Here is a 72,089-nt window from a genome sequence, read left to right as displayed (position 1 = left end):
AGTGTGTTTCCTGTTTTCATCTCACAAGTGCTGAGGTGGGGCTAGTTCAGTACAGCAGGGAACCTGATGTCACTGAGACAGACAGTGATGATGAGGATAGGTGTGTTGAGGCACAGGCACATTTGTCATGGTCTGTTGTTGGGCCACCAGTTGACAGTACACAAGTCTCCACCCCATCAATGCACACAGTCATAATGCCTGTACATCCATCATCACCATTGCCCTTAGCTGAGGGACAGTGTACGGTTGGCACTGGCCAGGACAGTGTGGTATCTATGGCACATGTATCAGGACACAGCAGCCATAGCCAGATGTCTGGAACAGTACCACACAGGCAGATGCCCAGGGGTTCTCGTCAGAGCACTGCTGGCCATCATGCCCATGGCAGAAGTGCCACACCTCAACACGCATGTTCCAGGCTGTCATGGAGGCACAGACATGAATGGAGCGGTACACCAGACAGAGGCTAAGGGAACAGAGGGTTCATCACGCCTCTGTAAATGACAGTATCCGTGACCTAGCAGGTGCCATACTTAACTACACTGTGGTCACTGAGAGACGTTGGGGTGAGACATTGGATGTCCTCCACAATGTCATGTCCATGTGTCAGGACAGTGTGGGATGGTTGAAACGTCGGTGTGGATGTATGCCAGCAACATCAGCAGCTGGAGGTCACCGTGGATGTCCAGCAAGTCACAGCAGCTCCTGTAGTGCCAGCGCCAGCCACAGCAATGTTGGGGGGGCTGTCCATAGACCATTCTAGCAGACCACATGCACATGGCCCTGGCCATTCCCAGCAGGGACCTGGATCCAGTGGACATTTGTCAACCTCTTCGGATAGTACCCAATCTGGATTAGTGCCTGATACTGTCTGTAGCACCCCTGCCAGGCACAGGTTCCGTATCCATGGCCAGAGACAGTGATCTGTAAAGCCTGTCAGGTACAGTCTGTAGCTGTCTCACAAATCCCCATATATGGCAGCCACATGGTGTAACTGTGTGCATACAGACACACACACACACACACACACACACACACACACACACACACACACACACATAAACCAGAAACATTGGGCAAACACATACCCGCACACATTACATCAACATTGGTCCATAACAGTACTCATGGCCCTCACACACACACTCACACACACATGTTGATTGTATGGCTCAGTCTAGGCCTCTGGCAAACCAGCAACACACCCTGTGCATATGATGAAACCTGTGCCCCCTCCCGTCATCTGTAACATTGATGCAGGAACAGGCTAACATGGTGCTGATGCACTGGGTGACTTTAATAAAGTATAGCAATGGTTGGATGTGTAGCATGATGTCAGCAGTAAAGTGTAATGATATCCCTGAAGGTGTAGCTGAGCAGGCATGATGCATTAAAGCTGTAATTAGCAATGTTGTATTGTTTTCACCACTGTTTATTCCAATTGTGTTTTGTTTGCCCATGTGCCAGTTGGCTGTTGTGTGTAGTTCTGTCATCATGCATTATACAGTAGACAGTAAGTGTGGGGTGTGTGCAACACAGGTTTGCAGGTGTTCATTTGTGAACATGGTGGAGGTGCACTGTCTGCATATACATGCATATTGGACACATGGCCAGGGTGACATGCCCTGCATTGGCAAGTGTTAACACTCCATAGTTTCTGTTGGTAGCCAGTATGCATTGTACTACACATATTGTGGAACTTGAGTACGCATGTGTGTGTATGACAAGGGTTGACACTGTGCTGTGAGTGATGCTGTTGTTGCTATCTGCCATTGGTTTGCATTACTAAGGTTAACACTGTCATAGCTGCATAATCCTTTAGTAATGCACTCTGTTCACCTACAGGGTTGCATGGACCATGCTATAACAAACACAAGACATTCTCACTTATACAGTAAACGTGCATTAGTCTCATGGACCCCTGCATAAACTGAATATATAATAGAAGGTGTGAAGTTGCACCAAAAAAGAGTTACATACCAAGAAGGGATAACCTCTCTGGTCAGTATCATTGGGAAAATACAATCCCTCAATAAACATACAAGGCAAACTTCAAAATACAAAATTGCAAGGATTCCAAAGACAGTACTAAAGCTGTATTTAGTGTTGCGTATAATCTACAGGGTAAATCTCAGATCGGGTCACAGTTAATGTAAATGGTCTCAAACTACACTTATCTGACTGACATTACCAGTTTCTTGTTAGACAGTTCGAATGCGGATTTCACCACCCTGTCATTACACAAGGGCCACATTTCCAGACCTGAAGAATGTAAAACTTGATGTTTCACAGACCTCTAGTTAAAACATCTCTTTACCAAAGTCCAAACCACAGTGGCAATGGTACTGGACAGTGTCCCTGGCTGTGTCATACACAAGCTGATATATGAAGTCACCACTCACCTAAACATTGTCCAAATGCAGCCTCTATACAGGTTACATACTTGTGGAATGACGCATGGTAATGGTGTTCACAGTCCACAAGGACTGAGCTACAATGTCTTCTTCTTCTCCTTTCGGATACTACCATTAGGGGTCACCACAGTAGATCATCTGTTTCCATTTCTTCCTGCCTTCTGCCATCTTGTGCTGTCACATCATCCACCTGCATGTCCTCTCTCACCACAGCCATAAACCTCACCTTAGGCATTCCTCTTTTCCTGTTACCTGGCAGCTTCATCCTTAGCATCTATTTCACACTACACTCTGCATCCCTCCTCAGCGCATGTACAAACCAACTTAATCCTGCCTATCTGGCTTGGTCTACTAACCTTCAAACCTGGGCTGACCCTCTAATATACTTATTCCTAGACCTGTCCACCCTCATCACACCCAGTGCAAATGTTAACATAAATTGATTAAGGGTAGAACTACAACAGATCCTGGAAACTCTCACCCTATAAGCCAGACAAATGTTATCGGAAAGGCTATTCAGCACAGCATTATGGAACTCATTAACAGAGACATTATGAACCTGCAAATACTGCACCATACCCACTTAGGTTGGCTCATACACCTAGTAGACTTCAAGCCAGTTAACAAGGCTATAGGTGAGGGAGGGGAGGTCCACACAGCCAAGCTATAGCTCACCAGCAATTCATACCCATCCCACATTCTGGTATTATACATAACCTCAACAGATTGACCATAAACAATTGCTAGATGGTGGAATGACAACTAACGCACAGATGTAGGACACACAGTAACTTTTGCAGCCTCCATGTACAATTCTATGCCAGTAACAAGTGGTATTCACCTGCACCCAGTCCTGGGACCACTCCTGTTTGGCATATAGCTTTCATGGGTACAAGCAAACACAGTAGAGATATGTCTGCCCATATTTGATGAAAATGCATACAGTGGGCTATACTTTATTCTCCAGATGACACACACATCCTCCAAAAGGGTATCATAGAGACAGATACCTGGTGTCAAACACATGCTGTAAAGCTATAAGCCAAAGAAAGCATAGTAATCCACTTTTAGAAAACAAAGTATCCCCAGAGTACAACATAGGTAGTAGCCCCCAAAATGTGGAACAGGTACTAATGTATACATAGAGCCATGTGTTTAGTCATCTCTCCTTTGATAATCTCATTACCAAAGGGTTTTGGAAATCCCTCTGTGGAGCAGATAAGCAATAAAGGGTTTGCATGCAGATCCACAGAGGTTGTTGCACACCTATAATGATTAGTCATCTTTGCCAGACTTTGCTTGCTTTGGAACAGGATTTAAATATACCTCAAGGATAAACCCTCACTCACACTCTTCAACAGAAACCATGATGAGTGGATGTGAAACAGAAGATGTAGCCCAGGGATCACTGCAGTGGCTAAGCTTGTCACTAGCATACAGAAGTGAATTAAGGTCTGGAAAGTGCCAACACGCTCTGGCAAAGATAACAGATGCATTCGTGAAGAAAGCAGAGTACCCACCTATGAAATAATTTAGGTCACATGTATGTATATGGCTTTGCCCCACAGCCAACTTACATGTGTAATGCACATATAGTTGTCGTTGTGATATGTCATAAATTAAAAAAATCAAAATCCACTCCACATTGACCAACGGTGTCACACACTCTCATACAACTACACAATCAGAAAGTGCGAGATTCAAACTCTTTCCTAAGTACATTATGATACTACAGCAGTATGCATTTACACAACATGATATACACATTACTGGGATTGCACCTTTCCACAGGTATGTTTGTAGGATGGTGACATCATCAGACTTGACAAAGATGAGTATACCACTTTTAAGGGGTGTGAGTATTCTCCAGAAAGGTTGCTCTTCTCTAGGGAGACACACTCATAGGTTGCAAGTGCAGGATTCAAACCCCTACCTAAATAAATTGTGATATTACAGCAGTATGCTTTTACATAACGCACTATACACATTACTGGGATTTTTCCTTTCCACAGGTATATTTGTAGGATAGTGACATCATCAGACTTGACAAAGTTGAGTATACCACTTTTAAGGGGTGTGATTATTCTCCAAAAAGGTTGCGTCTCCCCAGGGAGACACATACATACAGTTGGCAAGTGCAGGTTTCAAACCCCTACCTAATTACATTATGATACTACAGCAGTACATATTTACACAATACACTACACACATTACTAGGATTTCACTTTTCCACAGGTATATTTGTAGGATGGTGACATCATCAGACTTGACAAAGATGAGTATACCACTTTTTAGGGGTGTGAGTATTCTTCAAAAAGGTTGCTCTTCCTCAGGGAGACACACACACACACTCACCAAGTGCAGAATTCAAACCTCTAACAAATTACATTATGATACTACAGCAGTATGCATTTACATGACATGCTACACATCACTGGGATATTTCCTTTCCATAGGTATATTTGTAGGATGGTGACATGATCAGACTTGACAAAGATGAGTATACCACTTTTAAGGGGTGTGAGTAGTCTCCGAAAAGGTTGCTCTCTCCCTAGTAGACACACACACACACACACACACACACACACACACACACACACACACACACACACACACACACACACACACACACACACACACACACACACACACACACACACACGTGGCAAGTGCGGGGTTCTTAATCCAAACTAAGTATGTCTTTACACTTCAGCAAGCAATATGGAATTACAGGGTGCAATACAGACATTACTTGCTGACAGTTTGCCCAAATGTTTTTTTCACATTTGCTAACCTTGGCTGGCTTATCATACTAGGTGTATTGTGAGTGTATTGTATGCATAGACCATGACCATATCATATATGGGTTGATGCACCACATGCTGGCACACACAGGGTCAAACCGGTGGCTAAGCTCTGTCAACCCAATACTGGACAATACAGTCAGGAGAAGTAGGGTCATACAACCACAACACCAACTGTCTCACATAGACCTACAATATAAGCACCAGCAAAACACACACATAAATACACATCACCATACTTGGAGAATACAAATATCAATCTGAAAAAGAGAGAGCATCCTCCTAAGCAGACAAGCAAGCAACATGCACCTCCAAGCACACGCCAGAAAACACATAATACACCAAAGCAGTGTGCCTCACAACAGGCCCTAAGGCAAAACAACATACCCAACACACTAGTAATAGGTGACTCCATAGTCAGGCACACAGATGTTCCACTCACTCGGCTGGACAAGGGGAAGGTTACTGTCAGTTGTCTGTCAGGTGCTATGATCCGCCACATAACACAAGCACTTACATCACTCCAGAACAGGTACATATATGACATGTTCTTTGTACATGTCAGTGTGAATGATCTGAGACATACCTCCCAGGGCAACATGACAAGAGATATATAGTAGCTCTATGATCATGCAGCCCAGGCTGGTATGAACCTGACCTTGAGTAACATCTTACCTTCACCTACATGATACTGCAATATAACAGAAAGACAATAAACTTCAACAATTGGCTGAGCTTCTGGTGTCATTCAAAGGGGATCCAGTCTCTGTCTGCCTGTGATGACATGATAGACAAGCCTCATTGCTTCACTACAGATGGTTTGCACCTGTCACCCCTATGCTTCTGAATACTAGCCAAGGCTCTTGCTGTCCCCATATTACCTTTTTTTAGGCAAGGCTCAAAGGTTCACAGGTTCATAGGTAGGTACTAGGCTATCGGCCCTGGGACCTATACAAGCCCAGCCAAAAAGGTACCCTGGCTTTTGCCACCCAGGAAATTTATTTTCCTGTGCCACTATCGAGCAGAAAAACAAAAGTGATCCCCAGGGTGAATTTCCTATTTCCCATCCAATCATCAAAGCTTTTCTTGAAGAGTGCTAGTGAGGAGCTTTGTTTGATATAGATAGGTAGTTTATTCCGGAGTATGGGAAGTCTCTGGGACAAGAATCTATCCCTCCGGCATGTTCTGTTTATTGTGGTGACAAGGTTTAGGTCCCTAGAGCGGTCCCTAGAGGTTCATAGGTTCATAAGTAGGTACTAGGCTATCTGCCCATGGGCATTTATAAGCTTAGCCAGAATGTGTTGGCTTTCACCTCCCTTTTAAATTAGTTTCCTGGGTCTCTGTCTACCAGGGCCAATGAAGTGATCACATGGGTAAATTTACGATTTCCCATCCACTCATCAAGATTCTTCTTGAAGAGAGTCAGCGAGGGGCTCTGCCTAACATAAACTGGGATTGTATTCCAGAGTGAGGGAAGTCTCTGGGACAGGAATCTATCCCTCAAGCACATCCTGTTTATTGCTGTGCAGAGGTTTAATTCACTGGAGCATGTGGCTCTAAGAGATTTGGTTTTCTTGAGGTGGAGCATGTCCATTAATTTTGGATTGGGCATGGCCTTATACGTCAGGCGTAGATCACCTCTGAGCAGGCAGTAAGCAAACAAGTAGAGCTGGAGTTTCTTTAGTTGAGCTGGATAGGGCATCTCTTTGAGGCCCATGATCCTTTTGGTGAGGTACTTCTGTGGGCTTTCCAACTGTTGCATGTGCTGATTAAGGTACATACCCAGGTGGGCATTGTACTCTATTATGGGCTTAATGAGTGATGAGTAGAGGGGCACAATGACCTCTCTTGATCTAGAGGTGAACCCTGTCATGATTAGGTGGGCTACATAGAAGGAATTTCTAACCACTTTGGCAATGTGATTATCAAAGGAGAGGTTACTATCTACCTGGGTCACAAGGTCCCTAAATACATTTTCCGTACCTAGTGGATTATCACCTACGTGGTAATTCGTGGGCACTTTGTTTTTTCCAAAGGGGATAACTATGCATTTTTTGGCATTCAGCTTGAGGCCATAGTTTTGACACCAGGTATTTGTCTCTGTAAGACCCTTCTGGAGGATGTCTGTGTCAGCCAGAGAGTCGATTATGGCCCCCAATTTGCAGTCATTGGCAAACTTGGTCAGCCGTAGTCCTTCTGTGCTTGCCTGTACCTCAGAAAAGTATATACTGAACAGGACCGAGCCCTGTGGGATGCCAATTCTGACTGGTTTAGAGTCAGACATGGCACCCTCAACTTGGACCATGTGTGTTCTATCAGTGAGCCAGTTGGCCACCCATCTTGTGACATATGGGTTAATGTTCAAGCTGGTAAGCTTGTCTATGATGCCAAAGTGGGGAATGGTGTCCAAGGTCTTAGCGAGGTCCAGGTAGGCTGTGTGGACCACCTTCCCTTCATCTATGGCCTTGGTAACTGTTTCAAAGAAGTCAACTAGGTTTAGAAGGCAGGATATGCCTTTAACAAAGCCAAATTGGGTGGGGTCCAGTGTCAGGAGGTTCTCAAGTCTCTGTTTATGAGTTCCATGATAATTCACTCCATAGCTTTGCAGACCAGGCTGGTCAAGCTTATAGAGTGATAGTTCCCAGGTTCGGTTGTGGCACCACCTTTGTGGAGCGGGATGACTGTTGCTGTATGCCATTCTTTGGGTACATAGCCTGTGGTAAGGCTGAGTCTGAACAGTGAATTTAGGTGAGGGTTTAGTTCCTTTTGAGCTCATGTAAGACACAGCCTGGGACACCATCCGGTCCCATTGATGCTGTGTTCTTAGCTTTGGAGAGCGCTATTTTTACCTGCATGTCCATGACGTCTCGGGCTCTGCATTCTTCTGGGATGGACATGGGCCTTTTTGGGGGTGGGGGGTGAAGTTTGCACTGAACTTGTCCACCAGGATGTTGGCAATGTCAGTTGGTTCAGTGTATTTTTGGCATTTTGCAGTAGCTCAGAGCATATATGACAGTTGCCACCTAAATTTTTGATATAGCTAAAGAAGGCTTTGTGGTTATCTTTAGATTCCTTGGCAATTTTTCTTTTGAAACTGGCCTTGGATTATTTAATTAGCGATCATAGTTTCTTGCTAATATTGATCAGTGATGCCTTTCCTTTTTGGAATTTTGCTCTATCATGTAGTAGTTTCCTCCTTCTGTTGTATAGCTTATTTATGGCCAGGGACGACCAGACTGGTTTCCTCTTTTTGGAGGAGTGAGTCTTGGTTTGACTTGGGATGGCTCGATCCATGCATTCCTGTAGATACTCATAGAATGCACTTGTAAAGGATTCTGCGGATTGGATAGCATTATCCTTTAGCAAAGGGGCTTTGAAACTTTCCACTTCGGTCTTGAGAAGTGTGAAGTTTGCTTTTGAAAAGTTTTTCACAGTGGTTTCCTTGACTGGAGGTGGGGTCGGGATGTGGATGTCCAGTGTGATTACTTTATGATCTGATCTTACCAGCGAGGGGTTTACCTCTGGTGTGGAACACTGATCCCCCATGTTGGTGATGATCAGGTCCAGTATGTTGTCACCTCTAGTGGGTATGGTGACCAGCTGTTCTAGGGCATTTTAGTTTATAAACTCTAGCAAGCGTTGGGCAAAGGAGTTTGTACTTGAGTAATTCTCCCAGTCAGTGTTTGGGTAGTTGAAATCTCCTAATATCATGGTGTTTGATAGGACCTTTATATTTTCCAGTGTTCTCAGCAACGTTGACAGAGGGTGCTGAGACAAGGTAGGTGATCTGTAGCAGGCTATGATCTGATAAGCAGCTTTTCCCACTGTTAGTTGCACTTGGATGGTCTTTGAGGCCTCGTGCTGTGCCACTAACTTGGAGGTGTGGGTATCCTTTATGAAAATGGATACACCCCCTCCTTTTGTATTTTGGTCCAGGTGTTGGGGTCGAAGCTCAGAGGGATTGGGATTTCTTTAAGTGGAGCATGTCCAACAGCTCTGTGTTTGACATAGCTTTGTATGTTAGGCAGAGATCACCTCTGAGTAGGCGATATGCGACAGAGTAAAGCTGGAGTGTTTTGAGACGGTCTGTGTAGGGCATGTATTTGAGGCTGGTAATCCTCTTTGTGAGGTATTTCTGTGGCCTTTCCAGTTGTTGTAGATGTCTTGTGAGGTACATTCCAAAAGGGGCGTTGTACTCTATAATGGATCTAATGAGTGATGAGTAGAGGGGAACAATGACCTCTTTTTTTCTGCATGAGAAACCTTTTGTGATGAGGTGTGCCATGTAGAAGGATTTCCTGACTACTGTGGTGACATGATTATCAAAGGAGAGACTACTGTCCACCTGTGTCCCAAGGTCTCTTATCACACTTTTAAGTATACTACCGCCTATGTTGTAGTTCATGGGTACAGAGTTTTTACCAAAGGGGATGACAATGTACATTTTGGCATTGAGCTTGAGGCCATGGCTTTGACACCAGGCATCTGTCTTAGTGAGGCCCTTTTGTATGATGCCCACATTGTTAGTAGTTTAGATTATGTCTCCTAGTTTACAGTCTTCTGGAAACTTCATTAGCTAAAGACCTTTTGTGTTAGCCTGTACTTCAGGGAAGTAGATACCAAACAGGACAGGACACAGGACTGAACCCTGTGATACTCCTCTTGTCACTGGTCTGAAGTCGGATTTGGAGTCTGTTACTTTCACAGTATGGGTTGTCGGTGAGCCAGTTGGCAACCCATCTTGTGACATAGGGATTTATACCTAGTTTAGTGAGTTTATCTATAATTTCAGAGTGGGGAATGGTGTCAAAAACCTTGGCAAGGTCTAGATAAGCTGTGTGAACCACCTTACCCTTGTCTACAGCTTTGGTGACTGCTTCAACAAAGTCTTTCAGGTTTAGGAGACATGATCTGCCTTTTACAAACCCAAACTGTTTGTGGTCCAGAGTTTGGAGATTACCAATGTCTTTGTTTATAAGTTCCATGATGATACATTCCATGGCCTTGCAGACCAGGCTCATCAGGCTAATGGGGTGCTAGTTCCCGGGGTCCATGGTGTTGTATAGTGGGATAACTGTTGCTGTGCGCCATTCAGCTGTGTCCCATTCAGCAGGCACAAAGCCTGAAGTGAGGCTATGATTGAACATGGTACTTAGGTGTGGTGCCAGTTCGTTCTGTAGTTTATGTAGAATGCAGACTGGGATGTTGTCTGGTCCCATGGATGCTGTGTTCCTGGCTTTGGAGAGTGTGGTTTTTACCTGTGCAGCCATGATGACAGCAACTTTGCATTCTTCTGGTATAGAAATGGGCTCTTTCATTGGTGAGAGGGGGGTAAAGTTAGCACTGATCCTATCTGCCAGGATGTTGGCAATATCAGTTGGGTCTGCATATTTAGTGCCATTGCGCTGTAACTCAGAGCGATTTTGTTTTTGTAACTAGCTTTGGAGGATTTTATCACAGCTTCTTACTGAAGCTGACCAGGGAGCTCCTCCACTCATCGGATTTTACCCTCTTTTGCAGCAGTTTCTTCCTTCTGTTGTACTGTTTGTTTATGGCAGGGGACCACCAGATTGGCTTCTTTTTCTTGGAGGATAGTGTCTTGGTTCTGTTTGGGATTGCACGGTCCATGCACTCATGTAAGTGCTTATAAAGTGCAATTGTGTAGGATTCAGCAGTCGTAACTGTATTCTCCATTTGCATGGGTGTCCTGAAGTTCACCACTTCTGTCTTAAGAAGCATGAAGTTGGCTATGGAGAAATTTTTAACATGGTTTACTTAATGGGGGGTGGGGGTAAAATGTGGATATGTAGAGTAATTAGCTTATGGTCAGATTGGACCAATGAGGCATTGACTTCAGGTGTGGAACACTGGTCTCTCAGGACAAACCGAACCCCGTAACCAACACAAATAACCACAAAGTTAGCTAAATGCTACTCATTGCCAGAAGTCTCAGCCTCAAAATGCACACACTCGAGGCACTTCTCAGTATGGAGAATATTGATATCTGTGCAGTAACAGAAACCTAGTTCAAGGCTCTAGAGAGCACACCAGCACTACCAGGATACTACTCATTCCATACCTTCAAACATCAAAACCTGGATCATAGCACATAGGATGGGGATGTATCCATATTCATCAAGGATACCTACACCTCTCTCTACATCCTCTCTACAGGATATGTACCCATAGAATGTTGCACAGCAACGTTCTTCCCACTCCACAGGGGTGGGGCCACTAAAGACCCTTGGCATTCATGATCTATGAGCCTGACGAGTCTGATCTGCAAGGCAATGGAGCCAACCATAATGGAAGTCAACAATAAAGACATTGGGAACCTTCACACAGTTGAGCACACCCAGTTTGTATTTTTCAAATGCAGATCACGCCTCCTGAACTGGATGGATTTCTTTGAGATAGTTACCCAGGCTACAGATGATTGAAATGAGCTCCACACAGCCTACCTATACCTCGCTAAGGCTTTTGACACCATTCCCCAGTCAGGTATCATAGATGAACTCACCAACCTGGGCATGAATCCATACATCACAAGATGGATTGCAAACTGGCTCACAGATAGATCCCACAAATTAAGAGTTGCTGGCTATATGTCAGACTCTTCACCGGTAACAACTGGTGTCCCCCAGGGTTCAGTCCTGGTGTCCCTCCTGTTTGGTATAGACTTCTCAAAAGTACATGCCAACACAGGAGGGTTGTGGTTGACTAAGTTTGCTGGGAACTGTAAAGTGATGGCCATAATAGATTCCTGGAATGCCACAAATATTCTCCAGAAGGGACTCTATGAGACAGATGTGTGGTGTCAGAATCATGGCCTCAAGCTCAATGTGAAAGAATGCATAGTAATCCCCTTTGGTGAAAACAAAGTACCCACAAACTACCACATATCTATTACCCCCAAAAAACTGACAAGGTAATAAGAGATCGGGGGAAACAAGTAGATAGTCATCTTTCCTTTGACAACCATGTTGCCAAAGTGATTAGGAAATCCTATGTGGCCCACATAATCAACAAAGGGATTGCATCAGGATCAAAAGATGTAGTGTTGGCCCTCTACTCATAAGGCATCAGACCCTTCATTGAGTACAATGCACCATTTTGGATGTACTCGACTAATCATATACAGCAGCTGTACAGACCACAGAGGTACCTCACCAAGAGGATTACTGGCTTCAAACAGTTGTGTTATGCAACACAACTGGTAAAACTAAATCTGTTCTCCGTTGTGTACCGCCTACTCAGAGGCACACTCTGCCTAACATACAGAGCCATGTCCAGCACATAACTGTTGAACATGCTCCATCTACAGATAACAGAAATGAGTCACCCTACACACTCCAGGGATATGAACCTCATCTTAACAATGAATACAACATGCTGGTGGGATAGAGTACCATCCCAGGCACTTTCCTTACTTGGAACAGAGTTGCAATGTACATCAGACAGAGCCCCTCACTGACACTCTTCAATAGGAACCTTGATGAGTGGCTGGGAAACAGACAATTTATGTCAGGCATCACATCAGCAGCCCCACTTGAAAGGGGCTTAGGGTACTAACTATTAGAACTAGGGCTTAGGAGACTACCCAATGGGGTAGTGAAAGCTGCACAACTTGCCTAGGCTAATATATGCCTTCGTGAAGATAGTCTACTACATACCTATGAACCTATGTGACAGGTACATGTCTACAGATAGTAGATGTGTACTTCATTGTACAGTCATGTTGTACAGCAGGCACATGGACCACATGCACTGTAATGCTTACAGATACTGGTTGTTGTTTTGTACAATGGGTGAGATGTGCAACTCATGTCTTTTGTGCCATTGGGATGTGTGCTGGGTGGGACAGTCCTGGATGGCTCCCTGTCATGGTCACCGTCTTACACACATCTCGGCCCATCCATCTTTGGCTTATTATACTGTGCTCCTCCTACATATATATCAGTACATAGGTAGGTAATAGGCTATCTCCCTGAAGGCATCTATTAGTATGGCCAGAGTGAGCAGCTATCACCACACATGGGGTTAGTTCCCTAGGCATCTGTGTAGTAGAGCTGATGAAGTGATCCATGGTGTGACAGTTCAGTTTCACATACACTCATCAAGGCTCCTCTGGAAAAGTGTCAATGAGAGACTCAGCTTAATGTAGGTTGGGAGCCTGTTCCAAAGCAAAGGAAGTCTGTGAGTTAGTAATGTAGCCGTCAAACATGTTCTATTTATTGTTGTGATGATGATATCCCTAGAGCATGTGGCACAGTGAGCTTGGGTTTACTTCAGATAGAGCATGTACATCAGTTCTGCATTGGACATGGACCTGTCTGTTGGGCAGAGATCGCCTGAGTAGACAGTATGCAACAGGTTACAGACTGAGTTAATTTCAGTCTTGTTGTATGGGGCAACTGTTTTAGGCCAGTAATCCTCTTGTTGAGGTACTTCAGTGGTCTTTCCAGCTGCTGAAGGTGCTTAGTCAGATTCATCGCAAGTGTTCCGTGATACTCTCTGATGGGTCTGATGACTGATGAGTAGAGTTAACCTCCTTTGACCTACATGCAAAGACCTTGGCAATTTTGGGGGAACACATAGCATGATTTTCTAACCACTTTGTGAATGTGTTTCTGGAAGTAGAGATGACTATCCACATGTGTCCATAGATCCCTTATTATTACCTCCGTATTTAGGGTATTGGCACTTATTTGACACCACATCTGTCTGACTGAGACACTTTTTAAGGATGTCTCTGTTGTCCCAAACATCGATTATGACAACCTTTTTGCAGTCATCCACAAACTTTGCTAACCATAGCCCTCATGTGTTTGACTGTATTTCTGAAAAGTATACACCAGACAGGAGGGGTCCCAGGACTGACCCATGGGGGACAGCAGTTGTTACCAGCTTACAGTCCAACAGGGATACCACAATTCTTACCTTGTGGGATCTATCTGTGCCCCAGTTGGCAATCCATCAGATGGCATATGTGTTTATGCACAGCTTGTTGATTTTGTGGATACGACATGTGTGTGGGATGTTGTAAAAGGGCTTTTCAAGGTCTATATAGGCCATGTGTAGCTCATTTCATTGATGTATGTCCTATGTGACTGCCTTAAAAACTGTCTAGCAGGTTTAGGAACCATGGTCTGCTCCTGACCAAACCAAAATGGGTAGGGTTGGGTGTTTGTAGGCTCACAATAGCTCTGTTAGTTCCATAATGATGGACTCCATGGTCTTGCAGATCAGGCTTATTAGGCTTTTAAGACAATAGTTCCAATGGTTTGTTGTGCACCAACACTTGTGGAGTGTGCCAAATGTTGCTGTAACACATTCAACAGTTTCATATCCTGTACAGAGGGTGAGTCTCAACAGTCTGTTCAGGTGCAGGGTCTGTTTGTTTTGGAGTTCACATATGACACAGCCAGGGAAACCATGTCATCCCATAGACGCCATGTTTTTAGGTTTGGATAGAGCTGTTTAACCATTGTATATGTGATTTCTGGGTTTTCACAATCTCCAGGTGTGGTAATGGGCCCTTTTGTCAGTGAGAGGGGGGTACATATGTATGAACCTGTCTGACAAGATGTTGGCAATGTCAGTCATGTACATGTATTCATTTACACTTTGCACTGACTTAGAACATATATGAGATTACATTGATATTTATGACATAGCGAAAGAAAGCTTCATGGTTCTCTATTGACTCTTTGGCAATATTTCGGCCAGAACATGGCTTGGATAATGCTAGGAGTGCTCATTGTTTCTTGATGATACTGATCGGAGATTTATTGATCTTCTCTGGATTTTCACTTTCTTTAAACAACTTATAGATTAGGTTCATAGATTAGTACTAGGCTAATTGCCCCAGTGAGCCATTTTAAGCCTAGCCAATTATCCCCTGTGAGATTCAAACCCTGTACCTTGTGTTTGTAAGGCAAAAACCTTAACCATTAGGCCACCCTGCCAACCATACTTGCAGTACATAGTTTGATTATGACAAGGGTCCAATATATTATATGGGTCTGTTTTCATATCACTGTGTGTGCAAGGCAGGTTTGGTGAATAGTGATAAGTGTCTGGAGTAAGAACTGCAACTGCTGGATATGTGTGGCCCACTGCTGTACTCAGACATGGCCTAAGTGTGCGAGCATCCCAGTATGACCTTTCAGTATGTTGTTGACTGTTATTTGCTAAATTTGTTTAAGTGTGTGAGCATGCCCACTATGGGCATATATACTATATGTGTGTGAAAAATCAAGTTGGTTTTTACTGCAGGGCTCACCTTTGCGCTGTACATCAACAGGAAGCATGCTGTGCCTGCAGGGCTTCCATGAGTCAATTTGCATAGCCTTATCAATATTTCTACATATGGGGGGGGCAGCTATTATTTGTACAATTTTACCCGGGGGGCACACCTGATGGTTACTGTGGGTGTACATAGGATGAGGGGTACACCTGACACTTATACACATTTGCTAGGCCTGCACTGCTATGTCAGGTACTCCATTTCAGTCTTTACTGTTGCCTATCATACTGGCTTGAGGCATACCACTGTACTACAGATCTTAGCTTCCAATTATATGCATATTAGTTTGTGACTTCATAGCCTACCTAACCCACATCACACTGCCTGGCCTGCTGTTATCTGTCTGCATAGGCCTGTTGGGAGGTTACTCATATGCCTCTTCAGAGGGCGTGATACAGCATTTGTTTGTGTTTACATTTGTCTACAATTGTTCTGCTGGCTGTGACTGTTAGTTATGTAACCCCCCCAACTGGTATGTGTGAGTGACTTAAGTTGTGTCTGTGCCAGTGAAATGCTGTAATGGCTTAGTGGTTCAGTACTGTGACTATAGTGCACAGTATCCTGAGTTCAAGCCCTGTCACTGCTTTTTATTTTCCTTCTGGGCAGACCTGACTGGTTAAGGGACAGTAAAGCAGGTGTGAGTGTGTTTACCTGACTTTGCTCAACTTTGCCCTACTTTGACCAACATTGCCCAACGTTGCTCAACGTTGCCGACGTTGCGCTGGTTAGCCCGGTGATCAGCTACATGCAATTGTATTTAAATATGCTCAATACCGGTAAAATGTGCTTAGCAGTGCTTTATATTGCTTAAAATAGATCACTCATGCCTCAGGTGGTGCTGCAGGGCTGCCTATGTTGGATGCACATAGTACACTCCCTTTACATATTTGAAAACAGGTAGTGTCAAGTTAGGCATCCCTTTTACTGTATGTGCGAGTCAGAGAGAGGTGTCATTTCCAGGGTTCCTACTGAGTCAGTGTATGTGCTATGCATTGCCTCTTTGCCAAGGCCAGGGCATACTGGGCACACCTCCTTCTTACTACTGGGGCAGGCTAAGGTTGTTCCTCCTCTGAGTCATGCAGTGCCTGTGCAGGCCTTGGCAATGGTGGGGGGCTGTTTGGCCCTGCCCCATGCTGTTCCTGCTGCAGCTGTTTCTGCAGGATCATATTGTGTAGCATGGCACATACCATAACAATTTGGGTACATGTAGTTGGTGAGTACTGCAATGCTCCACAAGATGTGTCCAGGCACTGGAAATGTGACTTGAGCAACCCAAACACACGCTCAATTATGTTTCTTGTTTGAGCGTGTGCCTCATTATGGATTTCTTGTGTAGGTGTGTGTGCATTTCTGATGGGTGTCATCAGCCACGGCTCCAGTGCGTATCCAGCATCCCCCACTAGGTGACCATCAGGGATGTCCCCATTGGCAAATCTCTGCTACAGCTGTGTCAGATGCCAGATGTGGGAATCGTGATAGCTTCCAGGGCAGCCAGCACACACATTCATTATTATGCCCTGGGCATCACACACGACCTGGCAGTTGATGGAGGGGAAGCCCTTGCGGTTGATGTAGACCTTACCCCGCTCTCCGGGTTTTACTTTGATGCATATGTGCGTGCAGTCTATTGCACCCACTACCACAGGGTATTCTGCTATTTGGTGGAAAAGACGCATATTGCTGACCAGTGCCTCATGGGAATTTGGGAAATATACGTGGTCACCGACATGTGCTGACATGGCATCCAGGAACTGGTGGAGTATCCTGGATGCTGATGCCTGTAAAATCCCCATCATATCACCAGTTGGTCTTTGGAAGGTACCTGTAGCTAGTATTCTTATGCCAACACATACCGTGGTATCCAGTGGGATGGGTTCCCCTCTGTTGGTTCTGTGTGTGAGGCGTGGCCGGTGCAGCTCAACAATTTGCTGTAGGAGGTCTCTGTCCACCCTATAGTGCTCCACTATCTCCAGCTCATGTAGCTCCTGGTAGGTTACCCTGGGTCTGTGCACTTCTTTCCGTCTCCTCACTGGGGGTTGCTCAGCAGCATTCACAGCATCACCACCCTCAGCACTTTGCACATGTTGGTTTATGATAACAAGAGCAGCCCCTAACATTTTGTCTGACTTAAGCTTTTTAAGCTTTCCCTCTTTGTATACTGCAGTGTTGCAGAGTTCTTGGGAAAAAACAGGGGGGGATGATGTTTGCAGAGTTTAAAGGGCTGGGCTGGGCTGGGCTAGTCTACTGCCTGTGTAATTGGCTGATTCTAATATATTTCACCTGGCAGCTCTGCTAGTTCTCCTTGGTTAACTTCCTACTACTTCTTTTCCTTCCTTTTGCCTTTCTGTTTCCACCCGGGGCAGCGCCATGCAAACAAACGCAAACACATGCACATGCGCACACACACACACACGCACACGAGCACACATGAGCACACATGCTGTGTGCATGTTTGCAAGAAATTTCTGATCTTTTAACAGTGTGTACCTTTGGTTTCAGGTTTTCAAATAGGACAACTGTAGGCACGCCTCTTGCAATCCTGAGCAACTCAGGGCAAACACAAGCCACTGTGCTCCAATTAGCTTACAGCCTTTCTGACAAACCCCCTCATGATGTCACCTATATTCTACTCTACTACTCACCTACTCCTACTCTTACACTCTTGGGACATGGCTCACATGCTGGGGAAAATTGAGAGTCACTATCCTTATCCTCATTTGAATAGGATTGCCTACTAATGCATGGTTACATCTCTCACACTGAGCTTCCCCCCCTTAGCAACCACTACTCAGTGGCCGTGTTGTCTTCAGCCTGCCATTTACCAGCATGGCAGAATAAGCTTTTTAGTGAAAATGCCTATTTTTGGCTTTTTTTTTTAATTATTTTCTTTGTTTTATGTGGTGCTGCACTATGCTTAAACATTGGAGATCGGGGAAAAAAGTTATATTTTTATATTTTTAAACATTTATAAATGCCAATGGCCTTATATTTGGCCATTGGCATGCTTCCTCAACTGTATGCATCCTTTATTTGGAGCTGTCATAGCTCCGTTTAGCTATTTGCAGAACGGTACTCCGTTACCAACGGAGTACATTTCTGCAGATAACACTAATCTTCCACGGACATGTTAGTGTTTCCTGGATTGCAAATTTACCTAATTTGCATAGCTTTCAGCAGCAAATGAGGTAATTTGCATACCATGATGCTGTCCGTGCAAGAGTAGCTTTAGCAGCTCTCATGCACACCCCTGCCAGTTGTTCCCGGATCGCACGGCAGACATATTGCCTCTTTGACATCTTACACTACTCTATAACTCTGTGCAAGCTTTCATAAATCCGGCCCATTATCTGTCTCCTCCTATGGAGCGTTAATGCTGTCTTTGTTTATTGAATTTGCATTTCTCTGCTGCTAGCCTGACTTATCTAGCTGTAACCTGTGAGGACCATTTTCCCCCTAGCTATATCTAAATTAGTTATGGCTGTGTGGGTGCTTAGTTACATAATTTGTACTGCTCCTAATGTTGTCTTTCTCATAAGCTTTATGCTGACTGTGTACCTGACAATAACTGTGTTATTTTAAATTTGACTGCATAAGCTGCTTCTTCTGTCTCTACCTCTGCTTTTGGACTTGCTGCAGTTATATATTTTCTACTCTTGTTTTTACCTCTGCTTTTGGACTTGCTGTGGTACTACATTTTCGATTCTTGTTTTTTCTCCTTCCAGCCCTCTATTCAGATGAACTAAACTGAGTCACCAAAGCAAGACTAACTGTAAAGACTGAAAGATGGCAACTTCCTTCTCTAACCCTCTCAGGACCACTACATTCATTGGAGATTAAGCACGCTAGCCTGATGCTTGGTTGCCATATTTTTGCTATCCTGTTATTAATTAAATTTAAACTAATCTGTTAGGGTGTGCACTGTCCAGGATGGTGATTAAGTTCCCTTCCTCTGTGTTGGATAGTTTTTTCTTTTTTATATTTATATTTACTCCCTCCATACCTCTATATCTTTACAATGCTTAATCATGTCCCTTTCCAGCGAAACGTTATGTATCCTCTCATTACAAAATGTTTTTCACTCTCCTCTTGTCATTTTAAGCTGTGACGTTGAGACCTCACTCCTTTTTAGCCCTCACTATGCTTGGGCTTCACTTCAATATCATATTCTACCCCCATTTCCCACCAACCCCTACTACCTCTACATATATACTTTATTACTTTTATCTCCTCCACTAGGACTCCTCTCCTTCCTGTCCAATACACCCAATCTACAACTGTCTGCTTTCCCTACTTTTCTTAGCTCCCCTCACTCTCTGTACCACCCTTGTTCTGTAAAGTACACACACTGTCTATCTATCCCTTACCCTTCCCTTCACCACTGCTTCTTCTCTGACTCACCCTCTCCTCCCTATCTGTTTTCTGTAGCTACCCATCTCTTAGTAACCCTAGCTTCTCGTCTTCTTTTTCCTCCATCATCCCCATTCTTCCTCCATCTCCAATATGATACGTGTCTATATCTGTACTCTTTTCCTCCTCTTACTTTATCACCTTACCTCCTATACTTCAAACATTTTACCTATCAGTCGATCACCCTCACTCACTCACCCTCTCATTAACTCAAGTAATCTATATCACATCATAATTACACCTCACTTGATTAATCCAGCTTACTTTCTCCTGCACAAATTTAAACACTGTAGTAGCAACCAATATTTCCTATATGTAAATGTTTGGATGAGGGAGTGAGGTAGTGGCTGTGTTGATACAGCATGCCGAGCTTTTGGTGTGTTTTCTTAGTACTAGTATGTATATGAAAGCCAGACTTTAAATGTTCATCAGTGATAACACCTAGAAGTTTTGTATGGGAGACTATTTCAATGAGAATCTTATTCTGAATGACTATGGAGAAGGATTTTTTATTGATAGAGGTGTTTTTAGATGGGCTAAAGATCATGATTTTAGTTTTGGATGCATTGAGAGCAAGGTGATTATTCAGTATCCAAGACTCAGTACAAGAGAAGGCATCTTGTGTTAGTTGCATGAGTTTGGGGAGAGATTGAGCATAGCAAATTATGGTGGCATTGTCTGCGTATTGGACAGTTTTGGTATTAGGAATGCACTGATGAAAATTATTAATGAAGATGTTAAAAAGTATGGGACCCAGTATTGAGCTTTGTGGAACTCCTGCTGGAGTGTGAAGGAAAGAAGAGGTACTATTGTTCCACTTGACAGCTTGTTATCTATTAGAAAGGTAACTGGAAAACCAGTTAATAGGGGATGGGGAGATATTGAGAAGAGAGAGTTTGGACAAGAGAAGGTTGTGGTAAACAGTATCGAAGGCCTTTGATAAGTCTAGGAGAAGGGTAGATACAATGTTGCGAGAGTCTCGTTCACAGTGGATGATGTCATGGAAGGATAGAAGGGCAGTGGTAGAACTATGTCCAGTTCTAAATCCATGTTAAGTCCTATCCTAGTCTTATATCGAATCCTAGCTTGTTTCAGAACCCTGCAACACTCCCTGACTCTGTCAGTGACCACCTCCCAACCTATGTACAAAAAATCTCCCTACATCATATCAGGAAACACAAACTTAAAGAATGCCGTAACCTCACCAACTTTAATCAAGATGAATTCAACAAAAGACTGCCCTCCATAAATTGTTCCTTTCTCCTTAGTATAACACTTGATGATGCTGTTCTGAAATTTAATGTTATATTCCTGGATATACTTGATTCCCTAGCTACTCTCAGCAAAAAAAGAGTTAAATCTCACCAGGCATCTTGGCTTTCCCATTCCACTCACATAAGTATGCATAATAGAGATGTAGGATGGGAAAACTGTCTGAAATCTAAATCCCCTAAACGCTTACATACATACAAGCATCTTCGCAACTTACTAAAAAATCAACAAGGATAAGAAAACTATTATGTAAAAGTCCAAACAAACCAACAAAGTAACCCAAATGTTTTCTGGAGGTCTATCAATAAGCCATTAAACATTGGCTTTCCCAGCATCTCAAACCCTTAGCCTAATGATTATCCCATTGAAATAGCCATAAAATTCAACTCCTACTTTATTGACTCTATCAACAAACTAACTCAAAACAGTCACCCCATGCCACTCCTCATCTCACCGCTACTCTCCCTTCACCTCCCCTGCCAATTTATCCATTTTTTTTCTCTCAAAACCTACTTCCCACATAATAGCTGTATGTAATAAGCTGAAGCCCTGCTCTCTCTCTCTCTCTCTGCATATAAGAGACCTGCTAAATTCTTGAAATTGGCAGCTAAATCTACAGCCTATCCTACCTCTACCCCCATAAATAGGTCTGTCCAATAATCCATAGTTACCTTCATCTGGAAACACTTCAGTATTATTCTACCATACAAAGGTGGACAATCTACAGAACTCACAAACTATAGGCCAATAGCAATTTTGTCCCCCCCTTCCCAAAATACTTGAAAAATGCATCTTCATGCAACTACTTGAATGTCTTCTAAATGAAAACCTACTTACCCCTACCCAACACAGCTTTCATCCTAGTCACAGTATAACTACTGCACTAGTATCCTTTATCCATACCGTCATCAAAGCTAGAGATAACAACCTAGTATCATTCCTCTTTCTGACCTCTCTAAAGCCTTTAATACAGTCTCTCACCCTCTGCTTTTCTCCAGAATTTCCACTCTTGGTTTGACTAATCCTACCTTCAATTGTTTTTTGAGCTACTTTTCCAATCAACTGCAATCTGTCAACTGGCTCTCCTCCTTCACTAATTTAATCCCTGTTAATACTGGAGTACCCCAGGGTTCTATCCTTGGTCCTATCCTATTCAACATTTTTACTAACAGCCTTCACTCTTCTTGCTCTCAGTCTACTCTAATTCAATCTGCAGATGACTCCACTATCATCTGTTCTTCCAACAATATCTCATATCTTCAGTCCATCACCCAAATATCCTTCAACTCCAGTGAAAGCTGGCTAAATGCTAATCAACTAGTACTTAACCCCCCAAAAAACTAAACTACTAAACTACTTCTATTTCTCCCTAAATCTCTTTCTCACCTCAAAACATCCTTTACCATCTCCTCCCCCAATAGCACCCTTATAAATGTAGTGACAGACACTAAACTCCTGGGCTTCATTGTTGATGACCAACTTAAAATCGATCTAGATGTACAAAATTGTATCAAAAAACTAGGCATGTGTTACAGAGCATAACATTTCTAACCTAACCCTTGCTAATGCCTATCTACTTCCAACTCTTCTCTATGCTTTACCCATTCTAACAAACTTGCAATCCACACTGAAAACCAAACTCTGTTATTACAAAATTACCAGATTTGTTACAAACAAGCCTTGCAACTCACATTATCGCCTCTCACTAAAATCCTTAAACTGACTTGAGCTCCCTCGCCATCTCTATCTCTCTGAACTACTTCTTATCCACTATAATCAATAAGCCTAATTCCTGCCTTGTTATCTTATCCCTCATCAATTACTATACCCTGTCACTCTGAAGCTCTAACCAACTCTTGCTGGATACCTACAAGCCTAAAATTCAGTAGGCCATAGTTTATACAGCTGTGCACTTTCACTGGCCTGAATAAAATTCCTTATACCATCAGATCTATCATTAATTGTCTCACTTTTTAAAAAAGCTTTACAAGAAAGGCTACTAAATTCCTGGCTCTGCTCCTGTCTTAATCCTCCATAAAAAGCTCATTATTAACTAGTATAAATACTTCAATCATTAACCGCTTTTATATAACATAGTCCTGAAGTTTTGCTTAGATTTTTGTATTAAGCGCCACTGTTATTTTATGTTTTCACTGTATATATTGGCAATGTCACTTGATCTTCTTTTATGTCTGGAGCTTTCCTCCTGGGCTTCTGCTGGAAATGGGTTTATGCCCAGTCAGACGTATTCTCGGTTAACCAATGTCAAATAAATAAATAAAATGATAAATAATTCAGTTTCCCTAGCTACATGGTTGGTGTAGATTCAGGGCTGTCAGCATGATGAAGATGCAAATAAGGTCTGAACTCATTAGAATTGCTGAATCCCAGAAACTTGAATTTGTGTAGGGATGTAAACATAGTGCAGGCACTCCCTTAGTGTTTTGGTTTAATGGATGGCAACTGTGAATGCTTACATCAGGTGGGTATGTCAGGTTAGACTTACACAATGCTTCATGTATGTCTGTCATGGTTGGAAATGCAAGTAAGCAGTGCACAATCCACAGGCTCTGTTTCATTAACATCCAACCTCCTCTTCATTTGTTGGCAAATTGTGTTTCCTCTGTCAGTTTTTTTTTTATTTATTTTATTATTTTTTGGCCATTGCCTGCATGATGTGGCACTTAGTGTAATCATGGGAATTGGAGGAATAAGTGGAAGGTTTGGCTGTGCTTATCTTATTTACACTGCATTGTGCGATGGGCAAAAGGGAGACCTTAATAATGATTAATAAGTAAGTGAATGTCATGTAACTATTCCAGTGGCAGCATAGCTAAAGTATGACAGTTAGTATTGAGTCTGTGGAATACACCTGCTATTTAAATGACTCTGTGGCTACAGGTGTTAATGCAGTTAATGGAGTGATACATTCCTTTTTCGGCCAGATAGAACTTGGTTCAAATGCAGGTACATGTCATACATTAAAATACTTTTTATTACAGAGTGGATAATGCAATGACATGAATTGTTTATATGAGATGTGTTGCTGTGTGTTGGCATATCACATTGGTGTTAAGCAACATTGCAAGGGGGGTAACTACACCTGTTTGTATCTGCTCACAATTACTGTATGATGTGCACCTCTGAGCAAAGATGGAGCCCAAAAAGTGAAGGGATCCATTGTTCCCCAGCATTGTTAAAGTTTGACAGGTAGAATTGAGTGTCTGGAATATACCTGGCACTTAACTGACTCTGCGGCATCAGATTTTAATGCAGTTAATTGAGTGATACTTTCCTCTTTGGGGCCAGATGGTACTGGGTTTGAATACAACTGAATGTAGCACTCTTAAGTACTTTCATGTTACAGTCAGTGTGAGTTAGTGTGCCATAGGCACTATCATGCAATAGTGCATTAAAGAAAATGAATGGCGATGATAGTGCAGTGATGAAATGGGGAGCAAGCAGGAAGAAGAACAAATGGAAAGCAATACAGGAATGCACAGGAGGGAGGTAGGAAACAACCGTAGCTCTCTATTTCTTCAACAGTAAAAACTGATGATATATGCATAATATTAGCTGGAGAGCTATGTATGGGATGATCTTTTTTTTTTTTTTTTTTTTTTTTTTTTTTGTGGGACAGGTGGCCATTTTTTTTTCCAGCGAGAGGAATGTTGGGGAAGGGATGTAGGTATGTCTGGGTCTAGGAATTTGGGTAGGTGAGGAAGCAATTGCAGACAAATTGCAGACAGACAAGACAAACAAGGCAAAAGACAGTGATGCTGATAGACACAAGAGAATTTAGATTTTCTTCAACAGGAACAAAATCTAGCTTTATTTAGATCTATTTCTAAGGTTTTCAACTCAGACTGCAGTCTTTGTGAGGGAATACCTCAGGATGTTGGGTCTTATGCCATCTGTGATTCACATTACACCCCTGGCATGATTCACCATGAGAAAGATACTGTAGTAACTGAAATCTCTTTAGTTCCAGCATTGGCACTCTGTATCTTTTCAGATCCCAGTACTGGGGATTGTCAGAAGATAAATCGCTTGGTGAAGACAATAAATATCCTTAAATCAAGGACTTCAGTGCTTCCTCCCTGCTCCAAGCAGTCAGTCACCACAGATGAATTGGACTTTGCTTGGGGACCGATTTCAGGAGAGATAAAATTACAGGTGGTATAGTACACCAAGAACAGATGCAAGCACATAAATATCAAGGAGATGCTTACCCAGATCAAGGTATTTATTTTTCTGAGTCATCTTTGTTCCCCAGGACTCCTTCAAGTGGTTACAGATAACACCACTGTGATGTGGTGCATCAACAAGCAAGATGGGGCCAGGTTTTATCTACCCTAGTTAGTTTGGGATACAGCTTCACAGTACAGTCTCAATCTAAAGGCATTCTACATTCTGTCAGAGTAAAGCTGTGTGGCAGACAATTTGAGGAGGACCATGGCAGACCCTCAAGAATGAAAACTAGATCCCGGGGTCTTCCAGCATTTGATTCATCAGTGTGGAGTTCCTCAAGTAGACCTCTTTGCCTCCTCTCTGAACAATCCTTTGGTAAAATTCTGTTCCAGGACTCAATACAAGAAGGCCTGGAAGAAAAATGTCTCTTTTCTTCCCAGAACAGAATTGCTCCTGTTTGCCTTTCCACTGATATTCAGTGTCCTTCTGAGGAGTCTGAAGGAATCCCCCCAAAATCATTGTGGTGACTGCCTTCTAGCCTAAGTGACTGTGGTTCTCCCTTCTTTTGGAAATGGCCAGGGGCAATTACCACAAGCCTCTTCACAGAATGGATCTACTCACACAAGAACAGGGATACCCCAAGGTTCTATCCTTGGTCCTTGATATACCCCAATATCAGTCATCTTCAATTGACTGCATGGATGATAGTCTTAATTCCTTTTAGGCACCTGTTTTCTGAGGATGTGCAGCAGGTACTAATGGATGAAGCAAAACCCACTGCTAGAAAATCATATATTAGTAAATGGAAAAGGTTTTCTAGTTGGTGCTAACAACATAACCAGCACCCATTAGGTCTAGTTGTTCTCTGGTTTTACAGTACTTATGTGAGTTACTATCCACTATCAAGACTCATATATCAGCCTTTTCAACATATCTGCTCATGGATCCTCCTCTTTCTAAGTAGTCACATTTCAAAATGTTCTTTGAAGGGATTTTGCATATGAGGGCTCCAAGTAAACTGGTGATTCCTCGTTGGGATCTTAAATGTGTTAGAGAAACTCACACTTGCTCCATTTGAACCAGCATATTTGGCTTAATTGGAATTATTAACATGGAAAACAGTTTGACTGATTGCTCTCATCACTGCAAGAAGAGTATCTGAGTTGCAAGCTCTTATGATGAGTAAATGTTACGTCATTTTCCACATGGTCAGGGTTTCTTTGAGAACTAATCCTTTTTCTATGACTAAAGTGGAATCCAAGTTTACTTGAAGCCAGATTAACTATTTCCCTGTTTTCTTTCCTGAGCCTAAAAATGAGGGAGAAAGGATATTCTACACCTTGGATATCCACAGACAACTAAGGTACTATCTTGATGGAACTAAATCTTTCAGATTTTCAGCTCAATTGTTCATTTCTTATGAAGTTAAGAAGAAGAACAACCTATGTTAAAACAGACTATTTCCAAATGGTTGTCTAAGGTTATTACCGTTTGTTACACTGGCTTTGACAACTCTACTCTATTCCAGGCAGGGTCAAGGCCCTCTCTACAAGGACCTTGGCTTCTTTTATGGCTTTTTTCTGAGAGTTGGATTTTAGAAGTATTCTAGAAGCTGGTACTTGGTCCTCTGTATATACTTTTATAAAGCACTATAAGCTTGATTCCATCTCTAGGTCTAATTCTTTCTTTGCTAGGACCATTCTCCAGAGGCTCCTGGACCCTTAGCCTTCCACCTCCCAAATATAGTTAGCTTTGGTAATCTATTTATATAGCTAAAGTTACTGCAACAGTGATCAATATGAAGAACATAGTACAGTTGTGTAAGTTGAACTAAACAGTAGCTATTTGAATGATCACTGCTGCGGTAGGATGTGGACATTTCATTTTTGTTATTCCTAACCTTGTCCTTTCAGGGCTCAGCCTCCATCTCTCTGCTGGCAGGAAAGCACTGAAGGGTGTCTTGCTCAAATTTGTCTTTTAGTTAGTTCAGCTTAAGCTGCTTGACAGTTTGGGTGCATGGAAGGTGCCCTGAAGCTTTGGAGCAGGCCTGCTGTTATATCCTTGGCAGGATATAAACCATATAGCTAAGGCTATTGCAGCTGTGATCATTCAAACATCTATTACTATAGTAAGTTCAAATTATACAACTGTACTTTCCTCCCATTTTTTACATCTAACTGCTTACTTATAGTCCCTGGAGTTATTTTTTCCTCTCTGCTTTCATGGACAGATTATTCCTCAAAAACTGTTATGCTATTCTTTCTAACAAAATATTCACTACCTATCAAAACATTCCCCTTGATCCTGCCATATCAGTGATGATGAAGATATTTTTGTCTTGCGTTTTTCCTTGCTTCTTCAGAAAATGCTGTCTCTATTTAGGTCATGCTTATTGCAGTTCTTTACTTTGTAATGTTAGGAAAGATACTGGTCTTAACCATTTTCAGAAAAAAAATGCCACCATGCCATGTAAAACGGCTATGCACTTCAACAATGAAAGTCAAGTAACTCAAACCTATTTTACAGCAACTTGAGAATACTTTTATCAAAAGGAATACAGCACACGATTCAGTCAGTGAAATACTTATGAGGTATGTAGTCTAAGCTTGTATACAACTAAATTTTACCATGATCAGTATGGGGTAAACAATCTAGTCATTCCTGTTAACTGGTAAACAAAGCTATATTTAAAGTTTGCCACTTCAGTTTTAGACGGTCTCTCATGCTTATATTGCAGACTAAGCAGCCTGGACATTTTTTACAGTTTTGAGTGATTTACACAAATTTGTCCCATTCTGGTTTTCTATTGTCTGTTTCTTTTTTTTTTTTTCAGAAATAATGTTTACTTGTATAAATTATCCTGAGCATTCAATAAACTCCCTGTAGGCTTTACATGTTTGTGCAGTGTGCAGCAGTGCTAATTACATACTGATGCTGCACACCATGTTTAAACTTCAACAGGTGTGGTTTCATAGCTAGCAACAATGTTGCCAGACAGGAAGCTGTGTAAAGCATTACAGATAGCAGCAGACATGCAGACCTGTTTACCCTTGGGAAAATTTGGACTGTGAGAGTGGGATTGTGCAGAATGTCACAACAATTACCAGGGTTAGTAATACAACAATGTATTTAGTCCAAACACATTACAAGGCAGTGTATACAGTGCAGAGTATTGTGGATTCTCATTTCAGGAATTCTGTACAAATGTTATGCAAATGATCCGTCAAGGTACATGGTCTGCCATTTAAAATAAACAATCAGGGGAAGTGTGTGTATTGAAAAGGGACACACACAGATGAATTATTAGAGTGAGCACAGAGAAAGAGGACATGTGAAATATTTTAATGTACAGCAGATGAAGACATGTAAATCAAGACAGTTGTAGCAGATGAGCACATGTAAATTAAGGCATTTGTAGCAAGAACACTAATCACATATCTACATAATATAGTATGGAGTGCACAGTGAAAATGTATATTATGTGACTGTCAGACACGGTAACATAACAATGGAGAAGATGTCTTTGCAATATAAGCATCCTGACATGAATGATGGGGAGGATGTCTATCAGGGATGTTATATACAATAGGGCTTAGGTGTATATTGTGAAGCTGTGCAAAATGAGTTGTCTGAATATGACTGTAATGTCAGCAAAGGTCTCCACCAAGCGGGACAAATTGTTACAGACTCATGGACAGCAGTAAACAGAAGCACACACAGTCATGGAGAATATCAGAATAATACCACCAGTAATACCATGTGGAAGACACATGTAATTGTGAATAATCACGGATGATTCAACATAAACACACTTGTACAACTATTATGAGATGTCAGCAATCTATGAGGGCAATCAAGCACACCATCCTGACCCTGTAACAACTGCTGGAGGTGTTAGGAAGAACACTGCTATACCTGTATGTGATACTATGATCAATACATTCTAGCTGACAGGTTTGCATTGCATATATATATATATATACATATATATATATATATATATATATATATATATATATATATATATATAGCACAGTCCACACTGTCACAAATGTAACCCATGCTATCAATGTTGTCAAACAGCTATGTGTATACTGCATGAATCACTGGAAAAGGTATCACAAATGCATCTGGTATATCACCTTGATAGGGGGTTCTGTGCCATCAGACAGTAATATTTATGCAACAAAAATAATGCCTAGGTATGGAAAATAAGATGTGTGGGAACTCTCTGTGGCAAAATGTGGTACACATGAGTTATGCATCCCTGGAAGATGTGTAGGGAGGTACATGAAGAAGGGTGCATTGTACTCAGTTATTGGTGTGACGATGGTTGTGAACTATGGAAGTATTATTGCTTTTGATGTGCACGTCCTGCATATACTTCAGAGTTGACTTACATACAAGGTATTAGTCACCACTGTGGGCACATGCTGGAGGACATTCTGCATACCATCTACCTCAGTATACAGGTCACATACCACTTGGTCTGCTCATAGGGATGTGATGTCTGGATTATCATTGGGTTGTGTGTTAGTTTTCATAATGTAAGAAATCCCTCCATGTTTTTGTTTCATCTCAAGTGTCCTCATGGCTGTGGCAGCAATCTTTAGTGTGTGTTGATACTGTCTGTATTATACTAATATCACACCAGAAGTCTGAGTTGGAGAGTGTCAGACAACACTTTATAAGTGATGGCATCAGCAGTGTCTCATAAGGAGAAGATAGTACTAACATTGTCCCACATGCTGGTGAAAAATGCTCTCTCTTATGTCAAGCAAGTGCACAAACACACACAAACCCCAGTTGATTACAGTGAGAACAGAACCCCTAGTTATCTAGGTACACAGACTATAAAACTCAATATTTTACACAAGCACCATGGCAAAATCTGACTTTTAAATGGCTGCAGGGGAGTTTATAGTGGATGACATCAGCAATGAATGTTGGCGAGAAGATGTTGGGAGGCCTGCATGAAATGGCTGTGTAGTCATGCCCAACTGTCAAAATATTGGTACTCCATTGGATTGTAGGAGTAACTGCTGGATGCACAAATATGCTCTTCTGACTAGACAGACACACACACACACACATCAGTTGACTGCAGTAAGATTACAACCCCTACTTAAGTGCACAGACTAGAGAACACAGTACTTTACACAACCGCCACAGCACAATTCTGACTTTTACATGTCTGCAGGACAATTTATAGTGGATGACATAAGCACTGGATGTTAGAGAGAAAATGTGAGGAGCCTTGCATGAAATGGATAGCTAGCCATGTCAAACTGTCAAGATATTAAAGTTTTGCATGTTTCCAGATTGATGAGTGTGCAATGTGTAGTATTTGCTCATGTGTTTTCAATGCGCAGGTATACTTTAAGACACAGCTTTACAAGCTATATGCAAACAGCTGTCCACATTACTACAAGTACTGGAAAATCTGAATGCGTTTTGTATTTATAAAGATGTGCATGTTATATAAGAAAGCATTTGTTATTTATTTCTGTAGTGTTGTTGATATATTTCTGAACAAGTACTGTGATACAAAGTTGGAAGTGCATGAGTGGAGGTAACAGATTGCTGCTGTGTAAATATGTGTTACTTTTCTTAAAAACTGCCTTCCCTTTGTTTGTGTTTTACATGTACTTTCATAGGCTGAAGACAAAATAGACAGTAAACATAAGTAATACATGCTATTGCCCACTTTCCATAGCTCACCACCGAGCAGCTGGATTGCGCATATGATAGCTAAGTGTTTGCACATGCAAGATACACATTTCTACCACTTTCCCTGTCTGTGCATAGTTAAGCAGCAAGCAAATGCATGCCTCATTGCTACAGTTATGATAGTTCTCAGTACTGAATGTATGAAAAATACCTGCTGCTTAGCTGACTCTGTAGCAGAAGGAGTAAATGCACTGACACATTTCTTTTTGAGCCCATATGATATAGGTTGCAAATCCAGGTGTATATAATAGGTTTACAGAAGTACTGATAATGCAATTAAATAATTATGCTACACTCACTGTGTATTATTGTGTGTTACTGTAGCACCGCTTGTTTAAGCAGCAGTGTATGGAAGTAACTGCACCACTGACGAGCCATTCACCATTGCTTGGCATTAGTGAGTGATGCCAAACTATGTACAAACACAGAGGCCAAACAGTGAAGGGCTCTATTTTTTTTTTTACTTATGTGTGTTGTGTTTGATTCTAATTTATGACCAGATTAAAGGTGTTAAAATGGGGTAGATAGGAAAGTAGTGAAATGGGGGGCAAGCAGGTGGAAGAACAAAGGGAAAGCAATATAAATATGTGGAGGAGGGCAGTAGGAAAGAACCAAATCTATCCACTTCCTCAACAGTATAAAATGAAAATATGTCTTTTTTGACTTCAGAAAGAGAGGAATGCTGGGTAAGGGAAGCAGATATTTTGGGTCAGTTAAGCATTGTAGGTGAGAAAGCAGATGCAAACAAACAGGACAAACGAACCAAGACACAAAGATGGTGAGGGGCACAAAAGTTTGGGGGACACCATGATTGGGATGAGGGTGGGAACAACAGTGGCTGATGCCCACCAAACATGGGGGTAATGAGAATCTTGTCCACACCTACAGGAGCTGTTGGATTGCTTGATGTCTTTCTCTATGTGCCATAAGAGAGAGCAGCCTTTCTATCTGGCATAGGTGTGTACCAATGGTGGTGAGCATGACCCTATGCACAAACCCTGGCATCTCCTGGTGGGTGATAAAAATCCTCACTTCTGTCAATACTTCAGGAGTTTACCACAACAGCTGCTGGGGTAGCTCTGCCTGAGGTCACAGGTAGTGCAGAGGCAGCATGGGTCCCTGATATGCTGAGCATCAGTGACAGAACCAGTGGTCTGGGGGCAAGCTGAGCCACTGGGGTTGGACTACCCCCCTGTGCTGTAAAGCATTTTGTGACTTGTCAGGCATGGATGACATGGAAATATTTTGATGACACATAGAAAAAAAGAGATAAGGGGTGGGTAAGAGAAAAATAAGAGAGAAAATCAGTGCCATCATATGTGACATACAATGCATTAGCAAAATATTAACAGTATTTTATCTGAACTTGCACATTTAAGTATACTTATTAACAACTACAAACTATAATTAAGGATTGCTCAAAGTAATCCCCGCAATGTGCAGATATTGCACACATGCTTGGTCTAATTATACAAATTAAGTTAACAGCAGGACATTTATGTCACTTGTGTAAAAATTAGTTTATCAAACATTTTTAAAGGATTGTATTATTTTCTACTTGCTGCTTGTGGCATTTGAACTCACAAAATCTGAGTACAGTCTTACACTTGACTCCTAAAGTTGGTTTGTGCTACAGACTGAAGCATTCATGCTTGCTTTAACAGTTAGGATATGCATGCTTACTTTGCTACAACTGCATAGAAAATACATTGGTAATTTTAAAGCTACCAATAATACTTCTCTTTTGTTGCATGCATACCCCTTGCCTCCATCAGTCTCTCTAGATGCTCAGCATGGGCTTCTCTATTCACAGTTATCCTAGCATTGGCTGTGGAATAAACAGAAAAGAACAAGAGAAGAGCATTATGCATACAAGTCTTGCCTATATGTAGCTTTCTACCTACTATAACTTTTGTTTATTAGTATACTTATATAACTGTGGGGTGTTACTAGTTCTGAACTCATCCATTCACTGGTTGAATGTATCCCTCTTACACCTTTTTAGGTCATTAAAGTGATGCCTACATAGTTCTCCAGTGCATGGAATGCCAGTCTCACTGAAGACATCCTTGTCCAGAGTATTCCAAGCCTCAGACTTGTACTGGGTACTGGTATAGTTCCCCCGAAAAAGCCTTCAGCTGTGGTGCTTTACAAGGAGTCCAATAAAGACTCTGGATTCCTCAACACCCCATATCTGTGCCCTAAATTGGGCACCTTCTCTTCTATTACCAGGCATGTCCAAGCAGATTGAACAGCAATAGGTAATAATGATTTCCCGACAATACTTGTTATCAAGTTTACTGGTAGTGCACAAACCTGAACAATGATGCCAACTGCATTTTTGCGATGTTAAGTGGAGAGCAATAGTGCAAAAACAGAGAGGAAAACATTTTTTTTTAAATGGAAAGGTTAAAATGACAGATGGCAATAATTTGAGGGTTGTTTGCTGCTGGAACTGTTAGGTTATGTCACTCTGCAGGCATGTACTGCAGGCAAACATTTCACGACCTAACACATTTTTGGTTTGGCTTTATACAGTGGTAAAACTGATTTTTACAATGTGGGATTCAAGCTTCTGCATAAGAGACAAAACATTTTCTTCCACAGTGGTGATTTTCCATCTCTGCCACAGAAAACGTGTTTCTCGACATAGTCATGAATTATATATAAATACACATGACAGATGGAGGGGTTAACCATGTATGTGTGTGACCTGACACAGTCCTGGTTTATACATTTATGTGTCTATGAGTCTTATTAAGTCTGAAGTCCATCCTAGACCAGACAGCAGAAATGTAATTACAGAAACATAGTAGTCTGTATACCCTCAGTCATACATATAATTCTTAAGAGCTACACTGCTATACATACTTATTGTTATTGGTATTTATAATTATGTTTTACTTTGTATATGATATTTAATATAAAGTGAAATGGAACAGCAGTAAAATTATTTGGAATTTGCTGTATTTAATCCCAGGACCATCTGTATTGCAGCCCTACACTTACACCCACTGCTACAGGAATAGTAAAATAACAGTTGTATATTTCCCTATCCATTGTTAACTTCTGTGTGTTAACTGCAGCTCAACACCACTTAGCATGTTTTCACAGCACCAGACATAATTAATGGAATGCATCCATTTTGAAATTGTCTACTGTCTGCTTCCTGTCTGCAGCTGTGCTTGACCTGCAGGTGTGGGGAAAGGTTGCTATCCACCGTGCAACATTGCTAAGTGGTGTTGCATGATGGAAAGCAAGAAATGCAACAATGTATCTCTTTCTGAAATTAAGGATGTCTGCTTCATGTGTGTGCAATTACTTCAAATTTGTATGATGGTAAGCATCTCACAAACAAGACAAGCAAAGTTAAACTTGTTTTAGAATTGTGAGTAGTGTTTATTAGGTTTCATCCTTCAAAGACAAAGATGAGGCTTGAACCCTGATCTACAGATAACATATGTTGTGTGGATCAATGTGTTCAGCAGATATGCTACACACACAAGTAATTCACATGTGTAGTTGATGTATTGATTATCAAAGACTTTACATCACATTTATTGTGTTATCCATTTCCTGTGTTGCTCTAGGCTGCGCATTGCACAAATGCTGACATTAAAAAAAGAAATCTATCAAATAAACAATACTACAAAATATATGTTAGTACACATGAAAGATATTTTATGCAAGTCTGGATTTGAACTCTTACACCAATGGACCTTCAAAACAAACTAAGAGTGTCTTATCCCTCTCTGCCACAGAAACAGCTTTGCAGCAGAGAATGAAAATAATTGTACATGCAAGCAACTGCAACATCATCCGCAATATTAACAAGACATGACAGTTGTACACTTCTGAGTTGTTTCTATATGTTTTAATTTTAGATGTAGTGCAATGAGTGATCACACAACCATGTATGACTACTGCTTGCAGAAATGCAGCTTTATCTTATCTCTGTGCATGCTGCTCATTCTTCTCTTATCTGAGCAACAATCTCAGACGTGCAGTCTGTAAGGCATTTTATATCATTGTCCTTAAAATAGGTGAGAATATTAAATGGCAAAAATATTCAGTTTTCAACAAATGAGGGGAGGTCAGATGCTACTGAAAAGAAACTGTGAAATGTGTGCTGTTTGCTTACATTTAAAACCTTGATACAATTACTTCTACATTTTGTAAGTCAAACCTGGCTGACACATCCACTAGAGGTAAGGGAGTCTGAATTGTTGTTTTCCTTCTCCCTATCAGCAATTATTCACAGTTGCAATCCATTAGCAACAAACACTGAGGGAGTGCCTGCACTATGTTTACATCTGATACACAGACCCAAGAATTTGGGATTCAGCAACTTTAATGAGTTTGCACCTCATTTGCATCTTCACCATGCTCACAGGCCTGAATCTACACTATAAAAAAGGAACCATGCAGCTAGGGAACCAGAAGGTGAGGAGACTTGTTTATGTGGCTAACACAGAAGGAGATTGCTATTACTCTGGATTTATCTATACAGAAAAATATTGATCTTCGTAAAGTATGATTGCATTTTTCAGTTATATACTGGATATGCTTAGATGTCAGTTAGAAAAATATTTTTATATATGCATTAGCAAATGCTACTTTTGTCTGTAAGCAGTTCTTAGAAGTTTACTAATAGCATAGGGATTTTTGCGAGGACATTTTACTTTCTTAGATGCACAGCCTTATTAACTTTGATCAAAAGTGTTAATGTTAGAACTGTTTCTCTTTACACTCTTTTATTGTTATTTCAGTGAAATGTAAATGTCCTATATTGTCAATGACACAGAGGTTTTAGTCTTCTAAGATGGCTTATAGACGGGTTCATATTACGTTGTCGAACTTTCAAAAGTCCGAATGCCATATGGTCGAACCCATACATTCAAACTTTCAAAAGTTCAAAAACATAAAAAAAACAATAAATAAAAAAATGAAAAAAAACCTACCTGACGGTTGTAAGCAGGGGGGCAAGCCCCACTGCATCCCCCATGTGGGGGGCTATGCTCCCCACCCCCGGTCTTTAAATATACTAAATCCGAGATTGCACTACAGTGCAGTAAAGGGAAATCTTCCCTTTCCACACTGAATGGAAATCCACTTTGAAACATTTGAACTTTTCCAAGTTCGAACATGTGGGTTCGACAATATGACATTGAAACTTGTTAAGGTTCGACAACGTAATATGTATCCCCAATAGACACCACTAGGGAAGTGCTGGCCACAGGTGACTGGCAATTGCATACAAATTAATGTTCTATGGTAAATATATACACATGTTTTTGAGTCAGTTTCTTTAATAGCATTTATAACAGTTACTTTTGTTTAGTAGCAAAATGCCATTTGCCTGTTGTTTTGGGGGTGGACAGCCAAGCTCCATTTCTGTGTCGGCACAAACAAAATTGTTTGTACAGAGGTTTGCTTTGCTATTGTTGCTCCCTTTTTTTCAATCTAACTTTGATTTATGTGTGACTATGATATGTTACAATCACATAAATATTTTTTTATATTTGAATATCTTGAATGTTCTTTGTTTCTCCAGTGGGTAATATTAAAAAACTATTGCTTATGTGTTATATTTAAGCAGGACTTTTATTTATGTGATATTTATGTGTTTTATTCTTCTTTAGTGTTTTATGTCACCTAGGACTATGGCACCCAGGTGTCCCAATCCCTGCAAACACCCCTGAGAATTATGTCATTGTCCAAGCATTTAGATGACATGGTGGGGATATTTTGGGAAGAATGCAAGTTTGGCAGCAGAAAGTGGATGATATCATCACTGTTGAGGGCCATATCAGGGCATATGATCAGGTGCATGATATTTCCACTGACATGATTTCATTAGCCCAGAGGAGAGATTCTGCAGTAGCCTGTGGACACATGGCTATCCATGCAGGGTGGAGCCTGCTACAGACCCACCGCTGACACCAAATGAAGAGTTCCTGTCTACTATCAGGGATCCAGAGAGCTCTGTGGAAATTGCACAACGGCATGTGACTGCTGTTGGTCCAGGTATTTCAGGGAGGGCAAGTGTGTCCCAAGAGGAGCTTCCATGTAGGCTTACCTATGTTAATTGTTAAATATTTCTTATGCAGTAAAATATTGACAACAATACTTAAGTTTGTTTAACAATTTTTTTGGAGTGAGGGGGACTAGTTATAGATTGATACAGTTAACAACACATTCTGGTTCATTACACATGGGCTTCATCCAAGTTTCTGTTAAATGTATTGTTAAAAGATAGATAAAAGACAAAAAGTTTTTCTCTCCCTATGTTACCATTAATTGTGATGATGGTGTCCTTACCTTTTGGTTAACTTCTTCCAGGACCATCCTCCCTACAAAGTATGGAGTCATCTGCACATGGTAAGCCAAACATTTTTATTTCAATACTGATGAGCAATTCACGGAAATATTTATTTTATCTGCATGTGCGATGTGAGTGTCAGTACTGTGTGTGCACTGCTGTACTGTCTGTAATAGTGGTGCCACTGTTAGTTTGTTAGCATATATTGAATTGCAGTAGTGTAGCTATCAATTTATTTCCTGTGTCTGTTGCTTATTATCACATGTGATTCTGACAGTGGACGTGTAGGACTCTTACCACCTGATGTCATAGCATCAGCAGACTCTGATTCTGATGGTGGGCAAACAAAGGCACAGTTGGGGGTGTATGTGTGCAGATGTTGAATAAGAAACTGACCTTGGTATTCAGCTACCCCTGTGATTCCATCAAACAGAGCCAGTAGCCCTATGGCAATCAATTCCATCGAGCCCTCATATATTGGACAGGTACAGGATGAGACACTCTATCAGGGTAGTGTGGTTACTGTAACTTCAGTGCCTGCTGACTCTGGCCATAGCCAAATTGTGAGCAAAGTGCCATGCAGAAGGGTTGTTAGGGGTGCTCAGAGGAGGCCTGCTATCCACCATCCACCTGATCCACATATGTCTTTCCATGCCACTTGACATACATTTAAGGCCGTCATGAAGGTGCAGGCACATTCCAATAGGGTCTACAAAGAAATGCTTAGGGTTGTAGATGTGGCACAGACTGACATGCCTGACTGTCTCCATCATGTTGCTGATTCAATGGGTCGGATGAATGACACATTGAAATGGGCAGTGTTTGCGAAGAAACATCTGCTGAGATGGGACAGCATCCACATGGATGTAGGTCATCCACATCATCTGATGTTAGCCAACATGGCTGTGCCTGATCATGCTCCCATAGTGGCACTACTTCTACTTCTCCTTCAGTGGTTGAGGTGTCCACACCCAGGTGTGGCAGGCCATGGGGTCATGGTCCTGGGAGAACTCGTGGGGAGAGCTCATTCAGTAGACATCAGTCACATTCAGGTAGCAGTGGTGCATCTGATTGTGGGCATGGACATGCCAGTGCAACTCCTGGCCAAGCCAGTTCTCATGGTCGGGTACGATGATGATAAACTGCCACCTCTACCATGTATGGCTCACATCTGTCCGACATACCAGGATGTAGAGCTAGCACAGACCTTGGCTGTGTTCTTGCAGACACTCTCACATCAATTTCACCTGGATTGCCCATACAGACATACAGAGACAACAGATACTTGGTTCAGTCATGAGGCTTAAAACTCATTATGTCTCATTGGCCATACTTTATCCAAATGTCTGCCTGTTTCTCCTTCTTACTCATGTGCACTCACTTACTTTTTTTGTCAGCCTAGTCTTCCCACTCCCTCCACACAACATCCTGTGCCATTACTGATAACTGTGTCATAGCCTTGTTTTCTATCTTTTGGATAGAGGTATACTTAAGCATTGTGTCTGATGCTCAGGGTGCTAACGGACCTAGTGCTTGGTATATTTGTGTTTGTGATGCTGTTTTGCTAATTGTAATGCTTTCTTGCAGGCTTTTGTCATTAATATATGCCTCCCATACTCTTACAGCAACAAAGCTTGACCAAGCTATAAATAAAAGTGAGACAAAGACTGAACAATAGGGAAACTTTTTAAATATTTTGGTCTTACAAAGTTAGGCAGTTAATAGAATCAAACAGTTTTTGCATCACTATTTTTAAGATTTTTCAGAGGGATATGAAGTCTGAAACTGAAATGTGTGCCATTAATTTCTAACTTCTCTCTTGAATGATTTGCCAGTGCAAAAGTATGAGGCCAAACTGAGGACATTCGGTGACCATCAGTACATTTGAAAGGAATGAAGGTGTGAATCTTTGATGCCTGAGACCTATTACTTGATAGAGGATACATGTATTCACATAAGTCACTGCTATCACATGTTGAACTAAATTATGTAGAAATGAGCTACCTTTTACTTACTTACATTACCAAGTAACATTATGCAAGGATATGCCATTCATTTGTATTATTACACATTTTTTAAATATTCCAGGTTCAACACTCACCTTGTAAACTCTGCAGTTGCTATAGTTTTAGTTCAGGGCTGAGTCTGTCTGGTGCTAGGAGTACACGGCCATTGCAAGGGTAGGTAAAGATCGCCAGCATTGCCTGCTATCCATGTTATTGTATGCATATGTGTAGGATGAAGGTTTTAGTACCTTAGGTGGTGAGTGAGTGTGCTATAGATTGCCTCTTAGCCAGAGTGAGAGCATATTGACACGCCTACATCTACCTACACCCACAGCAGCTGCTGGTTTCCCCTCTGACTCCTCACCTGAATGCGACTGTGGTGACCTTGCCAGTGGTGATGGCATGTGTGCCCCTTCCCCTTGTTGATCCTGCTAATGCTGGTTTGTCCAGATGATGCTGTGAAGGATGGCACAGATGGTGAATATTTCAGTACATGTATGTGGATTGCACTGCAGGGCTTCCCTAGCTGTATCTAGGCACCAGAACCACAACGTTAGACCCACAGTCTATGATATTTCTGGTTTCAGAATATACCTGATTATGGCATTCTTCACTTGGTCTGTGTGCATTTCTAATCTGTGTCATCAGTCACAGTTCCAGTGCATAACCTGCATCCCCCAGTATATGACCCTGTGGGATATCACCACTAATAAATATCTCATACAATTGGAATTTGTGCCAGATATGTGATACGTAGTTACTGCCTGGGTTGCCAGCACGTACATTCAATATGATGCCCTTAGCATTGCACACTACTTGGCAGTTAATGGAGTGGAAGCCCTTTCTATTTATGTACACCCTTCCCTGTTCCCCAAGTGGTGCCTTGATTTCTATATGTGTATAATCTGTGTCACCCAGTACTTCAGGGTAGTGTGCTACAGGGTAGAACTCCTGCATATTTGTGGCCCTACCCTCAGGTGTATGGGGAACATATATGTAGCCACTGGCAGGTTGGAATATAGCATTCAGGAATTTATGGAGAATCCTGGATGCTGATGCTTGTGACAACCCAAACATGTCCTCTGTATGTCTCTGAAAGGTTCCTGTAGCTACAATTCTATATGCTACACATACCTTTGTCTCCACCGGTATTGGTTCCCCTTGGTTTGCTCTTGGTCTGAGTTGAGGGCAACACAGGTTGCAGAGTTCCTGTAGTGTGTCTCTATCCACCTTGTAGCACTCTACAATTTTAAACCTCATGCAGATTGTGATAAGTTAAAAGGGGTCTAAACACTCTTCTCCTTCTTGGGCATGGTCTGTTAGCAGCAGCAGCAGCATAGACTTCAGCCTGTCACACATACATATACATTAAAGCAACAGCAGCCCCTAACATTCTTTCTGTGCAGACTCTTTTCCATGGCTGTATTCCAATAGGTTTTGGAATTCACAGGTAAAACTAGCACTGGGTTTACACAGTTGCTTTATAGCTTGTTGAATAGCTCTTCATTATTGGACTGGCTGATTAGCGCACAGTTCAGCTGCTTATGCTGTAATTAGCATGGCATAGAGTTTACCATGTTTGTGCAGCTCTCTACAGTACTTACATCTGCTTACTGAATGCAAAACAGTGCGCTATCATGTGTGTGTTATGCCACAAAGCATACACAGTCTTAGCAGACCATGTAGGGTTTACTTAATCTGCCCCTATGTGTTTGCCCTATTAATCTAAGTACTGATTTTGTCATATTTGTAATATGCATACCTTTTAATATCATGTTTTATACTGACCACTCTTCTGTTTATTACCTCATTTCTTATACTTATGTTTATCAGTTGCTATTCTATATTGTCTACCTCAAAGGCCTCTCAAACCAGTTAACTAGGTAAGAAAGTATATGATCAAATAAATAAGGAGAAAAAACATAGCAGTCAAACACTCAACTTATAATTCACTAAGTTTACCTTATGGTGGATATTCAGACATATTGTAGGGGCATTGCTGCATTGGTAACAATTTATTTTCAAGAAAAATAAAATATCACTTGGCCTATTTTTTCAGCATACATGAATTATTGATTCTGGAAAAATAATTCAGAGTTAATCAATATACTTTTAAGTGCACTTAATGAAAACAAACAATTCAGTATAGACTTTTCCATACTATGCATAGTGATAGTTGCATCATAAAGAATAAAAGTCACTTTAACTAAGATCATCTACATTGATGAAGCAAGTCACAAATAAACTGATTGTGACAAAATATTTATTGTGTCATATAGAAAACTATAGGATACATTCTCAAAATGTCATAATTAGTCTATCAGAACTGAAGGCATTCATTGTGGTTGAGTTAGTTGCTTCATTATTGTGACATACAGTGCTACTTAAAGTTATTGAGTGACTTAGCATTACATTTTGCACTTGTATGAGCACGCAGAATACATCTGCTGTATATTTAATTCCCTAGCAATATATAGCATTTATTGGGAGATTCACAGAAAAATGTTGATATATAAATTAAGCTGAATAAATAAAGGCATAATCATTGAATAAATAGTTTTTCAGGGTATCATGGAGTGTTTCTGCAGGTTCAACATACCTCCTTACATTGCATGATATATATATAGGGAATATAAGTAATAAAACTGGAAATTATTATGAACTGATTTTCCATGTTTGTTATTTTTTTAATTGGAATAAAAGTGAAAATTCTAAAGTAGAGTGCACTGGAAAACAAACGACTCACAGCTGTGCAATGGTAATTTTATTTCAGACTTTTGCAATAAGAAAGGTTTAGCAAGTGATTCTTTGTTATCCAGGATTTCATACTATTTTCTTTTCTTTCATTGAGCAGGAAAAGAAGGACAAAAAGGGAGTGGCTAGGAAGTTGAACAGAGGAATCGACAAGATCAGGGGCATCTAATAGGGTGATTCAATCCACATTATGGTTTAACATGGTTCCAGTCAGGCTGATGAGATATCATGGTATAAGAGCAAATGGCAAGTATATTTATCTATCTGTATCTATTTATATGTATAGACATAGTATCTATATTACATAATCGAACTTTTAAAAGTTTGAACGTCATATGGTCGACACCATAAGATCGAACTTTTAAAAGTTTGAAAATGTAATAAAAAAAATAAGCCAAAGAAAAAACTTACCTGAACAGTTAAAGATGGGGGGGGAAGCACCTCTGCACCCCTCATGTGGGGGGCTGTGCCCTCACACTCCCCGCTCTTTAAATGTACCAACTCTGAGATCGCACTACAGTGCAGAAAAGGGAAATCTTCCCATTCTACACTGTACGGAGATCTCCATTGAAACAATCAAACTTTTAAAAGTTTGAAAATGTAATAAAAAAAAATAAGCTAAAGAAAAAACCTACCTGAACAGTTAAAGATGGGGGGCAAGCACCTCTGCACCCCTCATGTGGGGGGCTTTACCCTCACATTCCCTGCTCTTTAAATGTATCAACTCTGAGATCGCACTACAGTGCAGAAAAGGGAAATCTTCCCATTCCGCACTGTAAAGAGATCTCCATTGAAACAATCAAACTTTTAAAAGTTCGATCATATGGTGTTGACCATATGATGTTCGAACTTTTAAGAGTGCAACAACATGATATAGACTCTAGATATACATATAGATAGATAAATAGATAGATAGCTAGATAGATAGATGGATAGATAGATAGATAGATAGATAGATAGATAGATAGATAGATAGATAGATAGATAGACAGATAGATAGATACAGATATGTATGTGTGCATATATCATATGATTGAACACCTCTGCACTTATTTTACTTCAAGGTTGTATCTAAAGCATTCAGTTGTATGACATTTATGGTTACATACATTAAGCAGGTAAATCTGAATGCCTTCAGTCTTTGTTGTGTCACCTAAAGTCCTGACACCTTCTGTGTATCTACAGAGCTTCTGAGGGAATCTCTACTGTTTTCACCAGATAGTTTATCATTGCTCAGGATATCAGTCCTGATAGATCATTGTCATCCTGTCATGATGATGAAACTTGGAAAAAGATAAAACTGTGAATGCAATTTTTTCCTTACTTTCTCCCTATTTTCTAAACTGTGGTGATCTTAGAGTTTGTATATACTTAATTCAGAATTTGGTAGTTTGTCCTTGTATCAGGATGTTACAAAAAATGTTTTATTCATTTTGCAACCTTGAGAGTATATATATATATATATATATATATATATATATATATATATATATATATACATTTTTTTTTAGTATCAACTTCAAATGTTTCAGATGTTTTGGGTTGGAATATCCATATGTTTTTTTTTTCCTCAATTTTTTTTTATTTTCAATTAAAATGACATTAACATATTTTTAAATATCATTTTAAACAACTATATACAATATTTACAATAGCCTGACTTTCAGTTATATACACTGTATGTTATTAAATATAGAATTAACAGGTCAGTTATCAGAGATACAATATTGATTATTGCAGTGTCCAACAAATATATAACTTTCTTCCAAGGATTATTTACCAATGGCCTGGGATAGAGTCGTAGTGTTTTGATTTTTATTTCCATTGATGCAGTTGTCTTCAGTAAAGTGTAGAATTCTTGCAAGGTCGGGGGTGTATTTGAATTCCACCTTCTGGTTACGCATTTCCTAGATATAGCAAGTATTGTCCATAACAAATACATATTTGTCTTATTCAGGTAGGGACCTTCATTTACATTTAGTATAATCAATGCTTTAGTTAAGGTAAAGGGTTCATTAAATAAAGCTTGTAAAAAATTATTGATTCCATTCCAGTATGATTCAGTTTTATTACATTCATAAAAAATATGAATCCAGTCTGCTTTATTTGAATTTTCACACCTCCAGCAAAAACATTTGTAGTAGTACTGATCTTTTTAATTCTATCTAGTGTTAAAAATGCTCTATGCAAGTATTTTGAGTTAAATATTCAATATTTTTTTATAATTTATTAATATTGTTTTGTTTATATTTTTTCATAACACTATTCCTAAATAATTTAGCGTAAGTTCTTGGTTTCCTATGATGGATTTATCTGTAACTTGTAGTTCTTTTTTCTTATTTACAAATAGAAATTTTGATTTTGATCTATTAAAGTGCAGACCTGAAATCTTATAAAATGTGTCCATTACTTCTTTTAGCTTTCCTAATGACTCTCTAGAGCTTGATAGGGTTAATAAAATATCATCAGCAAAAAGCATTATTTTAGATATGTACTGGTCATAGACTTCTATTCCTTTTACTCTTGGATTATTGCATATTATTTCTGCAAGTATTTCTATAGCCAAAGCAAATAAAATAGGAGAAAGGGGGCAAACTTGTTTAGTACCTTTCATTATATGGATAGATTCTGAGGTGAAACGACCTAATTTAATGTAAGCTAAGTTATTAATATATATGTTTTTAGTAATAAGATGAAGGGAGGAGGTCATTCAAATAATGCTAACGTTTTAAATAGATATACCCAGTTGAGGGAATCAAAGGCTTTTTCTATGTCTAATCTGATTACAAGTGTGTATCTTCTTTATTCACATAATCTATAAGAGTAAGTATCCTTTTAATATTATCATGTGTGTGCCTGTTATATAAAAATCCAGTTTGATCATTATTAATTGTCTTTGAAAGTTGGATTTTCATTCTGTTAGCTAGGATTGACATGAATATTTTGTAATTATTATTCAGTAATGATATAGGTCTTTATGAGGTGCAAAGGTCTGATGGTTTATTATCTTTTAGAATTGGTGTTATGAGAGAATATTTCCATGAGGGTGGTATTTATAGCTTCATAGTTTCATAGGTTGGTACTAGGCTACTGGCCCTAGGGCCTATACAAGCCTAGCCATAACAATTCCCTGGCTATTTCTTCCCACACTATTTACTTCCCTGGACCCCTGTCTAGCAGGGCGACTGACGTGATCCCCATATTTTTGCTTCTGACTGGACTTCTAGAAAAGTTTTATGAAAAAGGGAGATTACTGTTGAAGGGAAAGGTTTGTAAATTTCCGTAATTATACCATCTATCCATGGAGATTTGTTAGATTTACTTTCTTTTATCTTGTCAACAATTTCTTTGTAGGATTTAGGTTTTTGTAGGTCTAGTTTTAAGTTTTCTGTATTTTTTTTTTATATTGATAAGGTTTGTATCTAAGTTTATTTGGTTATTATCTAAATCTTCTTTTTTGAAGTATTCCATATAATGGAACCAAAATGCTTCAGGGATGTCTCCTATATCTCATACCTTTTTCCCTTTCTTTTCATGATATATGCAACTAATGTTATTTGCTTTAGATTATATTTTAATTCTTGTAGATAGGTTATGTAGATATCTGGGGGAGGTGGCTAATGAGTTTATTTTTAATTTTTACAAGGCTAGACAAGTTTTGTGTGTTAGAATTTCATTATTTTTTTATTTAATTCCTCTGTTTCTTTTTTGACTTCTGCACAATTCTGAATTGTTTTAGATTTTGCTGTCAAGAGTCTGGTTTGCAAGTCTAATGATTTAGATTCCCACTCTCTAACTTTGTTTTTGTACCAGCTAAGGGTCTTACCAAATGAGTCTCAAACCATGACTCTACTGATTTCTGTTGTATTATTAATTTCAAGAAATAATTGTAGTTCTGACAACATCCAGGGATTGAATTCTTTAATTTTCGTGATATATGATGAAATTCTAGTTGAGAGGATTAAAGGTTTAAACTCTATTTGGAGCATCATTATCAGAGAGTCATGATCTGGGAAGGGTCATGAAACTATTGAGAAGCTGAGGATTTTTGATTGTAAATCTTGAACTACAAATAATTTGTCTATTCTGGTTTGTGTTCCAAATCTATGGTCTTTATGGGAAAATAATAAGCATTTATCATCCTTTATTTTAAATGTATCTATTAAATGAAATGAATCTATCCATCTTTTTAAGGATTTTGAAATCGTTGCTATGCAAAAAGACTTTTTGGTGGTTTCAGAAGCTTCTAAGGTAAAATTAAAGTCTCCTCCCAGTATAAGATTTCCTTTATAACTGTTGGAAATAAAATCTAGGTGTTTTTTAACCATTCCTGTTCAAATTCCTGGGAACCAATATAGATTAGTTAAGGTCCATGTTATGTAATTACATTTAATTATAACAAATGCTAGTAGACCTTCTTTGTCTTCATATTTATAAATAACTTTTGGAGTGATTGTTTTTTCTTCCAGAGAATTGATGCTCCTTTTGTCTTTGTTCTATAGGAGGATTGAGCTAAGACTGCATAGTCCTTAGGGTTCCAAGTAAAGCTATCATTAGTCTTAAAATGCATTTCCTGGAGAAATACTACTTGTGCCTTATTTAGATTTAAATATTTTAGTAAGTTTGATCTTTTATTTGCATTATTTAAGCCATTAGTATGTAATGATAAGAATGTTAAATCCATTTCAAGTTATTGTTGGAAGAAACATTTTGCTTCTTTTTTTTTATTTTGATTATAGTAGTTATACCATATTCTCTGATAACATTGAATGTTATTTCTGTGTGTGTAGACTTGGGAGTGTAATTTAATGTTCTTTCTTCTTTAAATACAAGTAGGGTAAAATTCTGGTCAGGCTTTCAATAAGTACTACTATAAATCATTAATTCTAGTATCAAATACAAGCAAATATGAGTTTCCCATTAAACATGGAATGAAGGTCAATCCTATTCCAATAGATAAAGATAGATCTATTGGATTATCATGGAGTATTCATATGTTGATTAAACATGAAGTGATTATAGTAATGGACCCACAGTCTCATTATATCAGATGAAGATGCATTCATTTCTGGCATCCTACTTCTTTGCAAACAGTTAAATATAAACCCTCAGAAAGTAAATACAAGAGAGCAACAAATCAGTAATAAAAAAGACCAGTTTCCAATCCTGCTAACAATATTTTATGCATATAATGCATATGTCTTCAGAGCTCTGTGGTCCCTTGCAAGGTAGGAGAACCATGCCTGGGTATTGTGGCTATTCAGCCATAACACGAGGCTGTAACACATTAAACATTAGTAGTAATAATACAGACGCTATCTTTATTTATTTATTTATTTATTTAAATTTGTTGAACGGGAGTGTCCGACTGGACGTAGGTCCATTTTCAGCGGAGGCCCGGGGAGAAAAGCTCCACAGTAAAATAAACAGACAGTAGTTACATTGGATTACATAGCGATTAACAATTTAACATAGCAATTACTTACAACATATTTACAGATGAAGAACATAGTACATCAGTAGACAACTAGAATCTTTATCTGTGAAGTACATAACAGACATTAACAAATGTTACAATGAGAAGTTCCTGCTGTATAATAAGTACTAGGCTTATGAGCATCTGAGCTTGCTATAATCAAGACAGTTAGTCAAGTGGAGAGAAAGCTAGTGGTTGGATGGGGTGGATGATATTAGAGTCGGAGTTGCAAGGGCATAGCCAGCATGTTTTTAGGTGCACTTTTAGTAAAGTTTTGAAGTGGCTGCATGATGGTACGGAGGTAATTGTGGGTGGGAGTGAGTTCCATAATTTGGCTATGGCGCAAGAGAATAGTGCTTCACCAGCAGAGTTATTGGCTTTAGTGATCTGCAAGTGATTTTTGTTGCTGGATCTTAGTGGTCTGGTGGTGCGATAGGTTTGGAGTAGATTCTGGAGGGATGGGACATTTAGTGGATGGTTTACTAGTTTGTGGGCGAGTGAGAGTTGATAATACTGAAGGAGGTGAGGGAGTTCAAGCCAGCCCAGTTCAGCAAGTGAGAGGCAGTGATGACTACGGTAGGATGCCCCTGTGGCGAATTTGGCGATTTTCTTGTAGCAGGTCTCTAGCTTGTTTAGATCACATTGCCTTAGGTTGGTATATATTGGAGAGGCATAAAATAGGGTGGAGATAAGGTGGGAATTTGCTATTGAAATCTTTGCTGCTTTGGTGAGAAATTGCTTATTTCTGTATAATGCTCCTAGTTTTTTGTGGACTTTTTTTATGGTCATGGATATGTGAATGTCAAATTTTAGTTTATTGTCTATTTCTACTCCTAGCAATTTGGTGTGTTCAGTTGGGTATATAGTGGTGTTGTCTTTTGCTGTGATGTTAAAGTGAGAGTTGTTTTGAGTATGTTTGGTGGGTTGGAAGATGAGTAGTTTAGTTTTGTTTGGGTTGAGTATTAATTGGGCATCAGATAACCATGTTTCAACAGAGGAAAAGGCTTCCTGTGTGACTTTTTGCAGTTTGGGTAGGGACTGGGCTGAGCAGATGATGGTTGAGTCATCTGCGTACTGTGTGAGTGTGCCATGTTTGGTGGCAGAGGCTAGATTATTGGTGTAAACAGAGAAGAGTAGGGGTCCAAGGATGGATCCTTGGGGAACCCCTATGGAGACAGGTAGTTGGGGAGATATGTCATTCTGCCATACAACGGATTGTTGGCGGTCAGACAGGTAACTCTGAAACCAGTTGGTGACTGATTGTGAGAAGGATAGGGTATTGAGGACAGAGATAAGTTGTTTGTGTGGGACCATGTCAAATTAGATAGGTCTAGGAAAGTAGCAGAGGAGAGATGGCCATTGTTTTTATGCTGAATGATAGTGTTAGTGAAGGAGAGTAAGGCAGTGGTGGTGCTATGGTTTGGTCAGAAACCATGCTGAGTACTGGAAAGGAGGTTGTTAGTAAGTAGGTAGTCTGAGACCTGAGAGTGTATGCATCTCTCTAGTATTTTGGAGAGTGGAGAGAGAATAGCTATGGGGCGGTAATTGGTTAGTTCTGCGGAGGGTCCGCCTTTGTGGAGGGGAATTATATGTGATACTTTCCACAGTGTGGGAATGTAACATTCTGACAGAGATCGGTTAATCAAGATGGATACTGGGTAGGCCAGAGCATCAGCTGCGATTTGTAGGTATTCACTTAGGAGGTTGTCTGCTGCTAATTTGGTGGGTTTAAGTTTAGTTAAGAGTTTGTTTATGTTGGAGGTAGGTACAGGAGAAAAAGATTAGGCAGTGGGGAGATTACTAGTTGAAGGTGTGGGTTGGAGGGGAGGGGGGTTGTGTTGTTTAGCTAGTGATAGTATGGTTTGGGTGAAGTGTGTGTTGAATGAGGTAACAATATTTTCTGAGGAGTGAGGGATCTTAGGAGGAGGGGTACTGACTTTACCTGGGTGGAGGATGGAGTTTATGGAGGACCAGAATTGTTTGGGGCTGTGTTGTGAGGAGTCTAGGGCAGACTGGTAGTATTGGAATTTGTCCTGTTTTATTAGCTTTTTGACTCTATTGCATAGTTCTAGGAATTTATGTCTAGCTGAGGGGGTTTGGGTTTTGCGCCAGTGTTCCCAGGCTTTATCCGTGTTTTTCATTTCTGACTTAGTGGTTTTCTGTAGCCATGGGGAGGGTTGTGCTTTGGTTCTGGAAAGTCTTATGGGGGCATGGTAATTAAGGATGTTCAGGAAGGTAGTATTAAAAAATTCAACTGCGTCATCTAGACTGAGCTACTTTAGAGGATGCCAGTTACATTCTTTGATGAATGAGACAAATGTGAGTGGGTTAAAGTTTTGTTTTTTACGTATTTGACGGTAGATGACAGGTTTAGCTTGGTATTGGTATTTTTTGAGTAGGAATGTTGGGGAGTGATCACTGAGGCTATCTGATAAGCTGCCTGTTATATATGACTGGGGGCTCTTACTGACTAGTATCCAATCCAGGGTAGTGTGCTTGCTGGAGTTTTTATTTATCCTGGTTGATGACTGGACTAGTTGGGTGAAGCCATGAAGTTGTACATGATGGGTTGGATTGTTGCCAGAATAGGATTGCCAGTCAATATTGAAATCACCTAAGATGATAGTATCTTGGGGGAGATGGTGGGTAGACCAGCTGACAAGGTTTTCTAGTGGAGGGATGTTTTGGCCAGGTGGGAAGTAGCATCCAATTATGTTGATGGTTTTGTTTTGGTTAATTTTGAGGTTGGTATATATTATTTCTTCATTGCCTATTTGTGGAGCTAATGATTTTAAGATCTGGATGTTTAGATGCTGTTTAAATATTATAGCTACACCACCTCTTTTTTTGTTTAGCCGGTCTACTCTTAGTATGCCGTAACCTGTAGGGAGTATTTGCTCACTGGTAATGTGAGGTTTTAGCCAGGTTTCTGTCAGGATGACTATATCTGGGGAGTACAAGTCTATGGTGGCGTGGAGTTCATGGACTTTGTTGGATATACTTCTAATATTTAGGCTTAGTAGAAGGAAGTCACTTGGGTTTCTATTGGCTGTAATATGGGAGAAGTTGTGGTTTCTAGTCTGATTATGAGGATTGGGGTTGGAGATGGTAGGGCCAGGGTTGGGGTGGATGTCTCCACTTAGGGCTAGTTTTGATATGCATGAGATTATTAGTTTTCTCAGTTTTTGAATGTGTTTGTTTATAAGGGAAACTTTATGATTGTGCTCTGTGGGTAATAGGTATGATGGGAGGGTTACTATGTTAAGTTGTAGGGATGCTTTATGTTTGAGTAATATAGTTGGTAGAATATGGGGGGTGCATAGGGATGGTTCTTGAGCTGGTGGGAGGGGAGCTGAGTGTGGGTGAGACATGAGTGCTGGTGTGAGTAGTAGTACAGTGGTAGTGGTTGCGTGGGGGAATGATGGAGCTTTGGTAGGATGTAAGATATGCAAGGAGAGTGCATGCAGTGAGCATAGGAAAGGTAAGCTTGTACATGTTAGTTGAGGAGGTGTGATGGTAAAGGGAAGATGGAGGAGGTAGTGTTGGGTTAGCGCTGTGGTTGGCTATTGGAAAGATGTGAGGGGTTTGAGTGCAGTAAAGGTGGGACCACTGGGGGTGGTAGGGAATAGGGGGCAGGGTGGGGAGCGAACCGGGTAGAGACCCTGTTAGTTGCTCATATGAGGGGGCTGGAAACAATCACAAAGCAAAGACATGTATGTGTTAAGAAACAATCACAATTGACCAAGGACTGCTCTGAAACTGTAAGTCATTTCTTAATTTCTCAGGTGGAAAAACAGGATAACCTTGTATCAGTAGGCTACTGTGGTCATAGTTTAAATTAACAAACACACAGTATTGATCAGTTATGGATACTATTTGCTAACAGAAGGGAATAAGAGAAAGTGGAAGATGTGTGTGTGTGTGTGTGTGTGTGTGTGTGTGTGTGTGTGTGTGTGTGTGTGTGTGTGTGTGTGTGTGTGGTGGGGGCTGCTTACAAGCCAAAGCAGAGTGCTCTCCAGGGGAAAATGAATATTGGCTCAAACAGGTAGACACATACTCAAAGTTAACTGTAGCTGTTTGCAGACAGTTCAGACCCGGACTGCGCTTTTCCTACAAGAATTTTAAAGGTGGCACCGCAGTTGAATACTTAAGAGTGGTGTTAGGTCTAGAAAAGAAGAGTACAGAGAGGAGTAAGCACTTTTGAGATGGTAAATATATATTATAAAGATTATAAAAAACACACTGAGCAAATAGCTACCACATGCAGGACAATGTCCTGAACCAACTACTTGGAAGAACATTAGAAAAAAAAAAACCCAGACAGTTATGCAGTCACAGATAAAACGACTTTAATCTTTAATGCCACATTAGCTAAAATACTTCTGATTAATTAACTTACATAGCAGCTTATATTATTTTCTAATATCAGCCACCATTTATATGAGTACCTGGGTAAATTAAACTCTAATTCGCTAACAGCAGTCACATGGTGCTCATCTATATCTTCTTCAGTGACTGTTTGCCTCCATTGCGCCATATTGAAGGAGAACATTTTCACTTATGCCTGCATGCAAGAGACTTTTGAACCTCTATGAAGAGAAATCCCAGCATAAGACCATCTCTTTTGGGGGCACTTCATGCAGGATGGGAAGTCTAGAAATCACTAATCCCACATATGACTGAATTGTTACACTCCATTTAGCTTGAGTTAGTTTTTTTTCCTAACCATTAATGTTGTAGTCCCATGCAAGACAAAAATAAACAAATACATAAATAAATACTAAAAAAAAATGATCTCATTGCTGTAGTATGCCTTTTCCACATTTCTAGCATAAGTGAGATAGTGCTATGTCATCTGGAACAAAAGCTTCTATCAGGACCCTCTTCTACATTCCATGAAATGTATCTTACTTAGGGTAGGATAGTAATAATTCATCAAAATCACAGGAAAATGAAATGATAATTGTTTTCAAAAATCTCCAGACTTGATTGATATAGTACTTCATATAGCCCTGGGGCTTCTAACCAGTTCCACCACTGTGTCAGTACAAAGTGACAGATCTGCAAATATTTATATAAATCTTTTTGAGGAATACCAGACACCTTTATTATCTCCTCAAATTACTTTAAGCCATCTTCGATAAGACATTGAGCTCCTCAGGGGATGTGTTTCTGAGGCCAGGATTGTGGATTTGCAACTCTTATATCTTCTGCGATAAGCATGACCAAGAAAAGAAGATGATGTTGCTCATCTGCTAATAGCAACCAGCTCACTGCTGCCTGTGTCACTTTGGTATACATGCTTATAGACACAAAGGGTGAAGTTGGATGCCTGTGTCTTGTCCCCCAGCCCTTCATATAACAAGTGAGAGGTCCAACTCTACTTAATTCTAGAATATCTGATGAAAAGGCATCTACCATAAAACTGATGCATATAGATTCACAGCCTAGATATTGACCTACGGATTCCATTTGCTTAGCCATAACAATACTAGGCCTCCATATCTGGTGCTAGACTTAGGTTTTGGGGCCACCAAATAAGCCCAACAGTCTTCCTATTCTGCTTAGAATATCTTATTGCAGCATCCTATGTCATTGTTGCTCACATACAAAGTTCAGGCTATAAACCAATTTGCTCTTCCTGTCCTAACTTACAGTTTTGGATTCACTGGCTGGCCCCAAAACATGTTGGATAGATTCAACAGGAAAACAACAGGGATGCTTCATGCTCATCAAATGATTTATAAAAATCAGTGCATATCAATATTATATATTCCCCATTATGAAGGATGTATGAAACTGATTACATGTATAGATCTGCAATCATGGGACTGCATACATATCTACTGACCTCACAAGAACCAAACATAGTGAAAGTTTTGAAACATGAGGAGAATAAATCTAAGATGACTTCCCTGCTTAGTCTATAAGAAGCATACCGGCGTCAAGAGGAAATGGAAATGAAATTAGGAGTAGATCAAAATCAGGCAGCAACTGAATGTGCCAAAAAACAAAAGAAAGAATATAAGGTGAAAGATCAGATGAGCAGGCAAAAATGTGGAAAATGCATAAATATAGTTGCAAGTATAGAAAACTCCTGGAACAACCTCATGATGATCAGGATCAAACACAGGAATGGTTGAGAGGCGAATTCAAACCATAAGACGAAAGGTTAATATTGCCAGCCCAAGATAGTGGACCACGTACATGTTAGTTTACAAAGTCCATTGAACATATGGGAGAAACAGACAAATGTAGGTTTTGTAAAATAGAACTGGAAACAGTTGCACACCTTTTTGCTGGTTGTGACATAATAATGGCAGAAGGACTGTATACTGAAAGGCATAATAATGTGGCAAGATTGCTGCACTGGTGATTGTGCAAACATTATAATACTATAAAAGTAGTTGAAAAAGACTGGAAACATGAGCCACAAAGCATAATTGAAAATGATTAAGTCTACAACACATGGGATCATCCTTTACCAACAGTTAAAAACATAGATGTGAATAAACCAGCTATAGTGGTCCATGAAAAGACGAAATCACTACACCCAGTGATGACAGTGACTTTATAAGAGAGATATAATGTCATAAAATATCAGGATTTGCAGGCAGAAACAAGAGCAATGTGGAAGAAAAATAGCCAGACAGTTCCAGTAGTAGTAGGAGCAATGGGTCTTATAAAAAAGAATCTACAATCATATTTAGATATGTTACTAATATCTGTAACTCCATATGAATTGCAGGAGTTATTACTGGGCACATTATGGGTGTTGCAAAGAGCACTTCTGGCTAACATCAAAAATTGAAAAAATACTAATTTCATGAACTTTAATCTTGCTTTGATTTAGGAATGGGGTCCATTCCCGTCATGGTATTAGAAACCCAAAAGAGATGGAGAAACTAAAAAAGTATATATATATATATATATATATATATATATATATATATGTGTGTGTGTGTGTGTGTGTGTGTGTGTGTGTATATATATATATATATATATATATATATATATATATATATATATATATATATATATATTAGTGTTTGTATGTGTGTGTGTGTGTGTGTGTGTGTGTGTGTATAAAACTAATGTATCTGCATTTAATTTTACTATTTTCTTTATATTTATATCAGCATGTCTGCATGCATACAATCATTACCCTGAATGACTTATTAATATACAATTTTTGTAAATGTTCCCTTTATATGATTTTTTTTCTATTTGTGTCCTTTGCTATTTTGGCTGGGATCATTTGTGAAAAGAGTGTTTGGACCAGTGTGCTTATTGGGCTAGCAAGTATAAAAATAAATACCTAAATAAAGTCTATAGTTTTGAGGCCCATAAGCCGGGTACCTAATCAGATAAAAGAAAAAAAATACGCATCTTGAGTCCTGCAATCTAATAGCTTCCAGTAGACAGCATATTCAGTTATCATTTAGTCAGCCTTTACAAACCTCAGCAGAACCACCTCATTGTGTGAGCTCTTTAGAAAATACATATCTGTTTAAGGAATCACATCCCAAATGAATTTAAACATCATTTTCTTACTTGTAAAAGTGTATAAATACATAAACTCTTACTGTTGTCTTTCAAAAGGGAATATTGCAAAATGATCCCATAGTCTATAAAGACCTCCAAGAATGGGCAAAATATTTTTTGGAGGGTCTACACCAAAAAAAAAAAAAAAAAAAAAAAAAAAATAAGGTTGTCTGCATACAGTATTGTTTTATGTAGCTCCTTCCCTACCAAAACTTATTTTATCTCTCTAATAGCTTGTGGTGAAGACTAAGTTGAGCAAAAGATAGGGGGAAAGAAGGCTTTCCTGTCTTAATCTCTTATCAGTATATTGAGATCCAGATATGTGTGCCCCAGGTGTTACTACCATGGTTCCTCATTATCTAGAAATTCCAAGACAATTACAATGGAAGCAAGGAACTGGTAGACTACATGACAACAAACAATTTCACAAGTTATATGCACTTTTTAGCATTCAGATTAAAAAGATTTTGTCCAAGTACTCTGTCACCAACAGTGCTCTTCTAATATTGTCATTCCTTACTAACCCACATTGATCAGAGTATATCATTTTGCCAATAATTTCTTTATCTGTAATGTCTAGATTATCATATGTATCCTTCAGTCCACATTATGGAGAGATATCAGAACATATGATGTTATTTTAAGTCAAGCATTATTTTGTTTAAGAATCATTACCGTAGCAGCGTGTTCCCAAGATTCTGGCATCTTCTGGTCCTTGCATGCTTGTCTAAATAAACTCCAGTAAATTCTCTTGCATTTGAATACTTTTGCTGGGTGGCCCAGTTATGCTTGAGGTTTTATTGTTATTTAAGAAGTTTAGCAGTGTCTGAATTTAATTAGAGATAATGGGATAAAAAAAAATTTTCATGGCCCTCCACAGTGAACCTCTCGAGATGAGCTTACCTGTAAGTAATTCAAACTTGGGTTGCACTTTAACACATACTATGCAGTACTGTGCCCCTAGGTATGCTGTGAAAGCCTCTAAAATATCACTACTTTCCCTGTGAAATGTGGTGATCATTTTTTCTATTCTATTCTTTATCACACTCTGCCAAAGCTTAAATGCTAGGTTTTCTGCTACCTACAGATACCTGAAAGCTCCAGTCCAGATTCTCCAACTGCATTTCAATTGTTCCCTTAGATAAGGAATGCATTTGTTGAGTCAGCAAGCTACACGTCTCTTTTTCTTCCCTTCTTTACTTCAAACTTCCTGCAAAATAGAAGACTTGCCAAGCACATAAGTGGACCATCTGTTTGTCCCATGTTCTTAATAAATTCCTAGATTATGTGTATAGTGGAGCATACCTCAGAATGGCAATACATCTGAGCAGTGACCCAGCATCCCACAAATCTAGTTCAATGAGTAAAATAGTTGACTTCAGACATTACTGACTTTAATAGAAGAAACAGAAAACAGCACTTGTGTAGGGAAGGTAGGCATGGTCCTTGTACCACCCATGTAGGGAGGGGAGCCTGCATTCCACACCTTCTTATCTCCAAGTATATTCATTTCAAGATTATTCAACATCTGAGTTGAAGAGACACTTCCTTATCCCACATGCACATGATCTCCCTTTATTATATAGCACTTTTAAAAAGAATGCGGGAAATAAAGAAAAGTAGTTTGATAAGTCCTGCTTTGACAAAACAAAACAAAAACAAAAATCAACAATCAGCAAAGAATCCTAACATAGACATTTTCTTCTGTTCTGTTCAGCATTCACCACAGGAACAGAGCAAAGTGAAGACAACAAACTGTTGGAATATGAAGTGCTTTACATCTTTGAAAGCTCTAAAACATTTAGCTCTGCCTCACAGGCAGCAGCCAGAAGTAAGGTGTATCTTTGATTTTGTAACAGCTTTAAAGGCTAGAATTTATTTTACATTGCCAGACACAAAAGATATATGACAGCTCAAAGTGGCTTATAGCTTTTACATTTGGTTTAACTTCTAATTACTGTTCAGTGTTCGCCTTTTTCCCAAATTCATAGTACAATAGTGATTTTCCATGAACTGCCTTGTTTTACTGTTGTTTGCTGAGGTCAGTCTCTCTAACCAATAGCCAAGAAGAGAGACAGAGAGGGAAAGTGCCAAGATGGCTAACCAAAGGAAACAACTTGTCTGAGCTCTGCAGTATTAGTTTCAAATACAGAAAAATATTTTCTTCTAATACTGCTGCATTCTAACTGTTCATAGTTCTGTCTACTCAATGCTTGATTTTTATGAAGTTTTATAAAACTTTTCCCATCATTTTTACTTGGAGATTGTTTGCTGAATGAAGATGAGCAATTCCAAGCACTCTCCTATTGACAGGAAAGATATACAATTAATGAGTTCTACTCTTTATGAACTTTCCTTGAAAATGGATGTTTTTTAGGAGAATTTAGAGAATCTAAGAGAAAACAATTCTAAACAAACTGAAATTATCAAAGAAATCCTACAACAGCAGCAAACACAAATCCTTGACATGGAGAATGCTTTGAATGGCATAGATGGCAGACTAAAAGAAGAAGAATCTCAAGCAGACTTTTTACTAAAACAAAACACTTGGCTTCTAAACAAAGCAGATGATCTAGACAACAGAGAGGTGGTATTATATAAGGCTCTTTGCTCTACCAAAATAAAAAAATGAAGACAAGGATTTAATTTCATTTCTTAGTACTTGGAGTCCAGAAATTTTAAATCTACAAGAGGTTTTTTTCCTATGGTATAGAAAGAACCCACAGAGCCATAGGTAAACCTATCCCTTCTTCCTCATCTTCTCTTTCAACATCTATTGTCATTAACTTTTTGACATATATTGATAAAGACTTGATACTAAAAATGCATGGAAAAAAGGACCTCTGAAATACAAACAACATCTAATAAGAATTGATAATGTCTACCCATCTAAAACAATAGGACTTAGAAAAACTTGCTGGCCTCTTGTGAAATCTCTTAGAAAGAATGGCTTTAAATCTCAGATAATCTTTCCAGCCAAAATCAAAATACATCTATCTATTGGAATAAGAATATTTAATAGCTTGGAGGAAGCTTCTACATTTGTAAAAAAATAATCTTATACCAATGTCTGAAGATATGGACTGGAGTTCTCCTTCTCTGAAAAGTACCTTGGACAAAAATACATGGACTGACATGAAGAAAAAAAAATCATATCCTATTTCTTCTAAGTTCAGCAAACCCAATAAATCTATGGCTAAGTAATGACTATTGCTCTGAATATTCCTTCTTATTTTTTAACTTTGCACTTGATAACAACTTTGGAACCTTCAGTTTATACTATTGAAAACAGTTTAAATCAAAGAAGTCATTGAAAATACTTATTATTCAAGTATTCATAGTGGGGGAGGTGTCTTTCTGCTAACCATCTGAACCAAAAGCAGATGTCTTAGTTGCAGTGTATGAATCAAATGGCATTTCTCTTTCTCAGCTATTTTTTCCTCATATGCCCTTTTATTTAAATCAAAAAGTTCTCCTTTAAGTTATAATACAGTTTTTAACTATGAACGCTAAATTATGCCGCATATTTCATTTTGTCTATGGCTGACAACATTGTGATTTAATTTTAGTATTCTTAGACTATTTACTTTATTTAAGATGGAAAATTTTCTAATAGATCTTTTGAATTAGGTTTATGTTTTTAACTATTATATAGTCATTACTAGAGCTTTTTGCCTCTTTGTTTTTGCATTGATGGTGATTTAGAGTGCTCTGTTGGTGTTGCTCACTTGTTTTTTATATGGTTAGGGATTCACAAAGGGAGTCATTTTTTATAATGGGCTTCCTTCAGTGCTTTCATCTGATACTTACTTGTTCCACTGGTTAGTTTTGTTTTGGCATGATTTATAATACCTTAACGTTCATTTTTTTCTAACTAATACTGCTTCTTATCAACTCATCACGCGGCATTCTTCACTAGCTTTCTTTATTTATTGAAGTCTTTCAGATGTTACAGTTTTCAGTGGTGGTCATTTCTGCATCTTCACACTGCACAGGAACTCAGTTGTGCTTCTGTTATACTACTTCAACTTTATAGAACACGATAGTTTCTCATTTGCTTCCCCCTTAAGATTGAAACTCTTCTTGTTTATACATAATAATAATCCCTTCTTTTAAAATAAACTCAAGATTAAAGTGCTTTCTGTTCAGATCAGATGTTTAAGTTTCTTATCAGCTTTAATATAAGTGATTGAACTGAATTTTGTTGACCTGCTATTTCATGTATCGACTTTTCCAATCTGATCACTTCAAAACTAAATGATTGCTCCTGATATCTTTATATTACTGCTAAACTTTAGATTTCTTTATGTAATTTTATTATTTTACACATATTATATAAACTGATACTGATTTATACTAAATATTATGTATAAAACAGAATCATTTAGGTGATGAGAAATAGGGCTAATAAAAGGGGAATAGAATAGATTTAGTGCATAATGGCTTGCTGCAGTATTTCCAATCTATATAAGCATATTTCTAGTCATTGTGATTCTGCCATACTTAATGTTATAAATTAATAATTAATCAAACATAAATGCTTTTTCCCACTGTTAATTATATGTTTACATGCTTAAATCTTCATCCCTATTTATGAACACCTGATATTGCATGCATTTAAACTTTATGTTTTTGCATAACTTAATTTTTTTTTTATCTAATTGATACGTACTTTGTTCTCATTTATAACTAGTTGATTTGATGTTGTATAACAGCAGTGCTTCAAGAGTATGGGAAGAAAAGAAGGAAAATAAAGTGAAAAGGAAGAAAAGAAAGGAAATAGGTGCGGGGGAGGGGAAATCTTTTACATACATATTTTTCTAACATGTTTTTTTAGGAAGGAGAAGCAATGCTTTTTCCTGTTAAATGGGTTATAACATTTCTTTTTTAATAATTACTTGACAAATTTGTTATTTCACTAAAATGTTTTTTTTCTTTTTCATTTAGTTGTGTTTTGACATTAGTTATTCTTTTATTCTCAGAACTATATGTTTTCCTTTAATTTTTATGAAAGTTAGTCTAAACTTTTTACAAGCTATTTTATGTGCTTATTAAGCTTGCTCTGTCAACATTGGTAGTTGCAGGTGGCATAGTTCACTCATCTGTAGTATTTGAAACCTTTGTACTTTACAGACACAATAACTTATTTGAACACTATTTGTTGTCTCATGACTAACTGATGCTAAATATTTATGATTTCATCATTAGTAATCGATGAAACTAGGCACTGACTTAATAACATTAAAATACTATCACCAAAAATGCACATGTGGTACAGATGATAAATCATAAATCAAAATATTATTACAGCTAAGATGAAAACAACAGAGAATATTAAAAGTCAAACAATACAAGTACATAGTCTAGTGCTAATTGGAAACAAGTTGCTCTATTTCTCCTTTAAAGCAAATGGGTTAAGTAATAAAATGATAAAGGGAGTTAAGCTACTGTGTGAGCAATAAGAAAGAGGGGAAGCATGAAAAGAGAGAAAAGCAAATTGGTTATGTTAGGTCATATTCATTCAAGTATTCATTTTGTGAAAGAAGTGTGACCACAAAACCAATACAAATTCAACGTTGACATCGCAGAGGAGTCAAAATTATGCCAAAATGCTATTTTATTTAAAAATCCACATGAAAACTTTAAAACCAAATGTAAGTTCACGAATACTTCTAAAACCAAGTGTTAGTTAAACACTTTCATCTCTGTCAAATCAGAGACTTCATCAGAACAGTAATACTCATGCACACATGCATTTTTAAAGACTGAAATAACCCAATGACATGCCCCTTAATTACATACAATAGTCAACCAATTTAAAAACCTAATTACATATGTAAATATAAATATATACAACATCACTACCTAAAAACTCTTCTGAACATATAGATAAGAACATAAGTTATTTATATGAACATTCTGAAAATATAATAATCTAAAAATGTCTATACATATGAATGTGGCATCATATATCTAATTAACCCTATATAAAGTCCCATTCAAAAAATTCCATTTAATAAAAATCAGAATTATAACAAAAAATTTGATTTGGCAGAGACGAAAGGGCTTAACTAACATTTGATTTTAAAAGTATTCATGCATTTGGCTTTTAAAGTTTTCGTGTGGACTTCTAAATAAAATTGCATTTTGGCATAATTTGTGACTCCCCTGCTCTGTCGTGCTTTGAATTTGTACAAGTATTAATTTTGCTTAATTTCCTTTATACCCTATAAAATGTAATAATGTCTCCATTAAATGAGTTATTTACTGCAGAGCTGAAGCAGATAGTTTTTTTCTTCTCTTATTTTCTTGTGGTATTGACTTGGTGGATAGTGTTGGATAACCTGATGTGTTTCTTATCTATTGGGATAGGAATTTGGATAATTATTTGTTTGTAGTTAACATTTATTATTTGCAATATTTTTTTTTATTATATTTTTTGTTCTTTTATTTAGCCTGAACTAAATTTTTGTTCCATCAATACAAGGCATTTCTTCTTATGTGTCATGTTAGATTGATTATTCACTTTAATAGTTGTAGAAATATAAATATTTCTTAAGCTAGTTTACAGATGGAGTTAATATTATTATCTTTAAATGTCAATGGTTTAAACAATCCAAGGACAAGATCAAATGTAATACATTATTTAAATGCAAATAAGGCTCAGATGTTTTTTTCTTCAAGAATCTTATATCAAACTTATGGAAAAAAATATTTGGAATCCAAGTAGTTTTGCAATTTTAGCTCAATCCTCTTTTAAAACTAAGAGAAGAGATGTCATGATTCTTTGAAAAAATATAGATCTCCCTCCAGTAATTTATAAATACAAAGATAAAGATGGTAATTTCACTCTTATAGTTTTACAATTCAGTAATATATTATGGACTCTAGTTAATCTCTACTGGTTCCCAGGTATGGGACAAAGTCTTGCTAAAACATCTAGACTTTATTCTCATTAACTACAAAGGCAATTTAATTTCATGTGGTGATTTTATTATATATTTGTGGACTCTGATACTAGCCATATGAAGAAACCAAGACTGACATCCACTGCAAAAGCTCTTATAAAATGGAAAGACTCTCAAAATTTAAAATATACATTTAATATGAAAGACCCCTGTTCACTGCTCTTTTCTCATCAGGATTATAAGTATAGCGCACAAACAATGACTCATAAAATGCTAGTCTCTCAATTCCCAATGCCCTTGTCCAATTTTGGATCATGATGCCTTTGTCTTAAACCTTCAAAGAAATTTCATAAACTATTTTTTCTAACTAGAATCCCTGCTTATATAACTAATTTCAAGGAAGTTAAGCATTGGTTGACCTCTGAATTATATATTTTTTTGGGGGATCCAACTCTCCTGATATAGATATAGTTGTGATATGGGATTCGTTAAAGGCATATATGTTTGGTAAAACTTTTACTTGGTGCAAAAATAAAATTAAAGAATGGGATTAAGAATTACAAATATCCAATTGCAACTTCTGGTGGTTAAGTCTAAATTTTCTAAACATAATAGGTCTAAAATTAAATAAATAGAAACATTAAATAAACAATATCTTGACATATTATCTCATAAAACAAACCTTGTTCTACAAAGATTGAAAATGTCCGCTTACTCCTTATCACCCAGAGATATGTATAAGTTATCAAAACGAGTTAAATTGCACTCAAACCTTAATAATAATTTAGAAATTAGACATGAAGGAAAAAAAAACAGATATTGGGGATATACTTGATGCTTTTTAAATTTAATTAGACATCTCAAAATCAAAATTCTAGCTCTGATGTTAAAACCTGAATATTAAATCTTAATTCTCTTAATATTATGAAAATCCCATCACACTTTAATATTGAGCTACATAAACAAATCTCTTATAAAGAAGTAGTAGAAAAAACTTAAAAATTCAAAATCCAATAAAGCTCGAGGTATGGACAGAATAATAATAGAAATGTATACACTTTTTCCACCCTCTATTTTTATATTTTTTTCTATAAAAGTTTAACAGTAGCTCAAACTTAAGAAGAAATACCTCCTTCCTGGCAGTATTTATTAATTGATCCTATATTGAAATAAAACAAAAAAGCCCACCAATGTTATTCGTCTTATAGGCCTATTTCTCTTTTAAATGATGATTATAACATTCTTATATCTATTCTTACTGACACAATAAAATAACTTATAATCCAAGTAATTAACTCCAGTCAAATAGGTTTTATATATCAAAGACAAACCCATGATAATATTAAATGTATATTAACCCTTATAGATTTTTTTGAGCAAGAGAAATGAAGATGCTTTGCTAATTTGTTTAGAAATTGGAAAAGCTTTTGATTCTTTGAACTGGAATTACTTGTTTGAAATTTTAGAACTTTCTGACTTTTCTGAAAGTTTCATTTTGCTTTTAAAAATATTTATAATAATAATTTCACTTTTGTTAAAATTGTTTTCTTTACTTCAGAACGAATTCACTTCAGAACATCGAGATACCATAATCTTGAAATTCAAAACATTGAGACCAAACTCCTGAAAGTACAATACACCAAAACTTGAAAACATTGATTCCCATAACATTGAAAAAACACACACAACAAACCAACATTTACTTTACAACATAACAAACAGAAACAAAAAACAAACTATATTAAATTTCTCCAAATACAAGCAGAGATGCAAGCCCCCCTGCACCCCCACACCCCCTACTACTTAACTATATCAACTCTGAGATCGCACTACATAGAACAAAATGGCAAACATACCATTCCATGCTTAATGGATGCCTGTTTAAATTGTAAAAACCTATCCTCAAACTTCTCTTAGAAACACTACTTCACTGCTAAAAGACTGCACATTACTATATATCTCTCTGATATTTACCAGACTTTCACTGGTAACCTCAGTCATGTTCCATTCTTATTGACTATACTTCAACATAACACATCTTAAAACCACAGCAACCAATTTGCACATCATAACAGTGCTTACACAGTCAATTCAACATTCTAACAATCAACATTGTGAACTTTCAGCGTAATGCACTTTCAGGATTTTGGTCCCAATGTTTTGAATTTCGAGATTATGATATCTCAGTGTTCTGAAGTGAATCTTTCAGAGCATATTCCTTTAATTAAAGGTACTAAACAAGGTTGTCCACTTCCCCAATTCTATTTGCTTTATCCATTGAAGTTTTTGCTATTTTAATCAGAACAAATTCAAATATTACAAGTATAAATATTTTTCAACAAATTTTCTCCAAAATTATGTTATTTGCAGATGATGTTTTGCAAAGTCTTCCTAATTCAAGGTCAATGCTTGTTAAATTAGAGTTTCTACAATTAAATTATTTCATAGTCTACAATTAAATTATTTCAATCTATTTTTGGACTTCATTTTAAACCATCAAAATCTAAATTTTTTTAAATTCAATAAAAAGAAAAAATCAAGTATATAAAAATCATATCATTGGCAATCAAGTCTCCTCTCGGAAATAGTTAGTTGTCAGTCTTTTGAAGTCTATACAGGAAATTATTTTTTATTTATTTATTTGACATTTGATAACCAGGTTAGCCTGGCTGGGTAGAAACCCTTTTTCAGCAGAGACGCAAGGAGAAAAACTCCAGTATTACATTACTTAGACATTAATTAACAAAGATAGTAGTTTACAAAAGAAGAAATAATACAATTAAAAAGTAACATTCTTAGTACATGGTGAGATCCAATTTTTACAAAAGAAAACATTATTCTGAAATGAATACAAAAAGTACAAGCATCTGAGAGAGTTAAACACAAAATAAAGGCATGCAAAGATATTGTAGAAGACAAATAGAGACCTGATTTTAGCATAATTGAGGAAAGTTGTATTGAAAGATGAGAAGACTATAGAAATAGCACAAGGAAGAGTATATTGTGAGGAGAAGGATACTAAGGTATATGGTTGGAGGTAGTATATAGTGGAAAAATAGTAGGAGTAGTAGGAACTAGAAAAAAGGAGTAAGGACAAGAAAGGAGAACAGGTAAGAAGCCAATGTGAGGACAAGGGTGGTATTACCTGAGAGGGCGACAGTCAATATAAAAGAAGTATAGATTATGTTGGGTCATAGCAGAGACATGTCCATGATCTGTGGTAATAGTCTTTAATTGAATGTTAATTGCGATAATATCATAAATACAATAAACAGTCTTATTTATCAATGGAAAGATCTTATTGTTTCCTTTGAAGATAGAATTCAATTGATAAACTTGTTATTTTACCTAAAATATTATATATAACATAAGCTCTGTCTCTTCTGCCTAGTAAACATCACATTGGTGAAATAACAAACAATTATTAAAATTCCATTGGTTTCCTAAGAAACTTAGAAAAGCCTATCTTCATCATACCAGAACATGGGATCTTGGAGGAATTAATGTTCCTAATATCGATACTTTCATCAAAACATCAATCCTTAAAATTATATTAAATTGGGTTGATTCTAATTATAAATCTAGCTGGAAAACTTTATATCTAATCCTACTTTAAAATGATAAAGTCGTATTAGGTAAAAATTGTTCAACTAACCACAATAATGTTTCTGGCATTATCTTTGCAATTGCATACAATATAATATTTCCCCTTCCACAAATACTAATTATTTAAGTATTATTTTAAGGCTTTTAAAATATATTTCTTTCTAATATAGACATCAAGACTTAGTTTAAAACTGTAATTCCTTTTAGTATTGCTAGAATTTTTTTAAATCAATTGCATAGTTATATCTTTATCAGTTGGGAATCTAAGCATTTTGTTTGTTGGCAACAATGTTTTAAAGATTGAAAGTCAATGATCTGCAATAACTTATTATTTAATCTAATTTATATCCCCAAGATTGGTTATTAATATAAAATGTGAAACCCCAGACTCAGGAATTGTGTTTATCATTTTCTAACTCACTATTTAAAGACATTCTTAAATTAATATACCTTTTCCACAAAATTATATAGAATAAATCTAAAACCGATAATTTAATTTAAAATTTTTTTTTAATTTTGATAAAATATAAAACAAATGTAATTACTAATTTCTGTAATTATATTACATTATGTCATTCTTATTATTTTACATTTGAAACTAAATCTTGAATATTATCTTCTGTTAAACATACTTCTTGGTCTCATTATTGGCACATATTTGAATGGAAATTTTACATAGAGCCTTTTTAGCTCTAAATAAAATAATCAAATTTAATAGTAATAACAATATACTTCACTGGAGATGTCTACAAAAGTATAATTCTGATTGGTTTCATGTTTTATATGATTGTCCTTATTTAAATTTATTTTGGTGGAATAAAAATGATTTCTTGAAAGCTTTTTTTAGATTCTTTCTCTTTATCCAAGTTTTTATTCTTTTTAATGTAGGTGATACTTGTTATTTGAAATCTGAAAATGCTTTTTTAATGAACTATGCTTGCAGCTGAATGGAAATGTATTACTAAGAAATGGAGATCTGACAATCTACCATGTTTTAAGGATTTTTGTATCCTTCCTAAAAGAAACAAACATCAGAGAATCCAACATAAAATAACAAAAAATTCATCCCAAGCCATTCCCCAATAATCCTTGGTTGAAACTGATAAGTCTTATTAACTTTTATCAACAGAATCCTGTCTTAGATGTCTAAAGAATTAAAGTATAAAAATAAATTAAAAAAATACTAGAAGAGAAGATTCTCCTGATGGAACATCAATGACTTTATTTTGGAATTCAGGCCTCTGTATATATTGTACATAGTTTGTTTTATTTACTGTTTATAATTATATGATGCTATTATTATCATTGTTCATTATATTAATTAAATATTTATTATTTGAAAAAGAAAAATAACGTTTCTTTAAAAAAATAGGACAAATATGTCTCTATGATGCAAAGCAGCTGTTGCAGAGATATAGTCCCAACAGGCTTAGTATGTAGTCTTAGCCCCAAATGAGTACATGACTAGGTGTCTATTGACTATGGTCCCGAAAATTACCATTTATTTGCAGAGCACATTTACATATAGAGTGGTGGTTGTCCCAAGAAGGGGTGTGGTAATATGCAGTTATCCTCAAAGTAAAATACCTGATTTTTTTCACTGTGAAGTACCTAAAATATTAATAAAATATAACTGAAATTTAACTAGTTCAGGAAACACTTAAATTAATGACGTGAGGATTGATCAGTAGCACCAGAATACACACAGAGGTAAGCATGCATTTGAAAAATAACACCAACAACTCTTGGCTATCAACTGTGTACTTGCATCCATTTCCAAACAGCAGCATTAAAAAGCTCAAACTAACACACTTGCATAAATCCAACAGTATTAACAGGTAACTTCAACCTAAAATAGTCAGAAGGCCTTTTCTGGTAGATAATAACAGAGATTAGCTCATCGTGTTTCATTGGTCTATTTATCTGGACTCTGCATACCCTTAACTGAATTGCAAATTGGCCTAAATGTCTTCTACTTAGTAAAAGTATGGTTTGCATGCAAATAGCTTCTTAGGGTTCTACTTCACAAACCTGAAATCCCACTTACCTGACTTTCATATAACCAAGACGACAAAGCTGAAAATCCATAATACCGACATCCCAGAACACCGACATTTCACTCCAGGTAAGGAACTGCTTGGCCACCTTGTGAATATTGCCCCTTACCCTTGCGGAAGGGTGATCTCGGAGTTGCTATATCTATTTATGGGAGTATGGGGGTGAAACCCTCCACATGAGTGGGTTTAATTTGCTTCATTTTTCATTTGTTTTTCAGGTTGGCCAAATGGTTACTTACCTGGAATTGAAAGTCGGTGTTCTGGGTGGTTGGTCTTCTGAGTTGTCCACTTTGTTGTCTCAATTATATGAACGTTGGCGAAGTGGGATTTCGGGTTTGTGAAGTAGACTACTTCATAGTGGTTAAATGGGTGATTTCAGGGTGATGCAAAATCTACAATTCAACAGCTGAAATATCATTAAATAAGCATAAGAACTTCAACTTATATACATTCCTTGATCCAGAGTAAAGCTTGGAAAGAGTTACAACTGTGTTTATCTATTTAGCTAATCTGTCTATCTCTTTATCAGTCTAGCTATTACTTTTTGCATTCATGCTCCTTTTCAGCCTTATCTAAGGTAAAGCAGCCTAGGAGATTGTAATGATCTGGTTTACAATGATTGCAGAGAAGAAAACCAACAATGTGCAGTGATTTTATGATACAGAACATTTTCTTGAGGTGCTAGGAGCTGTACACACATTGCCATCAAGGTCATATGTATTTCATAAGGACTATGATTCATCAGCACGAGAAGCTTCTACTCCATAAATTGCAAGGTCATCTGCAATGCTCTTGTCCTTAGTCTAATTTTTAATATTGCCCTGGGCTACCTGGCAAATTTCCATGATTCACATATTTGGAACACACTCAATCTATATCAAGGACTCCTGCGAGTATATTTTCCACAAGTTTACTTGGGTAGTAAGTACACACATACATGTTAGATAGACATCTCTATCCAAACAGGTACAATGCAAGCAGGGAGAACATATCAAAGTATCATCCTAGTACCATTTATGCCTAATCATCATCCACCTCTGCCATGAAAAGTCAGAAATAAGTTGCCACATAGAAGTATGTAAGAGACAGAGTGTATGGATTGCATCACAAGCCTGTTTTAGTAGTTTATGGATTCAGACTGATTTTTTTTTCCATCATGACCTCTGGGTATTTTTTTTTTTTTGTTATGTGATGAGCTTGGATTGATACATGCCAGAAAGGGGACTGTATTCTATAACTGGTCTGATGAGGGCTAGGTCCAGTGGAATGATGACTTCCTTAGATGAAGATAAGATTTCTTTCGATATTAACTGGATTCAATGGACATATTTCTTCATCCATTGTTACAATATGGTGGTTAAATGATAAAGAATTTTTATAAGAATACAAAGAGCTCTGATTAATGAATCAGTCTGGAGTGGAGTTCCATCTACTGTGGGTAGTAGAAAAATTATTTTTGAAAAATGTGATTATGCTACCCTTTTCCACATTTAATTTGAGGCCATTATCTTTTTGCCAGTGATCTGCATAATCTAGCCCTTTCTGTAGTTTTGCAGTATCATAAGCTGTGCACAGTCCTCAGGAAAATACTTAGCCAAAGGTCTAGGTTTGTTGCTTGAAGATTTGAGAAATAGATACTGAACAGGAGGGGGTATCCATAGATAGCCATGAGGTACATCACTAGTCACCTTTTTTTTATTTTCTGCAGTAATTCTTACTACGTTTTAAATCTTTTTTCTTTTCTTTTTTTCTTTTTTTTTTCACTTATTTGTTGACCATGTAAGCTCCTCAGAGAAACTGTCACTTTTCTGGAGTGACCTGGAATCCCTGTTTGGTTAACAGACTTTATCAGATTGTTTTCTATAAGACAACCAATTTGCTATCTAACTCACAACGTAAAGGTCGTTTAAGTCTTTGAGCTTTCTTACAATCCCTGCATAGGGGATGATGTTGAAGGATTTGGCCAGATCTAGGTATGCTGTGTGAGCTGCATAGCCTCCATCCATAGCTTTTCTAATCTTTTCCAAGAAGATAAGTAGATGTAGTAGGCATAGTAATAAGGTTTTTAATACTGGGAATTTAGTAAGTCTGATATTGGAGCATGTTGCGTCTTTGAACATAATTTCAGTGAATGCAAAAAGAGCTAGTGTTGTTCGCCAAAATTACTTTCACTGACAGTGGAGTTTGCTTTTTTCTCCATTGTTGTTCAACCATGCACTTGGTATATTTAAGTCTGGGGAGGTGTCCATTTAAACGAGGTTGCAGGTGTGCTTGCCATCCTGCAAAAACAAAATTGTTGAGTTGTTCATCAAAGGTGGTGTCATTGAAAGGTTTTCATTTTTCTTCCATTCACTGAAATGACCTTTGATGACTCAACATGAATCTGTCTGATGTGATGCGTTCCATGGTAGTCGATATTATACTTGTTAAACTTCTGCATCTGTAATTACCAGAGTTTGTGATGCAACCACTTCTGTACATGGACATCACAACAACCAGTTTCCAAGCTTCAGGAATAATGCCTGTGAACAGGCTTATGTTAGAGAGCTTTAGTACAGGCTAAGACATGGCATCTTTGCACTATTTATTAGGTCAACAAAGTGTACTGCCGGGATCTATGAATGTGATAATTTTGACCTTAAAAAGAGCAGTTAATACTTGCTCTAATGGAATCAGAATGAGTCACAGATTCAAGCATCTGTGTAACTTCAATAACTGCAGATGAAGTGAAGATGATAATAATGTAGCTAAGAGTAGCCCAGATAAATAAAGCACTAGGTCTCTTTATCCAGGACAATATAAAACAAGAGTTAAAGCTTATTGAGTGATCTGTAAACCATCGTTATTAAGACTTTGAGAAGGCAGATCCCCAAAACACTAAAAATTTGCCTTCCCTTACAAAGAAAAACAGGCATCATTAACCAGTTTTCAAAAATTTGCAATATCTTCATTTAAATACCAGATGCTAGTGAATCATAAAACTGTATAAGTTCTAGACCATGTAGACAACTAGATCATTAAGAATTACCCATCTCTAACAAGCAAACAGCAGAAAACATTCTCAATAAATAACAGGCTTGCATAAATAAGCAGCAGAACCAGATTAGCAATGTTTGCAGTTAAACAGCACACAGTTTGTTATAGCTCTTAAAACTATTTAAGGTTTGGGGGCAAGCAAACACAGAGAACTCTAGCAATTTTTTATTTTTCATATACAAAATAGTAAAGTGAGTAACACAACAGCACAAATAGGGTTTAGTAACAGATTAGCAACATTTGTCATTGAAATAGAAATGTCAATAATTCTTAACAAAGTTGCTTTCCTGGTGTCATTTTGATTGGCAGATGGTCAAATCAGGTGAAAGTAAACCAAATTATTTCAGCAATTGCAGCAGCTATATGCAGAATAGAGCAGCCCAGCCTTATAAGCACTAGGCTTAGTTATGCAACTCAATCTAAAGCTACATGTTTAAAGTCAACAGGCAGTTAGAAAAACATTGATATTAAGGTTTGGATCAAACAGACATAGAACACTTAACAATGCTTCTTTTGGCATATAATATGTAAATTATTTTGTCTGTTCAGGTAATGCTGGATATGCTCTAGGGCCCTACTTGATGACCCCAGTTAGAACCCTCAGGCCTTGCAGGAAATGTCGTGTAAGGTAGAACATATAGAATTACAGACTGTAGTAGAGTGGGTGCTTTCTTCTGAACGGTTCATTCCATTGCTTAGACATTTCAGGAGCACAATTGCAATACAGTCCTGAATTCTGTGACTTGATATTTGTTGTGTGTGACACACCAATAAATATGTAATTCTATAATGCAGATGGAGTAGCAGATGAACATATTGGTATGGCCTTCCATGCCAGTGCATGCAGCAGAAGGGCAGTGTGGACCATCAGAGAGAGAACACACAGTTGCAGTATCGCAGATCAGAAAGAGGCAAGTAGAATATTTTATAGCAATGGCAAAGAGTCAGCATCTGGTACACAACAATGGATGAGAACACAAACAAAACAGAATTTTCACTAAATATTGTCTTTTGCTATTTTATCTGTTGCACATGTATGCACAGGAGTGCATACTTTCTTTTAGTACAGAGGAGTTGTGACAGCTTAATAATATTGGATGTCATAGACAGCAGGAGGTCATGTGGCCTGTAACAGTCAACTTACAACTGTGATTACTATTGCAGTATATTTTTTTCTCATTGTGTTGTGCTTCTGTATGTCCAGCCATTGAAAAAGAGGAGGAGGAGGTAACACTGCACTCACCTTTGGCTG

Source organism: Protopterus annectens, chromosome 4.part1 (assembly GCF_019279795.1).
Source record: "Protopterus annectens isolate FY-2018-M chromosome 4.part1, PAN1.0, whole genome shotgun sequence".
NCBI lineage: Eukaryota > Metazoa > Chordata > Ceratodontiformes > Protopteridae > Protopterus > Protopterus annectens.
Note: the sequence above shows the minus strand (reverse complement) of the source record.